This window comes from Pyrus communis, chromosome 4 (genome assembly GCF_041283825.1).
Source record: "Pyrus communis isolate YQ-2024b chromosome 4, ASM4128382v1, whole genome shotgun sequence".
Lineage (NCBI taxonomy): Eukaryota > Viridiplantae > Streptophyta > Magnoliopsida > Rosales > Rosaceae > Pyrus > Pyrus communis.
In genome coordinates, this window is record NC_142568.1 from 18671343 (window position 1) to 18743431 (window position 72089).

General features: G+C 37.4%; 3 protein-coding genes and 2 pseudogenes across 10 annotated transcripts; all 5 read right to left on the reverse strand.

Moving 5' to 3' along the window:
* Positions 1 to 5028: 5028 nt before the first annotated feature.
* Positions 5029 to 10707, reverse strand: LOC137722621 (phosphoinositide phosphatase SAC8). The gene is made up of 20 exons (XM_068461664.2): positions 10391 to 10707; positions 10225 to 10305; positions 9948 to 10075; positions 9768 to 9859; positions 9561 to 9618; positions 9026 to 9082; positions 8826 to 8857; positions 8486 to 8568; positions 8277 to 8383; positions 7702 to 7788; positions 7509 to 7586; positions 7166 to 7230; positions 6899 to 6997; positions 6698 to 6797; positions 6463 to 6571; positions 6293 to 6365; positions 6083 to 6176; positions 5903 to 5977; positions 5422 to 5488; positions 5029 to 5307 (listed from the first exon to the last, which is right to left on the reverse strand). The coding sequence occupies exons 1-20, from the start codon at positions 10545 to 10547 to the stop codon at positions 5180 to 5182; spliced, it is 1770 nt and encodes a 589-aa protein (XP_068317765.1). The 5' UTR covers positions 10548 to 10707; the 3' UTR covers positions 5029 to 5179.
* Positions 10708 to 20369: 9662 nt separating this feature from the next.
* Positions 20370 to 29383, reverse strand: LOC148697581 (uncharacterized; annotated as a pseudogene).
* A 1195-nt stretch (positions 29384 to 30578) lies between these two features.
* Positions 30579 to 34339, reverse strand: LOC137723506 (receptor-like protein 6). The gene is made up of 3 exons (XM_068462703.2): positions 33508 to 34339; positions 31012 to 33410; positions 30579 to 30719 (listed from the first exon to the last, which is right to left on the reverse strand). Exons 1-2 carry the CDS (start codon positions 34235 to 34237, stop codon positions 31057 to 31059), a joined length of 3084 nt encoding a protein of 1027 aa, XP_068318804.1. The 5' UTR covers positions 34238 to 34339; the 3' UTR covers positions 30579 to 30719; positions 31012 to 31056.
* A 957-nt stretch (positions 34340 to 35296) lies between these two features.
* Positions 35297 to 46976, reverse strand: LOC137723504 (uncharacterized). 8 transcript variants are annotated; one of them, XR_015961751.1, is made up of 14 exons: positions 46529 to 46976; positions 46200 to 46342; positions 45184 to 45263; positions 40192 to 40293; positions 39931 to 40104; positions 38980 to 39035; positions 38732 to 38892; positions 37535 to 37610; positions 36985 to 37173; positions 36659 to 36843; positions 36509 to 36580; positions 36349 to 36409; positions 36160 to 36195; positions 35297 to 35729 (listed from the first exon to the last, which is right to left on the reverse strand). XR_015961751.1 is itself a non-coding variant. In XM_088692741.1 (12 exons), exons 9-12 carry the CDS (start codon positions 36612 to 36614, stop codon positions 35540 to 35542), a joined length of 393 nt encoding a protein of 130 aa, XP_088548867.1. In that variant the 5' UTR covers positions 36615 to 36843; positions 36985 to 37173; positions 38732 to 38892; positions 38980 to 39035; positions 39931 to 40104; positions 40192 to 40293; positions 45184 to 45263; positions 46200 to 46342; positions 46529 to 46976; the 3' UTR covers positions 35297 to 35539. The 8 variants fall into 8 exon arrangements, 6 of the variants coding, with proteins under 6 accessions (XP_088548867.1, XP_088548869.1, XP_088548871.1 ...); XR_015961750.1 differs by lacking the exon at positions 37535 to 37610; XM_088692741.1 differs by lacking the exon at positions 37535 to 37610 and having other exon boundaries at positions 36509 to 36843.
* A 307-nt stretch (positions 46977 to 47283) lies between these two features.
* LOC137722088 (bifunctional monothiol glutaredoxin-S16, chloroplastic pseudogene) lies at positions 47284 to 58086 on the reverse strand (annotated as a pseudogene).
* Between the last annotated feature and the right edge of the window lie 14003 nt (positions 58087 to 72089).

Genomic DNA, 72089 nt, shown 5'->3' on the forward strand with positions numbered 1-72089 from the left:
TGGGGAGGGGGTGGCGATATCGTCGGGGTTAGAGGTGGCACATGTGAACAAAAATTGCAAACCACTGAGGAGTTGAGTTTGGGTGGATCAGGGTTTTTTTTTTTTTTTTTTTTTTCGCGCCGGGGGGGGGGGGGGGTGGGGTTTGGGGTAGGGAGAGAGAGTTTTTTATTTTTAAATATTAGAAAGATGTTAAAAACGCATGTAGGTAAAGCATAAATAAAAAACAACAAATTTGGTTTTATGAAATTTTATTACTGCCCATAATTTTTTTGTTATAATGGAAGACTAAATAGTATTTTCTTCCTCTTTTGATTGACAAATAGGGTTTTATTAATATATAGTTTATATGTGTCAAGATTTCAAGCAAGCCAAAGATAAGCACTCATAACATGCCAATTCAAATAATTTTTTTTGTAAGAATGATTTTGAAATGAAGAAATTGAATGGTTTTGATTAAGAAATTTATACGATTAATATATGTTATAAGAAAATTGGGTACATGTGCATTCCCTATCGGAAAGAAATAGAACTCCCATTTTCTCTTTTTACGTTTATTTGTTTATTTTAACATATTGATTGAGTAAATTAAAAGAGAATAAAAGTATAATGACGTCACTTAGTATTATAGTCTAGTAATATTCCTCTTCACTTGTAAGTTAGAAGTTTTATATTTGATTCTCACCAAATGCGAACTAGAATCAAATTATTATGGGTGTCTCATTATAAGGTTTAGCCTATTCCCTCGTTCCTTGGTATAGATAATATCAAATATATTAATAAAATGTATAAAGGCGATGAAAGGAGTACGAAAAAAATGAAACAAGGCATGGGAAAATCACTAACAAAGAAAAACTCTAATGATTTTGATTGTACAGTTTTTACTTTAGGCAACATTCACTAATCGTGTAGTGTTCTATAAGAAAGTAATTCGCATATAATAAGTTCATCACGACCATTGATTTCACTGTCTAATAAATAAAATTTTAGGTGAATATGAACTTATACATCATGTTTGGTATAATCTGAAACGTCACGATGACTTGACTATATTCCATGTAAATCATACTTCTTCTCTACATCCAAACAAGGACAACAAATTGCAAATCGATCACCACCTACTTGATAAACGGACGTGCATTTTGGGATTTGCACCAAGTTCATGCTCATGTTTTCTTCTTGCGAAAATGATCGTACTACTTCATTCAGGAAGGGCTAGTGGAAACTGGAAACCCTTCGCATAAGTTAATAAGTCACATTGTAGAAATTGGAATTGTGAGATTGCTTTTTTGGTTGACTAGATGACTTATTGACTTTGAAGTCTTTCTCTACTTGTCAAGAAACTATCGTGCCCACACTGGAATTTAGAACATCTTCAAAGGAGATATCAAAATCCTAGATGGAATGCCACTGTATATATTTAATATTAAAAGTCTCTTCAATCGAAATGTTATTTGTTGACTGGATTTGAAAGCTTATTAATTTGATGTCAAATTCATCAATGTCAAATTTATTTTTAATTTATTTTAATAGTGGGTTTCTTATCCCACTAACATTTCAACCAATAAAAAGTTTGTTTCAACATTTTTTTAATAATTACAATCATTTAAAGCTCTATTTAAATAATAAAATAATATTTGACATAAGACTTCAGATTACCACATCAGCTTTCAATTGTAATTTGACTCTTATAATTTAACATTTCCTTTGGAAATAGTCTTAGGGATCATATTAATTTAGAGAAATGCTAAAGAAATTTTTTAAAATGTGACTATCTTTATACTCTCAGTCACATCAAATTTTCGCCTTTCAAATGTTGACGCGTGAATTTTATGCACATCAAACTCAATAATTAATCCCCTTAGAAATACAACATTTATCTTACCACATATACCCTTAATTAAAATTTAAAAACTAAAAATTATATGAAAACTAGGATACATGGCCCACCCACTAAATTACTCTCATCTCTTATTTTTTAATTTTTCATGTATCGAGTTCAAATTACCTATATATGTAAAGACCCTCCAAATCTTGACTCTGCCACTGATTGTAATTGAAATTGGTTAAGTTAGGATTGGAAGGGATATGTTGGAATACTTGTCTAATATTTGATGTAAATAACTCAATTGGATACGCTGGGATTAGTAAAGCATTAAATAAATAAATAAATTCCAAAAAATCAAAAATAAAGAATTGTTTCGCTCTACTCACGACGCACAACCATCAAGCATTTAATCCGTGAAGATATCGGCCTTATTTGATTAATCTGAAAATTGGTATTTAATCTCAGCCTTTGCCGCCGACTCCAACTACCATTTATATACGATCCATATTAGATTTGACCAACTACCCACCCTATTTCCTCTACGTTCTTGACAGCGCAACTTTTCTCCGTTCGTGACCACCACGATACTCGCCACTCACAACCTCCATTCATGACACACCAATTTGAATAATTTGTTGTAGGAATGATCTTCAAACGAAGATTAATAAAATGGAACTCTCATTTTCTCTTTTTACATTTATTTATTTATTATACTATATTGATTGAGTAAATTAAAAGAGAATAAATGTATAAAGACGTCATTTAGTACTATAGTCTAGTGATATTCATTTTCACTTGTGTTGGGAGACTTTTAGGTCGAGTTGGATTTGGGCTTTGAGAACATCATCTTGTCTCCCTTGTTGCAGATTCGTACCAAGTCCCGGTATATCTCAAAAGAGATAGTTTGTCTTAGGAAATACCCTGGTAACATCAACGACTCGAAGATAGCATGATTAATCAAGATAATAACTTGCTCAAGTGAAGCGTGGTATGGAAGCTAAAAGATTATTGGCTTACGTGAGAGAGAAGGGATTTACATAGTTGCATGGCATTCTTTGCTGGATAATCTGGACTTTCCTAGGGTGATAATAAGGCTTCTAATGGTTGGGATGCTTGATGGAAAGCTATGGAAATCATTAAGGTTGCTTGGGTGGTGATTCTTAAGGCTTAGAATATGCTTCTGGGCTAACTAGAACTCTTTGGACTTATTTCCTAGGTGGTTTTCTCTTCCTGCGTTTTGCATATCTCCCTCTCTATTAATCTCTAAATCTGTTAATCTCCCTCCTTATGTAAGTGAAAGGTTCCTCTCTAGATTTCAAGAGAATCTCCCTTTGTGGCTTGGTCCTCCCCTCCTTTCTCCCTAGGCCTCCTATCACTCCCCTTTTGGTGTAAGATAACTGTATTGTTGAGACTTGCATATTGCTTCTTCTCGAGACACGCCTTTCCCAGGGCGGCCTTCCTCAGACGCTAATTCTGCTAACGCACTTTATGGTTTTCGAGTGTTGGCTGTCTGTGTGGGCTGGGAAGGGAAAGTTAGCATTAAATGCTTGACTTACTGGGCTTAACATGCAAATAATGCAAGAATCTAGTTTAGTCCTAAGGGGATTGACTTGCTAGGGAAAGGGATAAACTAGGCTATTCTCTCTCAAAGGGTATGGGCTGGGATCTTTGGGCTCCCAAGCAACCCAAAGTCTTCCATGACCTTGATTCCACGTAAGCTCGATAACCTTCCATAACCATCCACATCACAATACATTTGGCAAGCCCCGAATATGTGACTTGGGCTTAGCATGAATAGTGGCTAAGGAAGCATGGCGTGACGAATAGGCATGAGCATGGCGTGAATATCCGGCTTAATCTTCGTGGTATGGCATGCTTGTAAATATATTCCTTGTCGATCCTGTGCCTTGGCATGTGCTTGGGCTTGGGCTTGAATGTAGGCTTTGCATGACAATTGTGCATTGAGACCTGGTTGAATTGGTGTGTGACATTTTTGGCCCCCAACAACTTGTAAGTGATAGGTTTTAGATTCGATTCTCACCAAATGCGAACTTGAACAAAATTACTATGGCTATGCCACTCCTATTGTGAGGTTGAACCCACTCTCTCATCCCTTAATGTAGATAATGTCAAATGTATTAAAAAGGTATAAGGACGAAGAAAGCAGTACGAAAAAAAACCTTGGCATGGGAAAATCACTAACAAAGAAAAACTCTAATGATTTTGATTGTAGAGTTTTTACTTCACGCAATATCTACTAATTATGCATATTCTTTGCAAAGGTAATTCGCATAGGATAAGTTCACTGCTGCAGTGATTTCGCAGTCTAGTAATGAAGTTTCAAGTGAGCATAAACTTACACGTCATATTTTGTTACAGGGATGTGATATCCACACATTCCATTTTACTTCTTACGCACCTTTTTAATTTTCAGCGGTTAGATCGGATGAATTGAACAAGATCAACTGACATAAATTATCAAGGGGTGTGTGAGAAGTAAAATGAGATGTGTGGATAGCACACCCCTTGTTATAATCTGAAGTGTAACTGTGGCTTGAACCTATTCCATGTAAATCATACTCCTCTATATTGAGGCAAGGACAAACAAAATTTGCAAATCGATCACCGCCTACTTGATAAACGGGCGTGCTCTCCGGCATTTGCACTAAATTCATGCTCATGTTTTTCTTCTTGCGGAAATGATCGTACTTCTTCAGGCAGGGCAAGTGGAAAACTTTTCACATTTTAGAAAATTAGAAATTGGAATTGTGAGATAGCTTTTTGAGTTGACTAGTTGACTTACTGATTCTGAAGTCTTGCCCTGCTTATCGGGAAATTGTCGTGTCCACATGGAAATTTGGGGATCAATTTAATTTAAAAAAATGTTCGGGAATTCTCTCAAAGTGATTTTGAGACTGTTTATATATTTTCTTTCACCTCTCAGTTTATCGTAAATTTATGCATCAACATTGTACAATATTATGCTAAAAACATGAAATGACAAAGAATTCATAGAGAGTTCACTTTTGAAAGAAACCTCTTAGCATTTCTCTTTAATATACAGTTTTTCAAGGACATATTGAATAAGAAATGCTAACTACTTTCCCACGCATTTTTTTCCCTACTTATCTTTCGCGTTCAGATGTTGACACGTGAATTTTAAGCACATCAAACACAATAATTGATCCTCTGTAAACACAAAATTTATCGTACCACATATACCATTTTAACCATAAATCGCTTGTAAAAATTATCGTATCTCATAACTTACAAGGCTTGCAACAACAGTAACGTCATGGTAATACATTTTGCAGAGTTTTCGAAAACTACCGTTTGAACGAGTTTAGAACAATGTTATACAAGTCTGCACAAGCGAGGTCTCGAACAGAATTGCCTTCCGTTAGCTTTCACCACTGCCGCTACTCCAGCAGTCACTCCAGCCAAAAGAACAGAAGACATATATTGCTGGGCATTTCGACCAGCTGCAAGTAGGATTTAAAATTTCTCACGTCTTAGTCGATCGAATAGAACTCACAATTGAGAACAAAGTTCCACGGACTACAAGATTTCAGGCAAAACCAAAATAACAGTAGTACCTTGCTGAAGTGTGACGGATGTCAGTGTCAACCCTCCAATTAGCAAAGCTGATGCCACCGGTAGAAACTGCAATGTTTGTTCTCACATTTAAAACTTGACCACAGATTCAGTGAACGTCATTTTAAAAGTGGCACAAGTTACTTTCATTCACGGCCACCTAACAATGATTACGTGCCAAGCTGACCAACCAACCAAACATCAAGTTTGCCAGAATTCGATTTTAGTTTTCCTTTCGTACTACAAATATATCCATTTAATAGCGCTCGTATTCACGGTAGGCATGATTTCTTACTAAATTTGCTTTCAAGAGATGCAATTGGACCATCAGAGTACTCCCCAAACCATCATAAACTAAAATATGAGGTTCCTTGAAGATGGTCCTACCAACTGTAATGGGATCTGAATAACTGATAACAACTGGATAAAAGCGGATATTGAATTCAGGCACTTCAATTTCTCAGAAAGATTCATTATACTTACAGAAAAAGATTCAGCCCGGAATGGTGAAGTATCCCTTCTAACTGTATAGTGGCCACTGATAAGATCCATAGCATCCTGAACAAATTTGAGACTAATTTTAAGCAACTATAAACAAGTAGACGTCACTCGCCTTCATGCAGATGAGTAATACTCAATATTTGAGAAAGAGGGGCAGATCACCTGCCGAATGCCATCCTGAAAGTTATTCAAATAATATCTTGAAAGAGCACTCATCCCATCTTTGATTATTCCTCCAAATGTCTGCTTCCCATATCTGCGGTAATATGGATCCAAAATATGAGTCAAAAAAAGGATGAGTACGTATTGGCCATGATTCAAGTCATACTTTTGTAGACAAAAGAAAAAAGTCATACTTTAGGTTGAACTTACCTAACCAGGTCCCCTTTCAGGGCATAAGTGCCAGCATACTCAAGGCTTATCTCGTCGCCTTGCTCAGCCCACACTGAAGCAACAGAATTCAGAATAAGGACAACATTTCATCAAGGGCATTGTCTGATCATTTATGAAAGATAGGATACAGGACACGAAGAATTCCATACATGCTCTAAATGTTTGATAATCTTCAGCAAACATGGAAATGCTTTCAGAAGAATCCAGCACTCCAGTTCTTTGCAACTGTGCATCTAGAGACTTCTGGGCCAAGTAACTCTACAAATAAAAAAGGAGTAAAACGATTTATGTTAAATCTCAGTTTACTCATGCTATGGCATATGGTATATAATATCATCACAAAATATTATGAGATCCATCGCACAACATAATTCTCTTAGAAACCTGTGTAACATTTGTTCTATCAAGGCAATCAATGCAGTTTGTTCTGACAATTCCTTTCTGCTCCTCCAGTATGTTGCCTTTCGCATCTACGAGGAAGTATCTGCTCAGCTGGAACAGTTTTGATTAAAAACAGTATTATACATAGCCAGCATACCTAGATTTTGGCATACTTAATTCAACCAGATATTACGCCTTCATTACCCTTGCTTCTCAAATTGCTCTGAGATCTGCTCATACAGAAACTTTACGTTTTCAAAGTTTGAGTTACCACATACATGATGAAAGTCAAATGAAACGTATCTGCAACAAAAACACAAAGTACTAACTATTAAGTTGAGAGCAAAATCTCATTTCTGACATTGTTCCCAATGCCAACCAATAGAATTGACTCATTATAAGCAACCTCAAAAACAAAAAAGGAATCTACTTCAAGTGGGAAAATGAGTACATAAGTATGCAAATTGTCACCTCACGTTTGGTAGATTTTTCATTTCAACAGAAAATGCCGTGCTTAGTTGACCTTCATCACCATGCTGCAAATAACAATAAATGAAAAAATTATATTAACTGGAAATACAAGAAACAACATACTTTGCATACAGGTTAAATATAATATTACAAAAAAAAGGAAAACTTGTGTAGCACAACATCATTGCATATTTCGCAAATCCAAGAGCCACAATGGTGAGTGTCGTACAAACACAATTTGAAGGAAAAAAAATTGCATACTTTTTAGCTTAACACAGAAGGTGAATCAGTGTGCAGAGATTATAAAATTCAAAGAAAAATGTAAAAGAGGAGAAACCCTTACTTTATCAGTTAGGTCTACTGCCATTGTCTCTCCATATCTTTGGGAAAGATCAAAAAAATGGCGCTCCACAACATTTGACTGCAAGTTGATAGGAAAATTCAGATCACAACTCTAACAAGGGGGGTGCACCTTGAAGCCAAGAAAAAAGTAAAAAGGGATGGAGCTGCATATCTGGCAAGTGGCAACAAATTACCGTCTGCTCATGATCAATAATTCTAAGTCGTGGTTTATAGCTCAAGTCAACAATTTGCTCCCAAAGAAGCGGAATTGAACCTCGAATCTGAAAAACATATTAAAAATATTATGGAGGATTTTTATTCAGAAAAAAGGAATAGATAAATAAATCTTCTCGTATCAAATTATGACAAACCTTCCGGTCTACTATCAGTCTTAAGGGTTAATCATGAAACAGTGTGTGCATGTTTAGAAAGTATTGTTACAAAAAAGTTCTCTAATTGTATAAAAGTTGGCAAAACCAATCTGTCCTTGTTAAACTGTACAAAATTTTCATTTATGCAAGGGCAAGTCCTAAACCTCAAAAAAGAACGAAAAAGTTCTACCATTATGATATTTCTCACACCAAGGAGCACAGAAGATACTTTTCTCTAAAGTTTAATCCTCAACCAACTTGGTTGATCATGTTACAATGACACCAAGATATAAGCTAATGTCCTATTTAGGCAAACAAACATAATAGTAACTAAAAATATTCTGATACAACAATACTTCAGCACACATTTCTTTTTGGAACCTCCATATGAGAATTACCTGCAATAATGCGGACTGGAAACCTTCAATCTCCACCAATTGCTCAGTTTCAATAAAATTAGCTACATCTCCATCAAGGTTCGCTCCTCTTCTCCACATTCTTGTCCCTAATTGATCACATTACAGTGTTTCATGTTTAGGTCCTTCAAAACATGCCAATACAGACACAAAAGTGATTACAAGAATCAATCATCTCTCTAAGATTGTACCTAGACGTCTGGTACACCTCCTTGAGACTATCGTCAGTGTGGAAGGTGAGCCTTTTAGCTTTAGCTGTGCAGTCTGGAAGCTTAAATGTAGGTTAAGGAACACCATAAAATTCCCCAGTTGAATATATTACTCACATAATTTCAGAATCTCCATCTTCCTTACAAGTGCACATATATGCATGCCCCCATACAGGGAGAGTGTAAGTGCACATATATGCATGCCCCCATACAGGGAGAGAGAGAGAGAGAGAGAGAGAGAGAGAGAGAGAGAGAGAGAGAGAGAGAGAGAGAGAGAAAGAGAGAGTCATAAACATAAGCAATCAGTAAATTCAGGATATTTCCTTGTAGTAGAGGAATAATGAACCCATCAAGCTGCCATGAGAAATTAATGTGCATTAGCAATAAAATACGTGTGCAAAGAACTAACAACTTTTGGAAATGCTTTTCTTCCTTAAAGATATACATTTAAGTGGCTTAGGCAAGCAATAAAATACTCCAAATTGTTTAACTACGTATGCCCTAGAAGATGGAAAGTCTAACCTTATACTCAATCAGTTCGTCCAAAAGATTTCTGTTCCAAACAAATCGAGGGTCAGCCTGAAAACACAAATGAAATTAAAAACTACCAAGCAATTACTAGTTATAAATCGTAATGAGTAAAGCAAACATTTGAAGGGGGCTAAAATGACATTAAAAGAAAAGACTGATGAACATCCATATGATCTGGTGGGTGGGTTAGTTGACTCGATACTCATGCTTTCTAGTGCCGAGAGAAACTCCTTTGGATAAAGGGGAAGGGGGAATCACTTGACAATAAAAAAATTGCACAAAGGATGGCACGTCTTCAAGGATATGAACTGAGAAGGCATCTTTATTGAGCTCAATCTTTATACCTGAGAACAAAAGATAAGTATGATACCCAAAAAAAAAAAGTAGGCAAATCCTTAGGGTGGTGTTCCTTTCTTTTCCCTAATAACCCTCTTACTCGGAAGGAGTTGAGGATAAAATAAACCCCAGGACAATATGGTTATGTGCACCTGACCGATAAACCCAATAATCTAAGTCTCCAACTAACCTGCTTCCATATTGGTTTGGCCATCCATCCTTCAACTAACTTACATCTTCTTTGAAAGCTGGTAGAAATGATAAAATACATATAATTAGAATAAACTAACACAACACTTAACCAAATAGAAACATAAATTGACATGATACAACTCGGAACCTTAACAGATACAAAACTTTTTTCAACTGTGGCTGAGCTCTAGGTATAAGAATTTACTTGAGTGTTATATCAGTCTCATACGAGAAGTACAACCCCGGAGTTGATTGGACTGTTTTCAACAGAGCCATGAAGTAAGCCTCATCTTTTTTCTGTACAAACACATCACAATCTTTAAAAATCCCAACTCACTCCTCACATTCGCTTCGTACACGCATCAAAATGAATCAAAAACCTTACCTCCTGAGCAGTTGAATTCTTCAAACCCTCATTGCAGGACAGAAACCTCATCGAGTTTACTCTGTAAACAGGGAAGCCGAGATAATTCCCGACTTCCGTCCGCGAAGTTATTACAAGTACATAATTTCCTGCACCAAACACATCAATTCAACAAACAAACACCATATCCTGGAAATTTAGCCATTCAAAACACACAAAGATACAATTATAGCAAAAAAAGTTTCACATTTTCGATTCGAAATACTCAAAAGCAAGTAAAAGAAAGAAATTCACTTACCTGCAAGCAATCTGATCGTTCCCGCCACTCCGTATATCGTCGAGGTTTTCGAGGGACTTACAGAAGAAGAAGAAGAATCGCCTAGCAATCAGAAACGAGTATTGATTGAGCTACATAAAATCAGCGAAAAAAATGAAATTCGCCCGAAAAAGCGAAGATTATGTACCGTTGAGCGGCTCAATGATGCCGTCGCGGTGGTCGATGGAGAATCCTCGATCCGGAGCCGCGACGGATTTGATCACGAACTGGTCCTGAAACTCCTGCAATTCCAGCTCCTCGTAGAGCTTGAAATTGCCGCCGGAGCAAGATCCACCGCCGTCCATTTCCGCCGTGTTTGATCGGAGAAGAAAATGATGGTTTATCAATTTGGAAAATATCTTTAAGTTCCCAACGACTCCTCCCTCTGTTTTCAGGCTTTCAGCCGATAACCGGTGTCGAAGACATAAAATGACGTTATCACCCCTAATAATTCGTGATTATTCTAATTATTGCCCGCTGGCGGCGGAGAAAGGGGCAGCTGTGATGATTGCGTACCTGATATTGTACCGTAATAAGCTACAGCCGCATTGTTCGTCGCGTGACGGGAGTGAACACACGTGGCGACGTTTTGGATGGCGTCGGTGGCGACGAGGAGTCTGTGTGCTGAAAACGAAAGATGGACGCTTGGATTTGTGTCAACAGAAAACAGTTGTAGTTGCGTACACGTATTTTGGGTTGAGCTCAGTAACTAACTTCTAGAATTTTCTGTTAGTTGGAACTTGGAAGTAGATATATGGGTTAAATCAATTGGTTGGGGTAGAATTCCCTTCTAACCGAATTCAAATCTCTTTCCTGATAAATTAAAATAGAATTAGAAATTTTTGTTCATTTTTGACAAAGCCTGAGGTATCGCACATCCTAAAAGGTAAGACTGATACCTAGTGGAGCCCAGAAAGGCTAAGGGCATTTCAGCTCACTTCTGATCACAATCAAATAGCACACGTCCTCTCAAAGCTTTCAATCAACCAATCATCTGTATTTTTGTCACTTCGTACTTCAAACTCAAAAGCAGAGAGCATATTTGATTTGAAATTCTACCCATGAATTAAAGGTCACATTGCAAAAAGAAGGAAAAAACCAATGAAGATGACAGACAGCTTATCATTCCCACTCAATCAAATTTCCTTCACCCAACTTTATTTGCTCAAAGTTTGAGAGTTACAAGCCTAAATCTAAGCACGACAGTCTAAAGTTTTGAATCCAGTCCATCACAGCTCACGGTCCACCCGGTGATTCGTTGTGTTTCTACCATTTAAGACCCAAATTCCATTCTTTGTTCACAAATTATCTTTTCTACATAATGATAGGAGCATATTCATGCGACTTAAATAGCTTGTTCTCGTACATTTACGTTATGTTTCTTTAGTTATTTTAGTACTTTAAGCTATTTTCGTGTGTTTGTAGGTCCAAATGGCTAAAGGAGCAAAAAGATGCATTTTGGAGACTTTTGGAGCACTTTTGGGCTAAGGACGGATAGCTTATGCTTGAAGCCAAAGTGTTGGACGAAATTGAAGACCTAATTGGAGCCAAAGTGTTGGAACCTTGTTCTCTTTAGTTTTAGGACATTTAAACCTTTCCTAATCCCAATCATGCCATGCATAACACACATCCATTCTAACACATTGTCATTGCACATGCATTTCCTTCATTAGTTAACCCACATGCACTTATCACTTATCATCACCACATATCATATCACTTAATCACTTATCACTTATCATCACCACTTAACCACTTATCATATCATAACCACATATCATATCACTTATCACTTATCACTTAACATATCATCCACCAACTTCACCTACAACATCCACCTACTTCACCTACAACATCCACCTACTTCACCTACAACATCCACTTCACCTACAACATCCACCTACTTCACCTACAACATCCACCTACTTCACCTACAACATCCACTTCACCTACAACATCCACCTACTTCACCTACAACATCCACCTACTTCACCTACAAATGACATAGCCATATGTTCCCTCCACTACTCCTATAAATACCCTTGCATTCATTCATTCATGGACATCTCATTTCATACACAACACATTACAAACACATTCTCCCTTCCCTAGCCGTGAGCTTCCCATCTCTCCCCTTATAATCCAAAAACCATCTTTCCATTTCCATCACTCCTCACTCCATTCCACACTTCCATTCCCCCAAACCAACTATCCTTAGACCTTATGCTACAATAAAGAGGAAGAGAAGAGGGCCTAAACGTTCATACAATTCAAGTTTGAGTTGTTGGAATGTTTAGGTGTTTCTTTGATTTCAATGTTTAATTTTAATTCTCTTTGTTTTGTATGAGGAACTAAACCCCCCTTAGCTAGGGGGTGATTCGAAATATATGTTTATGCTTGCATTTTGATTTGATTACTTCTAATTGCATTTCATAAGTTGTTGATTCAATTTGTTTAACCGTTTGATTGATAACTTATTTATGTATGTTTATTAAGAATGCGCGCTTAATTTTCGTGCATGAATATGACGCTAGAATATAAGTGATTTTCACCTAATCGTTATGAACTTATATTCACAAGTAGTGGAGGTTGCTTATAAACAATCGCGTTAAATGAATTCTTGGCACGAGTTTCATGCTCATCATAGTAACGAATGCCTCGTCAACACTTATAGTTTTCATAATGCTTAATGATCTTTGATTGTATCTTTATTGTGTTGTTCACGTAAAGGACTTTTGGAGAATGTTGTGAATTGCGTTGCGCTAACCCATCCAATTCATTAACTTAAGGAAAACTTGACGGTTAATTTAAGCGGACCTAATTAACCCGGGGTGATGAGTTTCATAATTTATTGAAATGTAATTGGAAATCTTTTTATTATGCAAGTGTAACATATGTGGAGATGACCCCCTTAGCTAGCATTCATCCATTCTATTTCATCAATTTCATATTTACATTCTGTTTTAATTTGTTCATTTAATTTAATTTCGTATAAACTTAAATCTCCCTTTACTATAATGTCAATTTAGTTAGAAATCATTTTAGTTTGTGTTTTTAAAAGCATTTTGAGTCTTTGGTTTGTCTTAGTGTTTTAAAGTTTAGTTTTACATTCTTTGAGTCTAGTTTAGTGTTTATTATTACGTTTTTACGTTTTTGAGTCAAATCCAAGTGATTAACAATCCCTCCTAATCCCCGGTCCAGAACGATCCCTACTTATACATATACTACAATTTGACGAAAAGAGGGTTTAATTTGTGTGCGTATAAATCCCGCATCAAATTTTGGCGCCGTTGCCGGGGATTAGAAAATTTGCTAATCCCTTGGATTGTTTGTTTCTGTATTGTCTTTTAGATTTAGTTTTTATTTGTGTTTTGTTTGTTAAGAACAACATGGCACTTGATAACGCTTCTCTTTTGTCACAGCTCATGGAAAGGTCCCAAATGCAAAGAGTTGATATATCTAATCTTCAATCAAGGAATAACGTGTTTTCCAATACTTACAATTCGGATTGGAGTGATCATTCAAACTCTATGTGGTGGGAACCTCAAAATGCTCAACAAGGAGGATATTGGCAGCCACCACAACCTCATATTCAATATGCCCAACCAAATTTAAGTTCATCAATAGATTATAATCAAAAGCTTAACGAATTAATTTGTTTGGTGCAGGGCTCACAAAATCAAGACAATGAGGCTCGACAAGAAGACAAAAGGTTGGATCACTTGGAAAAGCAAATTGGGCAGATAGCGGAGTTCGTAGGACAATTTTGCGACCAAGGCAAACTCCCTAGTTCAACCATTGTAAATCCGAAGGGAGGATTTGAAGCACCTTTGCCGGAAGCACTTATTGCTCCTACGCCATCTAATTCAAGTAAGGTTGTTCCAATTAGTTCTAACCCCATTCCACCTAATATCCCTATTCCTTGCAGGTTCATGAATTCCAAGGAAGAAGAAAGTGAAAAAGACATCTTGGAAGACCTTCCAAAGGTGCAAAGTAGGGAATTTCATGAATTCATCAAAGGGGATATACTTGAGACAACAATGCCCAAAGAAGTTGAATTTGATGACATTGGACAAGTCATAACCATCACATGCAATCTGGCCAAGTCCAATATCCCTGAAACTTTCAAAGGAGTGGTGTTTGTCATTGAGTTCTTGTCAGACAAAACAAGTAAGTCATTTTTTTCAAATTCCATTACATTTTATACTAACTTGTTGTTTTTTATGAATCAGGCACCTACATTAGAATTCAAACCAATGCCGGTTCACTTCAAGTATCACCTTCCATTCAAGGACCAATTCCATGCCGTTTGATTTTATTTATGTTAAAAAAAAAAAAAAAAAAAAAAAAAAAAAAAAAAAAAAAGATACTAAACATGGAGAAAGGTGGAGCTTCACAAAGGTTGTTTGCGTGAAGCCCCACTACGAGGCGCAGAAGCGGAAGGCATAGAAGCGGGAGGCATCGGAGCGGAAGCCATCGGAGCGGGAGGCATCGGAGCTAGAGCATTCCAGGCCTCAATACTTGGCCAAGCGCTGGATGACCCAGGAAAAAGGTGCCTCTGGAGATAAGACGCAAGCCTTTGACGGTCACTGTGAATTCGACCCTCAGATTCTTGCAGCTCATCAAGCTTCCTCTTCATCCCCGACGAATAGTTATTTGCAAGCACATGCAAACTTCTATTTTCGTACTTAAGCTGCTGGATCTCTTGCTTAAGCCTTTCCACCTCTGCCATCAACGATTCCACTTGGCGGGACCGAGCAAGCAGGCGTTGGCCCATGTTGGACACAGAACTCGCACACTGAACACTAAGTGCGAGGGACTCTTGAACGGCCAACTCATCGGACCGTCCTGACAGCAGCCTACTATCTTTTGGAGTGAGGAGGTTTTTAGCTACTATTGTAGCTGTTGTGGCGTCCTGCATCACAGAGTCTTCACCTGAAAGAGGACCGTTAGAAGATAAAAAAGAAGGGCGCCATACATTACCTTGACGGGGCGCAACCGGATCGCTGCTGAGACTCAAATCTAAGCTAAGGTTCGATGAGTTTGCCATTTTTTTTTTCAAAAGTGTTCAAAGAGAAGGGGTGGATGGAGTTAAAATTTCACAAAGGGCCGGAGTCGAGTTTCAGGAATGGGAAATCTTCAGAGTGTGTGTGTTGGGGTGATTGATAGCTCTATAAAAAACCAAGACGACGCGTCCACCGATTCAAAGAGCCGGATTTTCCGGCGTAATTTAGGCGACGCTCCCTCGGCTTTTCAGAAAACGCGTTCAACTTTGTCAAAAGATTTCTGACAAAGCTGAAAACACGTGGAGGCCATCATCGCATCTACACATCTTTAGCCGACAAGCGCAAAGTTCGGCGACGCTTTCTCTGCTTTTCAGAAGACGCGTGCATCTTTGTCAAAAGGAGCCGCATCTGCACTACCACGTGTCGTTCAGAAAGCGAAGGGGCGTCGTTCAGAAATCGAAGGGGCGCCTGCTCAGAAATCGAAGAGGCGTATTCAAAGATCGAAGAGGCGCCACTATTTCAAAGAGCCGGATTTGCGGGATCAAAACGTTTGTCGACAAGGGTAAAAAGTACCACCACTTGATATTATCTCTATATATGTCGACCTTCGTCTTTTATGGCAGGGCAAACCTGAAGAAAATGCCCAACTCTCCCTCACCTCTGAGGGCGCACTCCCAGCAAAGCCTTTCAAAATACTCAATTCTTTCTTCTTCCCCAAAGATGATACCAGATGCCTGGAGTACTTATGACCCAGGAGGAAACGGCGGATTGAAGCATGTGCTGATTCATTCACCGCTTCTTCAAAGCAAAGGTATCTCATATCATCAAGGTCAAAAGCAAAAGTATCTCATATCATGCTCTTTCCCTGTCTTTTTCTTTGTCCTTGTTCTTACTTGCATGGCAAAGTAAAAGAAGCAATCAGCCGGCACTTGGAGTCAGTCTTCCGATCTGGAGCCAACTGCCTGGAATCTATTCCTGATTGCTTACCTAGCGTTGCTCTCGAGTAGTCATCTTCAACGGTTGTTACACTTCCAGAGAAGGGACCACTCCTGCAAAGATTGAACAAAGAAACAGATAACAGGAGGAAGCTCAAGCCTTCGGGGGAAACCAAAAGAACCATCCTGCTGCCCAGTTCAAGAAGTAGCACAAAGGAAAATCAACGATGGGCAGAAACCAGTTCAAGAGTAAGCCTGTGGAATCACAAAGATCAAAGCCTCAATGCAATCACCAAGGAGAAGAGGGAATTTACACTCCATAACCAGATTTGTGTCCCTAAACTCTTCTCTTTGTTAATTACATTATGCCATGTTTAATATGTTTAGTTGCTTTTTGTGTGTTTACTTATGTTTTGTGTGAATCTATGCTTAAAACATTGAGGACAATGTTTGATTTAAGTGTGGGGGGGTAACTAAAGTGTTTTGATGCAAATTCGTAGGGTTTTATCCACCATAACTTCTAATGTTGTTCCTTGCTATTTTAAGGTGTTTTTAAGTTGTTTTAGAGTGTTTTAGTGTGTTTTGTTTTATAATTCGAAAATCCCATAAAAATTTGAAAAATTGTTTTGAAAAACCCAAAAAGAGTTGTTTTAAAGTTGTTTTTGTGTGTGTGTTTGTGTCTTAGGGTACCTTCCAACACAATGATAAGGATTTGGTTTATAATTGCATGACGGTTAGAAAGAGTTATAAACATAGAGAAAAGTTTGATTTACTCTTGGTATATGCTTGGTTATGGTTATAATGTATAACTTCACATGCAATCATAAAAGAAAAAAAAAATTCCTTTTTGTAACATGCTTGAAGGAAGGAACTCAAACAAACGCTACAACCCTGAGAGACTTGAGCCTATAACATTCTTTGGAGAGTATAATCTGTGATTTCTTGTTTTCTAAAGTCGTTGCATGATCTCATTATTCTTTGCTTGGTTACTACTTAGAAGGCGTTTTATCATATAGTTCCAAATGCTAGAACTCATGCCCATTTCATTCAAAGCATGTTATTGATTTGCATAACACATATTCAAGAAGAAGTTGTGTAGTGACCACCACCATAGCCAAATAGCCTTACTTCCCATACTTCGTATATGTTGTAAGTTTTAACCCCGTTGAGCCTTGTTTAGCCTTTATTCTTTGTTTACCCACATTTTCCTCACCTAGCCTAGTTTAGGACAATCCCCACCCTTGTTCTTAAAAGATAGTGAGCATGACTTAATTGAATTCCTTTTGAGTTACATTATGAAAGAAAATAAGTGTGGGGGAGAGAATGTTTAAGTGTTGATGTTTTGAGATTCAAAAGAAAAGAAAAAAAAAGAGAAAAGAAAGAAAGAAAGAAAAAAAAAAGAGCTTGAAAAAAAAAAAAAAATGAAAGAATAAGTGATTGAAGAAAGGTTCCAAAACACCAATTCTGGGCGTAAATTGTCTAAATTCTCCCTTTTTGTTCAAAAGTTGAGTTTTCATTCAAAAGTGAATTCTAAGTTGATTCAAATGCTTTGCTCACTATTTCTTTAAAAACCTTTGTTTTCCATATCCCTTCTTTGTTATCCACATACCCCAAGCCCCGTTACAACCCTTGACTTCTATCTTGAGTGTTGTGTATTTCAATTTGTGGAGTTTGAACTTGGTATGAGCATATGGTATCACTGGTTCTCGCGTCTAAGTAGTAGCATTCCATTCATGAGATCATATCTTAACATGCTTATTAACTCCAGAAATTGCTTCCTTTGAAATACATATATGTGAGTGTTCGTTTTTATGATTACATCAATCTTCTCACATATAACTAGTTTAGGGTGTGTAGTCAGAAAATCTGTGTGAAAAACGAGAGCATATCTTGTAAGGATTTGAGCAAATTCTCTAAGGCATGTTACTACATTCAAAACATGGTTTTAAATGCTTAATTGTGAAATAGTATGTGGTGACTATGATTAAGAATGTACTTAAGTGTCAAGATGGCTAAAATCTGTGGGAATAATGATTTTTAACTTGTCTTGTGCATTGGAAATCCGTGAGACGATTGTTGGAAGGTGTAGGTTGTGTTTTGTTCGTTTTGTCTAGTTTCGTGTTCTTTTGTTTTGTTTTGCTCGAGGACTAGCAAAAGATAAGTGTGGGGGTATTTGATAGGAGCATATTCATGCGACTTAAATAGCTTGTTCTCGTACATTTACGTTATGTTTCTTTAGTTATTTTAGTACTTTAAGCTATTTTCGTGTGTTTGTAGGTCCAAATGGCTAAAGGAGCAAAAAGATGCATTTTGGAGACTTTTGGAGCACTTTTGGGCTAAGGACGGATAGCTTATGCTTGAAGCCAAAGTGTTGGACGAAATTGAAGACCTAATTGGAGCCAAAGTGTTGGAACCTTGTTCTCTTTAGTTTTAGGACATTTAAACCTTTCCTAATCCCAATCATGCCATGCATAACACACATCCATTCTAACACATTGTCATTGCACATGCATTTCCTTCATTAGTTAACCCACATGCACTTATCACTTATCATCACCACATATCATATCACTTAATCACTTATCACTTATCATCACCACTTAACCACTTATCATATCATAACCACATATCATATCACTTATCACTTATCACTTAACATATCATCCACCAACTTCACCTACAACATCCACCTACTTCACCTACAACATCCACCTACTTCACCTACAACATCCACTTCACCTACAACATCCACCTACTTCACCTACAACATCCACCTACTTCACCTACAACATCCACTTCACCTACAACATCCACCTACTTCACCTACAACATCCACCTACTTCACCTACAAATGACATAGCCATATGTTCCCTCCACTACTCCTATAAATACCCTTGCATTCATTCATTCATGGACATCTCATTTCATACACAACACATTACAAACACATTCTCCCTTCCCTAGCCGTGAGCTTCCCATCTCTCCCCTTATAATCCAAAAACCATCTTTCCATTTCCATCACTCCTCACTCCATTCCACACTTCCATTCCCCCAAACCAACTATCCTTAGACCTTATGCTACAATAAAGAGGAAGAGAAGAGGGCCTAAACGTTCATACAATTCAAGTTTGAGTTGTTGGAATGTTTAGGTGTTTCTTTGATTTCAATGTTTAATTTTAATTCTCTTTGTTTTGTATGAGGAACTAAACCCCCCTTAGCTAGGGGGTGATTCGAAATATATGTTTATGCTTGCATTTTGATTTGATTACTTCTAATTGCATTTCATAAGTTGTTGATTCAATTTGTTTAACCGTTTGATTGATAACTTATTTATGTATGTTTATTAAGAATGCGCGCTTAATTTTCGTGCATGAATATGACGCTAGAATATAAGTGATTTTCACCTAATCGTTATGAACTTATATTCACAAGTAGTGGAGGTTGCTTATAAACAATCGCGTTAAATAAATTCTTGGCACGAGTTTCATGCTCATCATAGTAACGAATGCCTCGTCAACACTTATAGTTTTCATAATGCTTAATGATCTTTGATTGTATCTTTATTGTGTTGTTCACGTAAAGGACTTTTGGAGAATGTTGTGAATTGCGTTGCGCTAACCCATCCAATTCATTAACTTAAGGAAAACTTGACGGTTAATTTAAGCGGACCTAATTAACCCGGGGTGATGAGTTTCATAATTTATTGAAATGTAATTGGAAATCTTTTTATTATGCAAGTGTAACATATGTGGAGATGACCCCCTTAGCTAGCATTCATCCATTCTATTTCATCAATTTCATATTTACATTCTGTTTTAATTTGTTCATTTAATTTAATTTCGTATAAACTTAAATCCCCCTTTACTATAATGTCAATTTAGTTAGAAATCATTTTAGTTTGTGTTTTTAAAAGCATTTTGAGTCTTTGGTTTGTCTTAGTGTTTTAAAGTTTAGTTTTACATTCTTTGAGTCTAGTTTAGTGTTTATTATTACGTTTTTACGTTTTTGAGTCAAATCTAAGTGATTAACAATCCCTCCTAATCCCCGGTCCAGAACGATCCCTACTTATACATATACTACAATTTGACGAAAAGAGGGTTTAATTTGTGTGCGTATAAATTCCCGCATCACATAACTCGTATAAAACTAATTAATTTCATCAATTTAACATAAAATCAGAGCTACTTTAATAGATAAAAAGAAATACAAAATATGTAACCCAACTTATCTTTTGCTAGTTCTTGAGCAAAACATTAAATTGTGCAACAAGCCTTTAAACCCCTAGGTGTCCCTAATAGGAGGAGTTGCATCTAATGGGGGTTTACCAATTACGCTACCCCCAAACGCTTTATGTGAACATTTCAACTTCATCACCTTTGATTTATGTGAACATACCTTTTGTGAGGACCAATTCTTTCTTCAAGCTGAGGGAATATGTTAACAAGGATTTTATACATAGCTCTATAATACCATTTACTTCATCTCTTGCACAACACAAGTGACCCAAAGGCAACAACAAAGCCGATGCAAATCCGATTTTGACACTGATAAGATCCTAGTCAATCTCATGTCTAGAATTTGGATGGTTTCCATTTGCTTGTGGTGGTGACAATCCTGCCTTCTTATCCATCGTTGACAGAGGCCCCATAATCCTTTGTTACCCAGAAATGATTCTTTTGTAAATGATTCTTTTAGACAAGCTCAACACCCTCAGGTTTGGGAGTGAAGATGATATCGCTTGACACCACTCATTCCCCTCCCCTGATATATTCACACCATCAAGATATAGCTCTGTGAGATCTGTGAGGTTGTGAAAGAGCATGCTTAAATTAGGGCTCTCAAATGGCATGTACCACAAATTGTAAGATTAAGAAATATCAAGGACAGCCAACATTGTCAATTGTGAAATCTCAACTGGAATTTTCCCCTCGCCGTCATAATAGCTATATGATAAATTTAAGTACCTCAAGTTTGTAAGCTTTCCAATTGCAGATGGAATGCGAGAGCCATAGCTAAAGATATTATCTGCTAAATTGAGGCTTTGAAGCTGTTGAAGATCAAAGAGACTGCTCGAATTGTCAATCCCACCAAAAATAGATTGGTTGCTAATGTCAAGACCAACAACATGTCCATTAGTACTGCAAGTAACACCCATCTAAGAACAACAGTCGGTACTTGAATTCCATGATATGAACTTGGACACAGTAGGAGAAGAATCATGAAATGTAAGGGTTTTCTTGAAATTGAGCCACAACAGCTGCTGGTGTTGAACTGCAGGGATGGTATTAGCACAGGTAGTGGTGATAGTGGAGATATTGAACAAGAATAAGAGGAAGAAATATTGGAGCAAAGCTTTCATTTTCCAGACACAATTTGCTAAGCTTAAGTAGCAGAGAAAGTAATCAAGAACAATTGGACAACTGAGAATGGTTTGGGTGGCTTTTATAGGCATGGCCATTGGCCAGAGAATTGGAAAAAAGTAAAAGAATATGGCTGAGGATTGTATTGATCATGATTATACATGTATAAAATAAAATATAATCTGAAAAGATATGATTACGTTCTCTTTGGGGTTGCCATTAAATTCGTCGGGCCATTGTAAATGTAGCGTTAGGTTGCGGAATTGTGATATTGCTGGGTTGATTTGTTGACTTATAGACTTTGAAGTTTTGGTCTTCTTCTCTCTCTCTTTTTTTTTTTCTCTTCTTTTTACATTGATAAGTGAATATGAACCCATATAATTTCTTTCTACTTCATCTTACTATCTACAAATATATTATTTTTAATTAAACTATCAATATCTCTTTAAAACTTTCCATTATTACAATAGCCTATAAGTTATGAGACAGGAAGTGGAAATTTGTCACATAAGAGGATACTAATGATATAATTGGATTTATCCAAGACATTGTGGAATTGTGAGAATGCTTTTTTGGGGTTGAAGTTGATTTTGAAGTCTTGATTGGTCTGTCGAAATTTATGGATTTTGATGGAGTTTAATTTGTAGATATTTTCATGTAAAATTTTGAGTGACCCATTCTTCAAAATCTTAGAGAGGAATGTGAGAATTGTGAATGCTTAAAATGCACTACAAAATCTCTCTAATTCGAGGGACTTGGACAAAATTCTTTAAGCATTCTCAGATCTCGCCTCTCCTCCTAAGATTTTGGGCAAATTCATCTCAAATATCTAGACATGTTACTAAGCCAGTTAGAAAACTAGGTAGGCTACCTTTAAAGACGTTACCAATGGTATTTTTGTAAAAAATGAGATAAAAGTCTCAATGCATTCCGATGATCCCAACGGATTAAGCCAAAAGTGTGGATAGAAAAATTCTATATAATTATAAGAAGGAGAAATTATGTTCTCATTCTTTTTTTTGGCAACTCCATTGATTAAAATCTTGTTCCTTTTCAGTTTTTTATTTCTAAATATATTCATTTAATGTTAAAAATGTTACAATTAATATATTTGTATTTATGATTAAATTTTTTATCATATATTTTTAGTTTTAGTTTGTACCCATTTTTAATTTGTAATTCTTTTTTAATTTGTACCAATTTTCTTTTCAATTTTAATTTGTACCCATATATTAATTTCTTTTTGTACCCATATTTTTTAAAGTTTATTTGTATTTGTACCGATATATATTTTTTTATTTGTACTTTTTATTTTGCTAAATGTACCCATGCTAATTATATGTACTCATTCATGTAAAACTTTTTAATCTTAAAATGTACTCATTCTTAAATATACCAATTTGTTATATGTAAAATGACACACCCCGACCAAGATCAGGGCGTGCTGGCCGCCACGCAAAGGTGCCGTAACCATGTGCACGTGCGGAAGCTAATAAAAGTAATATAAAAGTACGAATAATTTAAAAACTAGCATACAAAGTAGTAAAAACAAGTGCTAGCGTAAGTGAGACGCTAAGTTCAGAGCATTAAGTCTATAGCAGTCCAAAGAAAATGACTCGACAATAGTACACGCGAAGGTGACCCTACGCTGGTGAATGTCTGTCAGAAATGCCGGGAAAGCCCTCTGGGAAACCACCGAACCTACTAGGCAACTAGAACCTGGAGGGGCGCAAAACAAAAGCATGAGTGGGCAAAAACAAAGCTCTTTGAAAACCTTTTAGTAAAATACATTCTAACCCCTCGCCGTAAAACCTGTATACTTCCCAGAAAATAAACATATATACGTATGTATAGGTATGCCAATCATGCTCAAGAATATGCCATGTCGAAACCTCATAATGAAATGCAAGTGCTCAGGTATAAACCATAACAATAACATATAATTTGGCAGCCGGAGTCACCTAACGTGACCTGTACGGCTGCATATAGAGCTCAAGTCTCAAACTCAATAACTGAACCTGCCCACGAGTCGGAACCACCTAAAGTGGTTTGTACGACAGGCCTGGGTGTAACATATATATACGCTCTAGTGCTACGATCACGTGAAGGCTGTGCGAATAATCGCGGGTCACCTACGAGTCGGAACCACCTAAAGTGGTCTGTACGACAGGACTGTGCACCTAACTTGGATCCAAGCTGAGCGTGTGGTGCGGGAGTTGAACATCACGTGAAGGACTGTGCCCTACTTTGGGCGGGAGCACTAACACCGGGGGTGCAGGTTATGAGCTCTCTAAGCATTTCAAACTACTACTAAAAATAAACATGATTAACACTTACCTGGCACTTACCTGTGCGTCCACAGCACCCAATTATGCATATGTATATGTATGCAACTAATAATGCACGTGATGATGCATAAACAATAATAATATGGTGCATGGCATAAAACAATTAACCCTTTCAAATAATTTCTGGGAAAATAAATGTATATAGGTATATACGGAAAACCAAAAGCCCACTCACTGGTATGTGGAAGGGTCGTAGCCCCCCTGCCTCGAGTGACCACGCTCGTCCTCGGGATACGTATCACCTATATGCGAAATAACTATAAAAACGTTAATTTTTAAAGCACATAACCAACTTCTCGTAATAACTTCTCATACATTGCTCAAATTGGACAATTGAATATACCAACGTGCTCTACACAACCTCAGGATCACACCTAAATTTTTAGAAAAATTTTTCCACCGCCGCACGCGCCCCCACGCGCCGGCCAGGCGCAGGCACGTGTCTGGCACGCTGACGGCGTCAACTGACGCCGTAAGGAATATTCCGTTAGTTCTAACGGATTCCGTTAACAGCGTCAGGAATATTCCGTCAGATTTGACGGAATATTCCGTCTCATTCTCCGGCGAACCTCCGGCAACGTCGCCGGCGCCGGAAAATCGTGAAAACTTTAAACTTCGATTTCTCTCTCGTTTTTCATCCATTTTTCGTGATTTTTGTACCAAAATGACGCCTAGAACTAGGAGAACACAACCATACAACTTTTAAGGGCTAAAAATCATGGAATCTCACCTGTCACCAAACTTCAAATCCGGCCAACTTCAAGTACAACGATCCCGACGTCCACTTCCGTCAAACGAGCTACTCCGAGACTCCTTGGGACCCCACTAAGCTACCTACGAGCTTCAAATTTCAAAAAACGTAAGAATTTACGTTCGCATGAATAGTATCTAAAACGGACATCGTCGAATCGACGTGAAAACGGTGGTTTTCTCACCTGAAAATGGCACGACTGTACTCCTCTCAGCCTCACGAGCTCGATTGTGGGTTTAGTTCCCTCGATCTGCAAAGATTTGATGGGTTCTTGGTGTGTCCGTACGTTCGAAGGAAGAGGAAAGGAATGGGAGCACGGGAGAGAGACAGGGAAAGGGACAGAGAGACAGCGAGAGTGTGTGTGTGTGTGTGTGGCCCAACACATGCCAACACCACACAAACAACCAATAAACATAACGAAAACGAACTAGGGGTAAAAGTGTCATTTCACATGTACGTTTTAATAGTTTCGGGACGGGATGTCACATAAAATGTACCCTTTTTTTTTTATATAAAATCTATTCAATTTTTTTCTAATCCATTTTGAAACTTATATAGGTACATTCTTTTTTCTTTGATTTTAAAATGTATCCATGTCAAGTTTAATCGAAGAAATTTACTAATGTTATTAAGCCTAATATCTTCTTCTTTTTTTCTTTTTTTTTTGTTGTGATTTTTGAAGAATGTACCCATGTTTTGATACAATAATTTTTTGGTTAATTTTGATGAATGTACCCATGTTTACACACACACACAATAGTATATTTATATTTTAATATTTTTAATCCCCACAAATTATAGTTTTTTTATTTAAAATCTCATTTATATAAACAACTAAAATTTCTAATTTTTAATTCAAAAATATAGTAACGTACATAGAAATAAATTATCACATTAATTTCAGGGATCTCAATCAAAAATTAAAAACTAAAAAGGTTTCAATCAAAGAATATTCATAACTAAAGACCGTATCCAAAATCTCCCTTATAATAATGATTTTTATATTAAAAAAAACTTGGATTTTCCAAGGCTGGAAGAGGTAATTGTATAGCAAACACGACAGTTTATCGTATGTTTAAAGAAAAAACTACATGCATGCGGCAAGTACATAATCTAAACTACAGAGGCGTCTTAATTCAAACTTAGTCCTAAGACGAAAATAAAATGAGGTTTTTCTAATTTAGTATGTAATTTTTATATTAGACAGTGAAATTTGGAAATTTTTCAATTCAATCTAACACCATCTCCACAACAAAGTGAATTTACGGCACAGTAGATAAGATTTAGGAGAACGTGAGCATGTAGCTCATTGGTTAGTGGGGTTTTGAATTTCCCGTCAAATTTGGGTTTTCTGAATTTGTGTTGAGCCATAGCAGATGCTCTGGGAGGAAAACAGAGGAGAAAGATTGGGAAAGAGGGAGAGGAAGGAAATTGTAATTTAAAATTTATCTGGTGGGTTCCAATTTTCAATATTTTATTGTGTTTTTTATTTTTTTTAAATAATTAGAAGGGTATACAGGGAAAAAAATTGTCATTTATACCATTAACATTTTAGTTTAATCTGTAGAATTGTGTAAGTGTATTCTACATGTTAAAAGATGAAGATGAGTGAGGATTGAGAAGGTTGTTAGCATTTTTTTTTATTTGAAGATATGTAATATCTATTATATTTTAACAGCCTTGTTTTAGTCATGTCCGTGTCTTTAGTTTTTGAGATTTATCGTGTCTCGTGTGACCTTATCCATGTCCATATCTGTGCAATTTATGGTTTGATTTCTTAGTTGGATTCCATGTTTGTGGAGAGATTTTGTTAATTACCTATTTGATTAGAATTAAGATTTACTTCCAATAGGATTAGGATTAGGATTCTAACTTATTGTAACCTAAGTCATATACGCTATAAATAAGACTCTAGGTTTAGTTTATTTTTGTGTGCCAAAATGAGGGAGGACAAACAGAGCCAAAACAAAGGAGAAGAAACAAAGACAATAAGTAAAACTGTTTGATTCAATGTTGATTTCCCATTTGATTTCGTTTCCTTGTTGACTCTGAATCTCGACAGATTACGATGCTGAAAGCAACTCCATAGGACAGAGAAAAGGGCATAAAATTTCGACACTGATAAAATCTACTCCAAAAATGAATGTTGATTGCTGTACCAAAAGAAGTCCAATTTCGACACTGATAAAATCCCAATTAGTCATCATCCAAAGTAGTAGATTTCTCTGTTTAGTGCAAAAGAACAAATAAGTCATCATTCAAAAATAATTAATAACGATAAGAAGTCATTGTCCAAAAATCAAAGCAAAATAGTAGGAATTCCCTTTAAATTTCAGAACTTTATTTGGGAGGACCGGAAGTTTAAAGCAAAACCAGATTTTATCCCACTTATTTTCAGTGAATTACTAACTTGCAGTTTGAACTGATCACAACATGATTGTGTTCTTATCTGGGATCACCAGATTAATCCTAGTTCACATGGGGGATATAATAGGAGATTACTACTAATGATAAAACTATTGAATTTGTGGCTCATTCCGTGTGGATCTTTAGACCTTGTGAAAACGGCTTTAGAGTTAATTGGCAGCAATCACTCGAAAGGCACTCCCATTTGAAAAAGACATTTTGTATAAAGTATATGCCTTTTATTTCAAAGAGGGAAATCAGAAGCCACTAATAATAAATAAATATATTAATCAATACTTAAGCAAGAAAAAGGGAATAAGCCAGCACCCTTTTTACAGAAGAAACAGAGAGTTGCTGCTCTTGCAGTTTGGGCAATCATTCACTCAAAGATATTGGTGCCATATCTTGCAATATGTCGTTTCATCTTTTCCATTTGTTCTTTATTTGAGTGCGAGTTATTGAGTGTACATGGAATTTGGGATTTGAGAGAAACTCTTTTTTTGTAATTTTAGAGTTAAACTATGTTTATAATTCCCATTTTGATTATTAGTGAAAATTCCTCGATGTCTCTAAACTAGACGTAGGCTTACGTCGAATCAGTATAAATCTCTGCGTCATTTTAGATTTTTTGTTTTGTCATATTTTCCGTATTAGTTCATTAGTTTCATATTTGATGCTTCTGCACAACAAAACTTCAACAACACGTGAAGATTTATTGCAAATCAAGCTGAGAAATACAAAATAAAATATTTTAAAACCAACTAGAAGGACATAATTTAATTAAAAACGCTACACTAAAAATCACCGTTGTTATTTCATTGGGATCATTTGTGGGGTCTATCCGCGTTGAATTTCGATGATTTTGAACCGTTATTTTTCCTCAAGTCTTGGTGACGCTTCAAGTTAGGTATTGGCATTAACGCCGAGGTGGCCGGGCGTGAAGAGAAATGTATTGGGTATGGTGGCTTTAAATATTAATGATCTTATGGAATTGGAAAAAAGCTTCCATGCATGGTGGTTGGCTTGACTCATCAAGTCTTTTCTTTTCTTCTCTTCTCCTCTTTGCATTAACCAGAAGAGAAGGGGAAAAAAAAGAAGCATTAGCTTATAAATAATTGGGAAATTCTCTTTATTGCCAATTGGTTTTATAATTAGAATTTCAACTTTCTTCATGAACAGGGTGTCAAAGCAAATTATCTCATGTGTGAAGTCCAATTCCAACGTGCTCTATTGCCATGTTTGAGCCTATAGTCGCACGAAATCTGTTGCTGTTTAGATGAGTTTAGTTGTGATGATTTCGTTTAACTAGTTAGTCTGTTAGAACAAGGCATTAGCTTTTCTATACTAGAAAAAGGAAGCAGTGGAATTATTATCATTACGTTAACGTCTCTCTAACTCCAAACGACTTGGCTTTGTGGACTTTGAAGTCTTTCCACGTCTGTCTAGTGGGAGTAGGGCTATTGACTGACTAATTAAGGTAATCAAAAAAGAGCGAGAAATTTCCCCTCTACAAACACCAGCATAGCCAAGTGGAAGATGAACGTAGATGACGAGTCACATTCACATTACCCCCGTGCTCTTCGGGTTCCCAATAAATAATCTGAAGCTTTCCATATAGTATCGGATCATATTGTTATGAAGCTTCCGTGGAAATTGATGGATATTCATTTTATAGATATTTGAATTGCATCATGCACTTGCTTGATCCCAAAACCAGAATTTTAAAGCAAAACACAACTTTAAGCCAAACTAAGCTAGAATTTAGATTAGTTTTGCACGTAGCTTCAATTCATCACTCATTTCCGGAAATATAAATAATCGCAACTCCTAAGCCAAACGTAATTCCAATTTCAACGCTGATAGGATCCCAACCAATCTCACCATCAGAATTCGAATGGCTTCCATTTGATTGTGGTGGTGGTTACAATCCTGCTTTATTATCGGCAGACCAAGGAGGCCCCATAGTCCTTTGTTCCCTGTAAACAAGGCTTTTGGAAATGTTGAAATCTGAGTACTTGACAAGCTGCTTGTTCGAGAGATTCAAGAATTCTAGGAAAGTAAGTTTTGCCAACTGTGGTGGAATTTGTCTGCTCAGCTTGTTCTGTGAGAGGTCTAACGACTTGAGTTGATGCCTGTTGGCAAATGACGATGGGATTTTGCATATGAAAGAAATACTAAACAAGTTAAGGAAATATAGTGACTTAAACTCTCCCATTTCCTTGGGTATTGGTCCACTTAAATTGTTGCATGAGAAATCAACCTAGGCCAAGGTAGTTAGAATCTTAACCATATCCGTCCTTGAACCTTTTCTAGTAATTGTTATACCATCCTCAAAAGAAAACCAAATGTGTCGTCATCATCTGAAAATTCTATGAGGTTGATTTTAAATGTTGGCTTTGTCAAGTTGTTGTGAGCTAGGTCTATGATGTGAAGCATTGGCCGGGTGCCATTGGTTTTGGGACGTGCAATTCGTCCATAAAATTTGTTGAATCGCAAAACCAGAACATGCAAAATGGATATGTTCTTCGACAAACAAGGAAAGGAATCTTTTGTCTGATTGTTTCCAAGGTTTAAACCGGCTTGAATTTGAAGTGTTATTGCAGGGCCGAGTTGGACAGCATACCCCTCAAATTCTTTAAATTATTAAGTGATAGAAATATTCAATGTAGTTTTGGGGTCAAAAATTTTAAACATGCATTTCTTCAGCTCACTTTGCGAAGATGTTGGGGAAATCATGAACCAAAAGCATTCAAGCTTCAACCTGAAGATACAAGAAAAAAGGAGAAGAATGCTGCCTTATTCTTTTCTAGCATGCGCAATTCTAACCCCTTTGATTCATTGCTCAGACAATGAAGGAACATCATCACTAGTCAAAATTGTAATCGTGAAGCGAAGAATGGCATCATCACGAAAAGAAAAAAAAATCAATGTGTAGATGTAGATTCTAACGCTTTCTTTTATTTATTTATTTTTTTTTTTTCATACCAAGCTTTTAACTTATAAAAAGAGGTTTTTCTTTCATTTTTCGAAAAAGATGGGCTTTGGCCTGTTTTGTTTGTCCAGTATATTACAGACTGTTTAGGATTGAGCATAGACCATTTTATCTCCGAAACTCAACATCCTCTCATACAGTAGCATGTCATTTTTAGACATTTATATATGTACACACGTTCATTTCGATGTTGGCACAGGTGCAATCCGGTTAATTTGTGGCCAGAAACCAGAAACGGTCAACAATTTAGAGGTAGCAAAAGCAAAGTCTAATTAATTCAAGTGTGATGAACAATAACCAAGGTGTACTAATTTAACAGTCATCATTTGGCATAAGTTTATAGTTTTTACAGAAGCTAAAGGACACTGTGGAGGAGCTGTCTTTCCATATCTTTCTCAATCAAAGCAAATTGAGCGATAATATATAAACAGAACTTGACCAGTACACGAAAAACAGAGCAAACATTTAAAATCAAAGATTGTGTACAGAAAAGAGCTAATTTTCTCACAAACCAAAGCCAAAACAAGGGAGAACAAACAAAAGAAGCATAAATAATTAAAATTGTTTGATTCAATACTGATTTCATATGTGTATCCATTTCCTTGTTGCCTCTTGATCTCGACTGATTTCGATATCCAAAGAAAGCAAACTAGACAGGGTAGAAACGAGGGTGCAAAACCTGTACAAAACAAAACTGACAGATATAAGATATAATGCATCACAAATTCAAACAACATGATAACCTCAACAGTACTGAGTGTCCATCCTAGAAAAGTGTTAAAATGGAATTCGAAATGAGCGCATAAGGCATTGGTTAGTAGGCTTGTTCTTTTCGTTTTTCAAGAAACCTCAAAAGTATAAGGAAAATTTATTAACCATAATGCAAAAAGATACAAAATAACTTCCAAACCTAATTACAATACAAGTTATAAATCAAAATGTGAAACCATATTTTATTTGTTGGATCTTACCCTAGGCACAACATAGAGTCCAGCTGCTCGCTCTTGATAAACATTTCAACGTCTCCACCTCTGATTTATGTGAACATGTCTTCGATGAGGACCAATTCTTTCTTCAAGCTGAGGGAATATCCTCACAAGGATTTTATACATAGACCTGTAATACCATTTACTCCATCTCTTGAAGAACACAAGTGACCCAACAGCAACTGCAAAGCCAAATACAAATCCAATTTCGACACTAACAAGATCCCAATCAATCTCATCTGTAGAATTTGGATGGCTTCCATTTAATGTTGGTGGTGGTGACAGTCTTGCTTTATTATCCACCGTCAGCGGAGGCCCCCATAATCCTTTGTTCCCTGTAAATGAGTCTCTTGGAAATGTTGAAATTTGAGTACCAGCTGGGATCTTGCCAACAAGTTGATTATTCGAGAGATTCAGAAATGCAAGGAAATTAAGTTTTGCCAGCTGTTCTGGGATTTGCCCGCTTAGCTTGTTATGTGACAGGTCCAAGGACTCGAGTTGTTGTATGTTACCAAATGACGATGGGATTTCACCTGTGAAAGCGTTACTCGACAAGTTGAGAAAATATAAAGATTTCAAAGCTCCCATTTCCTTGGGAATTGACCCACTGAAATTGTTGCATGAGAAGTCAATCAAGGTCAAGACAGTTAGAATCTTTGCCAGATCCCTCTTTAAACCTTTGCTTGTAACCGTTAAAGCAGGCTCATAAGAAAATGACAACATGATATAAGGGTCATTATCATTGCCTGTCAACGAGAAACTATTATTTGTGTTATCCTTCATTGCTTGCCATGTTGCCAGAGAGAATCCTGGTACTTCACCATTGAAATTGTTGTAAGCTAAGTCTATGATTTGAAGCGCCGGCCAGGTGGCATTGGTCTTCACTACTGGACATCCAATGCCTCCATAGAAATTGTTGGACCTCAAAGCAAGAACGATCAAGGTGGAGATGTTCTTCAACAAACATGGGAAGGTGTCTGTTATCTGATTCTCTTCAAGGTTTAAAAATATTAAACTTCTGCAGCTGGCTAGAGACTTTGGAAATTGACCTTCAATCCGATTTTGGCTGAGATCTAGAGCTTCTAATGAATCACAACATTCAGGAAATTCCAGATTAGAAATCATTCCAGTAATGTTGTTTTTCCTGACATTAAGTATCCTGAGTGTGCTCATTGCAGCCAAGCACTTGGGAATCTCACCACTCAAAGAATTACTGGACAAATCAAGAGCGAGAAGACCACTTGCATTGCATATTGATACTGGAATACTAGAACTGAAATGATTGTTTGAGTAATCCAGATATATGGCATGTGGTGGGACAATTGAAATTAGCCCCTTAAGCTGGTTTGAATGGAGGTCAAGCCTAGACACAGGAGATGTGGAGTTGATGAAAGGACCTTCGAGACTTTCCAAGAAATTACAAGAAACATTTAGGTAATCAAGAAAATCGAGCTTCCATATCCAATTGGGTAGGCCTTGAATTTGGTTTTCCGAAAGGTCCAAGTTTCTTAAATAGGTTTGATTTCTCAAGAAAACTGGGAATGTTCTCAACTTGTTAGAAACTAAACTGAAATCACTAATTTGAGGAAATGAAGAGTACGAGGAATTGTTGCCATTGTATAAAACCAGCAAGCTATTGTACGAAAGATCAATCTCCGTCAGATTTGGCAGCTGATGAGGACCATTAAAAGGAAAGGCACTGAAATTGTTTGAAGAAAGAGTGAGGGTTTCAAGTCCTCGAAGATTAAAGATAGACACGGGAACTGGTCCTTCTAAATTATTGAAACTCAAATCAATGGAAGTAACTAAACTAGAAGAGACGTTAAAAATTTCAGGGACTTGCCCAGTGAAATTATTATGGGAAAGACGTAAGGCCGATAACAAGGGAAGAGAAAACAGAAACGACGAAATGCTCCCCACCAATTGATTATGGTACAAACGGAGATATACCAGATTAATAAGGTTTTCCCAGTGAATAGAACTAATTTGACCATTAAACATGTTTAATGACAGGTGCAAATCAACCAATTTCGTTAGGTTTCCGATTGACTTTGGGATTGATCCAGTGAAATTGCATTCAGAAAGGTCTAGTGTGGACAACATGTTGAGGTTGCCAATAGAGTCATGCAATAACCCTGAAAAGCTTGTCTGGCTTAAAATCAAGGATCGAAGAGATCCATTCTTGGGAAATTCTGGCAAGGAACCATGAAGTTCTGTATTAGAGGAAAGGTCAATAGTTTGTAGAGTAGGTACCTGAAAGATCTGCTTCGGAAATGTTCCACGTAACCCACAACCACGCAAACTCAAGGTAGTTAACTTTGAAAAATTGGCAAAGAATCCTGGAACCGGAGCAGAGATATTGTTTCCATCCAAGTTCAACACATCTTTGACCACTAACATCCTCCCGCTGACGCGGGAAAAGACTTCGATTATCTCATCCGTTCGGGACGGGAATTGGACCGAAGATGTTGTTGCGAACACCCAATTGAATCACGGATAGAGACTGAAGCTTAGCGAGGGATTGATCAAAAGGACCCAAAAGATTAGATTGAGACAAGCTCAACACCCTTAGGTTTGGCAATGAAGATGATATCGCTTGGCACCAGTGAGTCCCCTCTGCTGATACGTCTACACCGTCAAGATAAAGTTCTGTAAGTTCTGTGAGGTTCTGAAAGAGTATGCTGAACTCCGGGCTTTCAAGGTGTTCGCTGCCCCAGTTATTGTTAACTTGAGAAATATCAAGGACCTCCAACCTTGTCAAGTGTGAAATCTCAACGGGAATTTTCCCGACATATTCATTATTTGATAAATTTAGATACCTCAAGTTTGTCAGCTTTCCAATTGCAGATGGAATGCCAGGGTCTCCGACAAAAGAGTTATCGGCCAAGTTGAGGCTTTGAAGATGCTGAAGATCGAAGAGACTGCTGGAGTTGTCAATGCCACCCAAGATGCGTTGGCTGCTAATGTCAAGACCAACAACATGCCCGTTGCTACTGCAAGTAAGACCGACCCAAGAACAACAGTCTGTACTTGAATCCCACGATACAAACTTGGAAGAAACCGGAGAAACATCACCATAAAACGTGAGGTTTTTCTTCAAATGGAGCAATGACAGTTGCTGGTCTTTGAGACACTGGCTGTAGACTCCATTTGTGACATTATGACAGATAGTGAAGAAGAATAGTAGGACAAAAGATTGTAAAGTTTTCATTTTTGCTAGCTGAGTAAGGAAAGTGTTTGATGAGCAACTGAGGGATTGGTGTGGTGGCCTTAAATTATTTTTCGTCGCTGCAGATTTGGCTTGAAGTCTTGGTCTATTTCTTCTTTTTACTTTAATCCCACTTTTTATCCCGTTGAAGTCTTGGTCTTGGTCTATTTCTTCTTTATACTGTGATTAGTGAATGAGACTGAACATAACTTTTTATCCCTTTTGAAGTCTTGGTCTTGGTCTATTCCTTATTTTTGTCCCTTTGGAGCCTTTTGACTTGCAGACTTTGCAGTATTGGTCTTTTTCTTTTTACTGTAACCAGTAATATTAAAACGTTGCAGAAATGAATTAGACAATGATGTGCCTTTACTATCGTGGATAAATCTTCCACGGGCGAATTTTTGTTGGCTTGACTGGCTTCCTTTGAAGTCTTTCCCCCATCTTTCTGACGGAGTAGGTGTGAACTGAGATAGGTGTAGGGCCGGGGAATACCGTGTTAGGTAGGTAAGTTGTTTCTATGGTTTAGCAGGACTACAGTAGGAGATGGATTCTATCTTACAAACAGTTTACATGGCGAGAGAGATACAGAGAAGCGATTATATCAATTGTAGGAACGAGGGATTCCCATATGATACCTACTACAATCATTTCAATCATTGATAATATTGGGTCACCCAAAGTTTCTGAACGTTGAAATAGGGTTGCCACAATGACGCATTTGTCGACAGCAGGTGTAACGAATTCAATGTAGTTTTGGATTAGGTCATACTAGAAAATGTATCCACGTTTCACTGCAGGGATTGAATATATTAGTCGGAATAGGAATGAATAGTTTCTACATAGAGTAACTAAAATGACGGTACAGTACCCAAGAACCAATAAAAGCAACATTCATTTGCAGGTCGTATTGCGCCATCAATATCATACTCATAGTTTCAAGCAATCAACCCATTCCATGTGGGAAAAACACAGATAAAGGAAAACACAAAAGTAGAAGACTCAATATTTTAGCATTCGGCAGGAATAGCAAGCTTGCGAAAAAAATTGTTAAACCATCTCACAAATTCAATCGCCAAACGTTATACTATAACCCAAGACAAAAGGAAAGCATATAGTTTGTTTACAAATCAAAACGAAGCACTGCTATAGTGTGCAACTGAAAAAATGCTTCTTAATGCGGTTTTGCAAGAAATGAATGCAGTAAGAAAACAACCCAGAAAACACCCTATTAATCTTTACCACCTCAATCTCACTAAATAGAAGCATAAATGGACATGATTCCTCCCTAATTCTGTAATAGAAATTCTAACAAAGAATATGAGGCTCCAAAGGTGTTGACTTATCTTTGGCATAAATATGTACCCGCGTAAAGTAAGAGGTATCAACACTAATCAGAGAATCTGCTACTGTACCATCACAGTCGCTAATCCTGAAGAATAATGCATGTGTCGCTAATCCTTCGCCATCATACACTTGCAGCATGTAATTGATGCATCTGTTGTTGAATGAAATCAGTTGTTTGGCTAAAAAAATTAAAATTCAATGATATCCAATTTATGAGAAATCATGCAGAAGCAAATGTAAATGATAACGGAACCATAAATGCGAATGAGAAACACAAACTTGCCAAAAGAAAACCTAAAATAGCGTGCAAAGATACCCACAGCGTATTTTTTTTATTGCATCATCCATTTCGTAACACATTAAAAAAAAATTGTTTCTAAAAGCTTTGCTATGCTTATTAGGTCCTATGAAAAAGATTACGAAAAAAAATTATGAAACAATTACTGAAAAGACAGAATAATGGCCTAGTAATTGCAAAATACACTCCTCAACAATGTACATGAACATGCGAGTCAAAATTTTGAAACATTTGACAACAAAAAGAAAGAAGCAAAATCAGTAGAAAAGAAAGAGATGCTCACTCAAAAAGAAAGAAGAAACAATACCAGCCTTCTTCTCTGCGGCATCCAGAATTCCATTGTTGAATTAAATCACAGAATGGAAAAAACCCAGAAGAAATCATCACATAGAATTAAATCACCCAAGTAAAATTAGATCATGGACACAAAAAGAAATGAAGGCAGTTGTATTTGACTTAATCAGTGACTTACTGAATAACCTTTGAATCTGTGTCACGCATGCGTTCAACTTCAACTCCCATCCTCGTTGCCCCTATGATAAGCAAACACAAAGAAAAAGAAATTGACTTTAAGTTATAAGTTTAAACGCATTACCATTAAGGATATGCCCCTGTGATAGATGACCTATTACCTGTAAGATTTAACCTGGAACTTGCCTTCACAGGCGATTGCACTTGGCAGACAAATTCAGCTCTTGCTTCCGCTTCGGTATTGTAACAGAATAGAAGTGATCGCATTGCTTTTGAACCTGTTAAAAGACAGGAAATAAATGATAACTTACCTTTTTCATTATAGAATATAGACTGCTCCAATGGAAGTGGATGGGCAGTGACCACGCCATTTAGTGCCTCCTCCAAGACAGTAGCTGATACAGTGGTCTTTATTGGCACTCCGACTTTAGTGATGTGTAAAACATTGTTACATCATCAGGAATTCTTTCATAAGTTCGGAGAAGAGAAGAAAATTCTGATGAACAAAAAAGCAGAATAAACAAACAAAACATGGTACCAGTGTCTACACTTGGCCGTATTGGTTGCAGATTCCATTTTCCATCATAAATATTGAAGATGCTGCCTATCAGCTGTCCCTATGAAATTAGACGCTTACCTGAATATTCGTCAACAGCAACAGGGCAATATACAGCTTGAGAGTCCAAAGGTAGCCAATTAAGGGTACTTTTGATTCTGGAATTAAAACTCACAGCACCCAAACTTGAAAGATCTAGCTCCAAGCCCTAAACAGATTAGAGCACATTGTTGCTCTTTGCAACAATACAATCCTTTCTTTACAGGAAAACTAAAAGTAAAAAAAAAAAAACAAAATTATGTCAAACGACTAAGAAACCACAATTTTCTTAGACCATACACACAAACAAAAACCAAAAAGTTCAGAAAAGGAAAAAAAAATATCATCAGAGAAAATAACAACATGGAATTGAAAACCTATTAGTTACCAATTTTTGGTGTAGATTGCCAAGTCTCAATTTTTAATTTATCAAATTGATTAAAATTCCTCAATCTGTTGAATCTGACAGCCCCACCCCAGAACAGTAAACAAAAATTTTCTCAATCTCTTATATCTCACAAAGAGAAGCACAGGCATGTCAATTTCAGCTCTTACAACCGAAAGAAAAGATTAGGGGTTCTTAGTTTCTTACCAAAATCCATAAATTTGAATCAAATCTCTGCACCCCAGCTTGAGATCCCTTAGATATGACCTCCATGAACATAAATCTTATACATGCAGAACATTTTAGATGCAGTTGTGAGAAGGAGTGATCAACAGCGAGAGAAGAGGCGAGAGGCAAGACAGAGGTGTAATAAACTCAGTTAACATTTTGCAAGGCGAACCTATAGACTATTGATATTTATTCAGTTCCTAAACAACACACACTGTATGCAATTGTAGCTCAAACTAACTTTCAACATTACACTTTCCTCCCTCATAAGTGAAATTAAGCAAAAATTAGTAACAAAAAGCATTGTTCTAAAAATCCCCGCCTAGGCGCTAGGCGGTTGGCCATTATCCTAATTAATGCCTAGGCGTTTGAAAATTAAGAAAGGGCGCCTAGACCACCTAGGCACCCGCCCAAACCTGCCTAGGATCCAACTAGGTTGCGACTCACTTAGACAGAAAATAGATAGCTTTCATTTTGTTTTTTATTTTTTTTTAATAAATTGTAAAGGCTTATTGAATACTTAAATGAACACATATTATATGTTTGTTCTCCATGTTTTCATTATGTCCAATACTTCATAATATAAATGTCATTCTATTTTATAGTTTATGATGAAATTATATATATTTTAAGTATAAATAGACACTTATTTACACCAAATATAATAAATTTATTTAAATTTGCCTAGTCCGCTTAGGCGCCCGTCTAGCCGTCTAGAACATGTCAGTTTTCTCCAAAAGATATAGAGAGGGAGAATGTCCCAAATACTGAATTTGGGAAAAAGGAGACACTGCAAATAAGGAAGGACACCCCAGATGCTGATTCTGGGAACACGGAGAGGGTTTTCTGGGAAATAGCCCGATAAAGCATGACATTATTTTTCGAAAATTGATATTAGTAGGGAAAGCATAAAACTTGATGAATTAAATGAAAATTTTACTTCAACCCAATAAATATTTTTTCTTCAATAATTCATAGAACCCACTGTATTGTCACATACTACAGCTATGCTTCGGTCCAACACTAATTTTTTTTTATACGGCCTAAAACAAAAAAACCCAAAACTTCAAATTAAAAAATTAGACAAATAAATTTAAAATGGGTGAAGATTTTAGAGAGACAAAGTGAGAGAGAGAGAGAGAGAGAGAGAGAGAGAGAGAGAGAGAGAGAGAGAACCTTGAGCGAGGAGGCAATTGACGGTTTTGTTGGAGAACATCATTGCAGTTACAATTTTGTCAAGCTCGACACCAACAATTAAAAACAGATAGAACCATCAAAACGATCAAATAACACCTTATCCCTTATCAGTCATCTCAGGCATTGATTCTAGGAAGATTCTACACCACGAAGCACAACAAAATGTAATTTGACAAAACAAAAAAATGTATCCAAAATCTACACGAAAATATATTCACCATTATTACCTGAAGCTTGGCTGCTTTCTCTAAACCTTTCTGCTTTTCAATTCCACTTCTCTTGCCTGCCCAAATATCAAAAAATCGAAATTACTTTCTTTCAAAAACTCAGTAATTCACATAATTATGTCTACATTATACCCATTTCTGTAAGAATTTGAAATTAATTACATTTAAATATTACAAAGTATTGTATAAACATTGGGACAAAAACTTGGCAGCAACGAATGCAAAATCATTCACAACACAAAACAGAAAACATTAACTCACACAACATGATACAAACACACTAATTCATACAACATTGTAATCCACCATCCCATTTGTCAACATAACATACACAAAAAAAAAAACCCATCTTCCGCTTTTGAAAGCTATAATTATATAATTGAAAACAATATATAATAAAAATAGAAAACAGTGAACTCAAGATTAAAGGCAAACCAAAATTCAAGTGTTCATAGACGGATCAGCAATGAAAAATAACAAAGTTTTTTTAATTTCCTCTTGTAGCAATAGACGATCACCAAGCATTACACTCTAAATTTCAGTCAAGCTTAAACTGATATCCCATCTTTCCTTGTAACTCATCTTTCTTTTCATGGATATTAGTTTTTGTTTCTACATTTAAACAAAATGGTGGCATGAAAAACTCATTTTGCCAAATTAACAACCATTAACAAATAGCTTCTAGAAAAGTTCAAAGTGAATAAGATCATTTCAACCTTTAGCTCTAGAACAATTCATAAAAATCTACCCAAATATCAAAATTCCTGCACCATTCTTTGTGATATTGGAACACAAAATTAAGTTGTTTGATTTCAGGCAACCCTACTTCACCTCTATACATGGAAATGGTCCTATTTATGCTGCATCACACGTTAGCAAAACCATATATTAATTGAAAAGATAATCATCAAACTTAGCTAGCTAGTTGAATTATTTGTTAATTAAACGCACTCGTGGCTTGCAGATTGGTAGGCCATGCCAGAGGGAGAGAAGATGATCATGAGGGCAACTTCAGCATCGTAGAGGATAAAGAGGTCAACAACCTTCTTCAAAAGTCCATTTATGCGTTTGCAGAAGGTAACCTCTTAAGTCTCACAAAAAAAATAAAACCATCCTATTTTTTCACTACATAAACAACAAATCACAAAATTAACACTTGCAATGGTATACGAAACCAACCGTAAACGAAAAAGATAATGTTGAGAAAATAACCCAGATGAAGGCAGCTTTGGAGAGTTTAGAATCCAAGTATGGTATCAACAGCCAAGATATGTTCCTGTAATATCCTTTTATAGATCCAAAAGCAAATACAATCTGCACAATCAAGTTTCTTGTTATAGCCAAAAGAGAATAATAGTCTGCAAGGTAGTGCATCTCAAACATTAAATGAATAATTCAGGTAAAATGAAACCACAAAAGAACCCAGAATTTAAAGGAAAAATCTTTATAACTTAGCATCCTGACCGCTTTGGATCCAAAAACTTATAGCACAGAGAGTGCACTGCAATTTATCTCAGGTCAAACCCTAAACCTATCAAGGCAGCGTTTGTGATTTTTCTGTACTGAGTTATGATAAATAATAAAATCTAGCTATTAAGTTTCACATGCATGTGTCTCTGTGTTACATTCTTCTTCTCGCTACTTCTTTTTATTGGAATTATGTGTTGGTTGTTGCCTGAATAGAAATTTCAATTGGTTAAGCTTTGAGGGCTGGAAATAATATTTTCCGAGCAAGAAAACAGAGGTAAATAAATAAAACTGCCAATCGAGTGCAAGTTGTCCCCTGAGCAATTCTTAAGCCAATGTAATTGACTTCAAAATTCTTGGTTCTCTTCCGGCGCTTAAAGCCCGATATCATTATCTTACAAGAAACAAAGAAAGCATCAATTGATAGGAGGCTTGTGGCTAGTGTTTAGGGAAACAGGTTTAAAGAGTGGATTTATGCCCCTTCTCAAGGAAGATCTGGGGGTATAGCTGTGATTTGGAACACCAAACACATCTCAGTTATTGAATCTTTGGTTGGAGCTTTCTCTGTTTCCATAAAAATTAAGGCCCTCAATGGGTTGGAATGGTGGTTATCAGGTGTTTATGGTCCCTACAAAAATAGAGAGCGAAGGGAGTTCTGAGAAGAAATGGTTGGCCTTTACGGCCTTTGCGGACCAAGATGGTGTGTAGGAGGAGATTTTAACGTGGTGAGATTTGCAAATGAGAAATCAAATGGGGGAAGGATGACTACAAGCATGAGGAATTTTAACGATTTCAACCAAGATGCAAAACTTAAGGATCTGGAGTTGCTCAATGCTCAATTTACTTGGTCAAACTTCAGAGAAGAACCTGTGTGTCGGAGGTTAGACAGATTTTTGTTCTCAGTAGGTTGTGAAGAGATTTTTCCAGAGGTACGACAAATGGCTTTGGTAAGGGTCATTTCTGATCATTGTCCAATCCAGCTAGATACCAACAAGGTGAAATGGGGGCCAAGTTCTTTCATATTCGAAAACATGTGGCTACAACACCCAGATTTCAGGAACAATTTCAAACAATGGTGGCAGTCTAAGCAGGTGGACGGTTGGGAGGGTTATAAATTGTTGAGCAAGTTAAAAGCTATCAAAAGAAAGTTGCAAAGATGGAGTAAGGAGATTTTTGGTGATGTTGAGAAAGACATTAAGGAAGCTGAGGCTAGCATAAAGGATTTAGATAGGAGAGAAGGGTTGGAAGGGCTAGATGTTGCTACTAAAAGAAAGAGGGAAGAGTTACTTTTCCTTGTGGAAGATCTGGCTTATAAGGAAGAAGTGAAGTGGAGGCAGAGAGGTAAAGTGGAATGGGCTAAAGAAGGGGACGGTAATACTAAATTTTTCCATAGAATAGAAAGTGGGAGAAGGAAGAGAAACTATATAGAAAGGTTGGAAGCGGATGACGGGGGAATGGTAGAGGATGCAGAAGAGATAGAAAAACATATCATTAACTTCTTCAAGTACCTGTTTATTAGCAACGAAGAGGCATCTTAGGCCTCAATAAGTGAATCTGAGGTAGCTTGGCTTGAGAGGCCTTTTGAGGAATCGGAAGTTCAAAGAGCATTTTTTGATTATGGAAGGGATAAATCACCAGGACCAGATCGTTATTCCTTGCAAATGTTTCAACATTGTTGGGAAATCTTGAAAGTGGATATTTTGAAGGTCATGGAGGAGTTCTTTGAGACAGGGATAATAAATGCAGTGACAAATGAAACATTTATTTGTCTAATTCCGAAAAAGTCAGATTCTTTGAAGGTGACGGACTACAGGCCTATAAGCCTAGTTACTGGTTTATACAAAATTGTGGCGAAAACCCTAGCTTCAAGATTAAGGTTATGGGCAGCACAATCTCTCCACATCAAGGAGCTTTTGTTAAAGGTTGACAAATTTTGGATGTTGTCCTTATTGTAAATAGGGTGGTAGAAGAGGCAAGGCAGAAGAAAGAGGAGGGATTGGTGTTCAAAATCGATTTTGAAAAGGGTTATGATCATGTCGAGTGGAGATTTTTGGACGAAGTCTTACAAATAAACAATGTTTTAAAAGGCTCGCCTCAAGGCACGCCTAGGCGCCCTGTGAGGCTGGGCTTGAGGGTTGCCGTCTCTGTTTTGAGGGACTGGCGGAAGGCGCCGGAAGGCGTCGCCGGAGCCGCCTAGGCGCGCCTTAGGGGATTTTTTTTTTTTTTTTTTTTTTTAATACTCCCAAAATTTTGGGTGGGGTTTTAACTACCTCATACCTCTTCCTTGCACTATCATCTCTCTGCCTTGTTTTCTGATTTTTATTTTTTATATAAAGGATGTGTGTGCCGTGTGCGTGCATTGTTATATTGTGCTCATTGTGCTTTTCATCCTCTATTTTACATATATAATATAATATATGTATATATATGTGTGTATATGTATTTATAATATATGTGTGTGCTCAGGATGATTATTGATTAATAATCTTTTTTTTTAATATAATATATGTGTACGCTCAGTGTATATATTAAAAAATTTAGGTCCTATGAGGCTTCGCCTCACGCCTAGGCTGGGCTATCCCTCGGACGCCTCGCCCACGCCTCACACTTTTCATACATTGCAAATAAAAGGCTTTGGCAACAGATGGAGGAAATGGGTGCAAGGATGTCTAAGTTCTGCAAATTTCTCCATTTTGATCAATGGGAGGCGTAGGGGAAAATTTCAAGCTTCAAGAGGTTTGAGACAAGGCGACCCACTGTCACCTTTTCTTTTTACCTTATTAGTCGATGTCTTGAGTAGATTAATGGAGAAGGCTCAAGAAAATCATCTGATCAAAGGTTTATGCATTGGGCAAGAAAGGGTGGAGATTTCTCACCTTCAATTTGCTGATGACACCATTTTCTTCTTGGCGGAAGATGAGGAAGTTTGGAACAATTTATTAGAGGTGTTCAATTTATTTTGTACTGTTTCAGGGTTGAAAATCAACAAAGCAAAGTGTTCTTTGGCTGGAATAAACTCAGATTGTGAGAAATTAAAAAGGATGGCAGATTCTTGGGGTTGTGAGGTGGGTAGTTGGCCAATAAAGTACTTGGATCTCCCTCTTGGGGTTAGGCCAAGAGCACTTATGTTTAGGGATCCAGTGGTAGAAAAAATGGAAAAAAGACTTCAAAGTTGGAAGAATGCCTTCTTATCCAGAGGAGGCAGATTAACTTTGATTCAATCTGTTTTGGGAAGCTTGCCAATCTACTACATGTCCTTGTTCAAAATTCCTTGCGAGTTGATTGGACGCCTAGAAAAACTAATGGAAGGGTTTCCTTGGGAAGGGGTGGAGGAAGGAAAGAAAAACCACTTGGTGAAATGGGAGATAGTTATTAAAAGTAAGGAGGAAGGGGGTTTAGGTGTGGGGAATTTTAGGAAACAGAATGAAGTGTTACCGGCTAAGTAGTTGTGGAGATTCCCAAAGGAACCAAATTCTCTATGGCACAAGGTGATAAGAAGCAAGTATGGGCTGCAGGATAATGGGTGGAATGCAAATCCTCCGCTGCGGGGTTCAAGTCGCAGCCCCTGGAAAGATATTTCGTGTGGTCTCCAATTGTTTCTACAATGCTGCAAGTTTGAGGTGGGCAACGGGGAGAGGGTGAGGTTTTGGGAGGATGGTTGGTTGGAAGGGGGACCATTGAAAGAGCAATATCCTAGATTATTCTTGCTATCAAGAATGCACAACGAGAACATCTCAAGTTTTGTGGATCTTTCTATCAATTCTTTGAGCTGGAATTTTGATTTCAGGAGAAATTTGAATGAGGTGGAGATAGAAGAGGCGGCTAAATTATTACAAAAAGTGGAACATGTTCGCTTGTCTCAATCAAGAGCGGATAACAGAAGGTGGAAACTGGACTTATCAGGATTGTTCACTTGCAAATCCTATAGCTCTTTCTTGAGCAACAATGGGATTTTGCAACATTTTCCACCCTCCTCTCAAATTTGGAAATCAAAAGTTCCTCCGAAAGTCAAAGTTCTTGTGTGGCTAGTGGCTAATGGGAAGCTCAACACTTGTGATCAAATTCAAAGAAGAAGCCCTTTTATTTGTTTCTCTCCCCATTGGTGCAGTTTGTGTAAAGCTAAGGAGGAGAGTGTTAACCACATTTTTCTCCATTGTTCTTACACAATTCAACTGTGGTGGAAATTGTTTCAGGAGGTTAGAGTTAGTTGGGTCATTCCAAAGGGTTGTTTCGAGCTTCTAAGCACCAATTTTGAGGCTCTAGGAATTGGGAGGAAAGCTAAAGCTTTGTGGGGTTGTCTGGTGTCGGCAATTTTTTGGAACATTTGGTTGGAGCGTAACAAAAGAATTTTTGAGGATTATACTGGTGTAGGGGTAGCAAATCTATGGGGAAAAGTAAGATGTTGGGCAGCCTTCTAGGCTTCAGTTTCAAATGATTTTAAAGAATTACTCTCTTTCTCACATACTGTGGGATATGTTAGCAGCCGTAAAGTGATTTTGGTTGAGGTTTTGCTACTTATAATCAGATCCTTTAGAGAGATTTTCTTGTTTTGTTCTTGGTGGATTTCTTATCCACTTATGTGTAATTCCATTTTTTTAATAAAATGTTATAGTTTCTTCTCAAAAAAAAATAAAAAATAAAAAATAAAAAATCTTGGTTCTCTTCGGATAAATTTTTGGTTATTGTTTCTCTCTTTCATGCAAGCTTACATCAGTAAAGGAAGCCAGGAATTTTTACCTTTTACCTTTTACCTTGGGTCTGAGATACTCAAGTCGTGCGCTCTCCAAACGGTTCCAGAAAACAAAAAGCACCTTTTCCTGCAAAAGCACCAATATTCAGACATTTGCACAACTAATGGTGCACTTATTGAGTTCCCAACCTATAAGGATGCTAACTTCATCATATAGCACTACAGTTAAACACATTTCTTTCCGAAATTAAATTAAGAAAAAATCGACATTCACATGCCACAACAATTACACTGTTCCATGAAGTAAACTTACTATCGCAGCCAAATTGATACAAAACATGTAACTGTCCTTTCGAAAACAAAATTCCCCCCATTAATCATATACTCATTTAACACTCTATATACAGATTACAGAGTTTCAATAATTTTCCAGAGCCAAATACACAAAAGTAGGAAAATGAAGATGCAAAAAATGCAGAAAACCACCAAATACACATGGAATTTGGTTTGTCCAGAACCAAGAATAAGGCACACTTTTCCACAATTGTACAAATTTGGATTAAATCAAAGGCCACCAGAGTGGTAGTAGACATTCCGCATAACAGAGTTCCCGGTTAGGCCAAAGATGTAAACAGATACAAATCAATTCTAGGAGTTCAAAATTATCACATACTGGTGGTACATTGGGATAGCCACTGGGGAAGCAAACATCAAAGAAGAAGACACCATCATGGTAAGGAGTACCCTCCGCCCCAACACTTACAGCTCTCACACAATCCATTATTGCCTCATAAGCTCTAACAACTATTGTATCCGTGGATGTCAATGAAAAGGGGGTAAGCACATCTAAGTTTCTATAGTACAAACACCAATCCAACAACTATAGTCCATATATTCTCAACTCCAAACAAAACCAAATTAATTACAGCAGTCAGCATCATGAAATAGTCAGTGCAAAACATTTGATAAAAATGAATAGGCTAAGTATGGGAAAACTTCACTACCATTAATTCAAAACAGTTATTTAAAAGGATATTCAAAATAAAAAAACGGAAGAACTTGCCTGGCAAATCCTTCTCCAGGATCTTACACTCTTCCTGAATTCTCTTTGCCACAGACAGAATCGTCGGAGCTTGGGAACCGAATCCGCCATTGGGAACTGTTGCAGAAGTGATCGACGATCAGGACCACGTCATCTTCAAGCGGCTGCGGGCGAAGCAAGGTTGAGATAAACAACAAAGAACCACAAAGATTTGATCTTTATTAATTTAGTGAAAACCGCAATTCATATAAAACAACAGTTTCCACCAGAATATTCATTTCAGCAGCAAGCACAGAAATTACATATAAAAGAAAATTAAAATATTGAAGAAACAGAGGTAAGAACAATACCAAATCCGGGCCCACCGGGTCCTCCGCTGCTACTGCAGTGTAATCTGCTTCTCTGAGACCCATTTGTTCCGTTAAATCCGACGCTTTTGAGCTTCAAATCTGTGCGAACAATTCCAGAGCTTGAAGGGGTGCAGAGAAAAAGCTGCTGCTTCTGGGTTTAGAAAGCAGGGAAGAAAGTGCCAGAAGCTAAAACCCCACTAATCATTTTTTACTTCAGATTCTCAGATCCGCACTTTCTCGTTGTTTCTCCCCTTTTCTTGTTAGCTCAACAAAACAAATATCTTCTGAGTTCTCTTTCTCTCTCCGCAATTCCCACGCCCAGCTCCCTCGCCTGTGTCTGTCCTCAACCCAGTCTGATTGAGACCGACGGAACACCCCATCTGCGATGGTCGACACGTGACAGGGAGAAGCGGTTGCAACTTCGTAAATAAATCGAAATTTCCAATCTGAAGTGAAGAGGCGGTGACAGTTTTGTAAATAACTCAAAATTCACCCCAATTCAGTGTTTATTTGTACTTTTGGAGAAAATTTTCTTTTGAGGAAACATGAATGATCCATCACATGTTTTTATAAAAGAAGTGAAAAATTTAATTTTTTAAATTATTAACCACATGATGTACCATCTCGTATATCAATTATCTTGAAAATTTTCTTGTAGTTTTGATACAAGCGATACTAAGCGAGAGGAGATAGATACTAAGAAAGAGGAGATCGAAGATATGCATACGACTGCCCAAACGATAATTTATATGAATACGAACTCGATTGCCTGGTGCAATTTCAATATCACATATCCCTGCTCAACTCTGCCAATCTACATAGACGGACCAAAATTTGAACAATCACTTTTTAAACAAGCTGGAAAACTCACCCTTCTCCTGCATGGAACTAAGAATATCACAGCCCCCAAGCAGTTCTCCATTCACAAATATCTGCAGGAAAGTCGGCTGGTTACTATACTTCTTCAGAGTCTCCCTCAATCCACTACTATACTCATCGTCAAGCACATCAACGCTCTCATAATCCTCTGCGAAAATCCGCACAATGGGGCACTTCTCGAGCCGTTAATAAAGGCCACGACTTTGTTCTCTTTCACCAACCGGTCAATGAGTTCCTCCAATGGCGCTGTCAGCCGCACATTAGGACCGGGTGTTAGGCCGGAGATCGGGCTTCTTTTTCCTTAGTGGTGGCTTTCAGACCCATGTGGCGTTGCCTGATTCATTTCCCGGAGGAACCTTCCTGGTTGTTTTTATGTGTTATTCCATCCATGATTTTGAAGCTTCGTTAGAACCGCCCTATCTGGTTCATCTACTACCCCAACCTACAGTACAATATCATCACTGTTAGTAGAGCAATATCACATAGTTCCTTATACATTTATACTAGTTTTGCAGTAAAATCAACACCGATTAAACATTTCGATTCGATCCAATAAACTTCTATCCTGTAGGGGAAAAAAACACTTCTTTCACCAGAGTATGCATTTCCCACACAAATCAATAACAATGTGGATTAGGAGTATGCATTTCCAAAGCTCGAGCCTTGGTTGCGGTGTAGGGTTTGAGAGAAATGGAGGGAAAGGTGAGGGCTTTGGCGGGCAAATTGAATGAGGGTTAGCGTTATTTTGGGAAGAGTGAGAAGAGAAAAAGCGGATAGAGGGAGACGACTGGACCGGTTAGACACCAACAGATACTGTTGAGGTAAGGGATTCGAGTTTTGACCCGACCCAGCTGTTTGCGAGTAGCTAGTGGAGTTGGGCCTAGGAGTCCAGGACCTAAAGAAATAGATAACATTGAGCCCGTGTCAGTCAAGAATCAATCATTATTACGTGCAAAAGTTAAAATGTGTATTATTGAAAATGTTGATGGGTAGTGAATGCCCACAGTGTTTTGGTGGAGTTTTTCAATGCCCTCATAGATAGGCTTTTAACATTTGCATTGTTTATGACTAAACATTTACATTGTCAATTCCCATGACAGTTTGAAAACTGACTTTGAGAATTCAGGATGTCATTTGTCAAAAAGTATGTTGTAAATTTCAAATGTAGTAATACGAGTTGCTCTATAAATAGAGCACTCGACTGCAATCAAAACATATACAAGAAAATATAAGAAGAAGAGAAAGAGAGAAAAATATCAGTAACATCATCTATTCCTCTGCCTTTTATTTGTTATCCTCTTGTGCTATATTTTTAGTGTGACATTTAACATCTACCTTGCACCTACCATTAAAAAGGTTATCTTTCTAACTTTGACCTATTTATAACACGTTATCAGCACGAGTCTCTAAATATAATTATTCTCTCATCTCTCTTCGCCGAACAAAAGAAAGAAAGAAAAAATGTTTCCCCTAAGGTTTTTACTGCTCATCTTCTTCCTCTGCCTCAACTGCGCGGTATACCCTCACGATGAACTATTTGCTCTATGCCTGCTCTTAGTTCTCAATCTAACGGTTACATACATCTTTGATTACTTGTTTGGTGTAGAGATTGATTACTAACCCAGTATTTATTTATGTTAATTTTACTGCAACCCAAGATGGTGCGGTACAATCGCCCATTTTGAACTGCAAATTTATTCTTACTGCGATCCAAGACGGGGCGGTATCATCGCCTATCTTGGACTGCATATTTAATTTTACTGCAAATTTTAGGTGGAGTGGTATAATCACCCACCCTACCCTGCATATTTAAATTTACTTGCTGTTTAATTTCATTGCAATTTTAGGTGGTGCGGTATAATCGCTCACACTACTCTGCATATTTAATTTTCCTGCGACTTGAGTGGGGCGGAATACTCGCACATTCTATATTACATTATTTCAATGAGAATGGTGGGGTATAATCGCCCTCCTCATTCACCCTAAAAATCTCAAGCCAGAAGTTTCGAGTGCTTATCATTTTGGCCTGAATATCAAAATGAAAATTTTGTAAGAACCAGAAGTTCTAACATCATATTCCTCCAGGAATACATATTATTGCAAGTTCTTACACATCTCATTTTCTTTCAGAAAAGAAAATGGCGAACTTGGCGAATCTTGAATTTGCTGCCCTAGATATTACCGGAAGAATTACCTGACCTGGGTACTAGATACCAAGATCCATCTGGAAGCAGAGAATCTTGGAGATACCATCAGGGAAGAGAGCAACTCATCCTCTCAAGATCGGGTAAAGACCATGATTTTCATTTGCCGCCATCTTGATGAGGCGCTAAAGAGCGAGTACTTAACGGTTGAAGATCCGTTAGCTCTTTGGAATGCCTTGAGAAACAGATACAATCACCAGATAACGGTGATTCATCCAAGGGCCCGCTATGAGTGGACTCATCTGAGGATCCAAGACTTCAAGTCAGTGGCAGAGTACAATTCTACATTGTTCAGAATTACCTCTCAGATGAAGCTCTGTGGGGATATTATTACTGAGGAACATATGCTGGAAAAGACTCTCAGCACATTTCATGCCTCCAACGTGCTCCTGCAGCAGCAGTATAGAGCAAGAGGCTACACTGAGTACAACCAGCTGATATCTGTGCTCTTAGTAGCTGAACAGAACAATGAGCTCCTGATGAAAAACCATCATTCCCGACCTACTGGATCTGCACCATTCCCAGAAGTGAATGTTGATTCCCTCGAAGTGAACGCCACATCCTCTGGTGGTGATAATCATAAACGAGGACGTGGCCACAAGCGAGGTCGATGGAATAGGAAGGGCAAGAACCATGGAGTACAGTTTCACAACCAGGTTCCGAGGCATAATTCAGGCACGAGCTTCAAAAATGTGAATCGCCACAAAGACAAAGCTCATATGAACAATACTCCCAGGAACTCTGAAGGAGCCTACCATAGGTGTGGTGGCAATGGGCATTGGACGCGTACTGGTCGTACCCCAAAACATCTAGTGGATCTGTATCAAGCCTCCCTCAAGGAGAAGGGTGTCGAGACCAATTTTCTAGACCAGGCTAGACCTATGGATATACCTGATCCAGTGTTTGACTTATTAAGGCAGTTGAACACAACTCATCTAGATGTTCCAGACTTTATTGTGGAAAGGGGAAATGAAGTATACCGGTCTGATTGAATCATTGATGTACTTTTATTATGCTGAACTTGTAGTATTTCATATTAAATAAAAGTGGCATGTAAATTTCTTGTTATAACTTGCTTTTAATTCTGATTCTCTTACTCAGAGAACATGGATCAAAACTGTGGTTATTCTCAGAACATGAGAAATGGCGGAGATATTTGTCTTGTAGACAGTGCAACCACACATACAATACTTCGTGATCGAAAGTATTTCTCAAGCTTAATACTTACAAGAGTAGGGGTAACAACAATATCAGGACCTTCAGATGTAATTGAAGGTTCAGGGAAAGCCCAGATTATGTTACCAAATGGAACAATATTGTTCATACAGAATGCATTGTGTGCTACTCGATCTACTCGAAATTTGTTGAGTTTCAAAGACATACGTTTAAATGAATACCACATTGAAACAAAAAGTGTATAAAATGTGGAGTATCTATGCATTACCTCCAATGATACCTAGAAGCGTATATTGGAAAAGTTGTGTGGTATGTCGAGTGGATTGTATTATACATACATAAGGACAATTGAATCACATACTATCATGAACCAGAAGTTCATTAATTCAAAAGTTTACATGATGTGGCATGACCGTCTGGGCCATCCAGGATCTACCATGATGCGTAGGATCATTACCAACTCTAATGGACATCCATTAATGAGCAAACACATTGTTGTCTCAAATGATAACCCTTGCAAAGCTTGTTCTCAAGGGAAGTTGGTAATTAGACTATCTCAACTAAATGTTGATGCTGAATCCCCACTATTTCTGCAAAGAATTCAAGGGGATATTTGTGGGTCTATTCAACCATCATGTGGACCATTTCGATATTTTATGGTTTTGGTTGATGCATCTACCCGATGGTCACATGTTTGTCTCTTGTCTACTCGGAATGTAGCCTTTGCGAGACTTCTTGCTCAGATAATTAAGTTACGAGCACAGTTCCCAGATTATCCCATTGAGTCAATCCGACTTGATAATGCTGGTGAATTTACGTCTCAAACCTTTCATGATTATTGCATGACATTGGGCATTGATGTTGAACACCCTGTTCCTCATGTCCATACTCAAAATGGTTTAGCAGAAGCATTGATCAATCGACTTCAGTTAATAGCTCGCACTCTGCTTATGAAAACCAACTTGCCAATCTCTGCATGGGGACATGTCATCTTACATGCTGCATCATTGGTTCGATTGAGACCTATAGCCAGCCATCAATACTCTTCAGTACAACTCGTGTTTGGACATCAGCCAAACATTTCCCATTTACGAGTTTTTGGTTGTGTTGTTTATGTGCCTATTGCACCGCTGCAACGCACTAAAATGGGACCTCAGCGTAGACTGGGAATTTATGTGGGTTTTGATTCACCATCTATCATTAGATATTTGGAACCCTTGACAGGTGATATGTTTACAGCTCGTTTTGCTGATTTTCACTTTGATGAGACAATTTTCCCGTCGTTAGGGGGATAAAAGACCGTTCCAGAAGAATGGAAAGAGCTGACATGGGTTGTTCCTACCTTGTCTCATTTTGATCCTCGCAGCATTCAATGTGAAAATGAAGTGAGAAGGATCGTTCATTTTCAAAGCATTGCCAATCAAATGCCATATGCATTTAATGATGCTATGAAAGTGACAAAATCACATATACCAGCTGCAAATGCACCTGCAAGAATTGATGTCCCTGTTCGACAAAATAAAGTGGTAGTGAATGATTCATCTGGTGCACGCCTGAAACGTGTTAGACCCCAAGGTTCAAAAGATTTAGCCCCTCGAAAGAGAAAGTCGAGGGCACAACTGAATCCAAATGAAATCATTTAGGAAGAGAAAATGAATGATACATCCACAATTCATGATTCTGGACTTCCAGAAAAAGAAAATGTCCTTAATGAGACATATGTCCATGAAGAGACAGAAGTACATGAAAGCGAAGAAATCTCCATAAATTATGCATGTACAAATGAATTGTGGAATCGGAATGAAATAATCATGATATGTTTGCATTCGTAGTAACCACTGAAATCATCTTAAGTAATGATATTGAGCCCCGCTCTGTTGATGAATGCAAACAGAGACAGGATTGGCCTAAGTGGAAACATGCAATCTAGGCAGAATTAAATTCCTTGGAAAGGCGGAATGTTTTTGGACCAGTAGTCCAAACCCCGCCTAGTGTAAACCCCGTGGGTTACAAATGGGTATTCACAAGGAAACGCAATGAGAAAAACGAGATTGCAAGATACAAAGCACGACTCGTTGCACAAGATTTTTCTCAAAAACCTGGAATTGATTATGAGTAGACATACTCTCCTGTAATGGACGCAATTACGTTCTGTTACTTAATAAGTTTAGTGGTTTCAGAAAGACTTGACATGCGACTTATGGATGTCATCACTGTGTATCTATATGGAGAATTAGATACTGACATCTATATGAAAGTTCTAGAAGGATTTAAGTTGCTTGAAACAAGTAACAAACCACGAGGTATGCTCTCGATCAAATTAAGGCGATCATTGTATGGTCTGAAACAATCTGGATGAATGTGGTATAATCGTCTCAGTGAGTATTTGATCAAAGAAAGGTATATCAACAATGTCATTTGCCCTTGTGTGTTCATTAAGAAATCCAATTCTGGATTCGTTATAGTAGCAGTATATGTTGATGATATGAATCTAGTTGGAACTCCTGAAGAGCTCAATAAAACTGCTGAATATTTGAAAAGCGAATTTGAAATGAAAGACATTGGAAAAATAAAATATTGTCTCGGCATGCAGATCGAGCATTATGCTAGTGGAATTTTGGTCCACCAATCAGCTTACATTGAAAAAATTCTGAAGCGATTTGGTATGGACAAGACTTATTCACTCAGCACGTCAATGGTCGTTCGTTCTTTGGACATTAAGAAAGATCCATTCCGTCCAAAAGAAAATGATGAACTGGTCTTTGGTCCAGAAGTACCATATCTGAGTGCAGTAGGTGCTTTGTTGTATTTAGCACAATGTACTAGACTAGATATAGCTTTTTCAGTTAACTTGTTAGCAAGGTATAGCTTTGCTCCAACAATTCGCCATTGGAAAGATATCAAAGATGTATTGCGATACCTTCGTGGGACAATAGACATGGGTTTCTTCTACTCAAAGAACTCCACAAATGATCAGGTCCTTGTTGGATATGCAGATGCTGGTTTCCTTTCTGATCTGCATAAAGCCCTCTCACAAACTGGATATGTGTTTAAGAATGGAGATACAACAATCTCATGGCGCTCAACCAAGTAAACATTAGTTGCTACATCGTCAAATCATTCAAAAATACTTGCTTTATATGAAGCAAGTCGTGAATGTTCTTGGTTAAGATCAATGATCCATTATATTCAGAATTCATGTGGTCTAGCTTCGAAGACAGATAACCCAACTGTTATCCATGAAGATAATGCAGCCTATGTTGCCCAAATGAAGGAAGGATTCATCAAGGGCGATAAGACTAAACACATATCTCCAAAGTTTTTCAGTGCATATGAGCTTCAGAAGGCTAAAGTTATTGAAGTCAGACAAATCCGTTCAAATGAAAATCTGGCAGACTTGTTCATCAAATCTCTACTAAAGTGCACGTTTCAGAAGTTAGTGCAAAGCATCGGATTATGTCGACTTACCAAACAGCTAAATTTAGAGAATACGGAATCAGGAGGAGATACATATCAGGGGGAGCATCCATGATACATGCTTGTTGTACTCTTTTTCCTTCGATTAGGATTTTTCCCACTGGGTTTTTCCTATCAAGGTTTTAACGAGGCAACATAAGCATACTTGACACTATATCAACGATCCAGGAAAAGTTGTATTCTTTTTCCTTCGCTATGGTTTTTTTCCCACTGGGTTTTTCTAAGCAAGGTTTTAACGAGGCAATGATGTTGATATGTGGGCATCCAAGAGTGAGTGTTGAAAATGCTGATGGGTAGTGAATGCCCACAGTGTTTTGGTGGAGTTTTTCAATGCACTCACAGATAGGCTTTTAACATTTGCATTGTTTATGACTAAACATTTAAATTGTCAATTCCCATGACAGTTTGAAAACTGACTTTGGGAATTCAGGATGTCATTTGTCAAAAAGTATGTTGTAAATTTCAAATGTAGTAATACGAGTTGCTCTATAAATAGAGTACTCGACCGCAATCAAAATATATACAAGAAAATATAAGAAGAAGAGAAAGAGAGAAAAATATCAGTAACATCATCTATTCCTCTGCCTTTTATTTGTTATCCTCTTATGCTATATTTTTAGTGTGACATTTAACATCTACTTTGCACCTACCATTAAAAATGTTATCTCTCTAACTTTGACCTATTTATAACATGTATTAATATGTGATTGATTTATAGGGTTATATTATGTATGGAGTTTGATGGAATCTGTTTTGGAACTCTCTGTTGTGGAGCCTAAAATACTCTCAAATATTCTAAAAGTGACACATTGACTTTTATTCAAGAAGGACAAGATTGCCCTCAATAAATGGGGAGACTTCTCAGATGCTCCCACGCGCAGCTCACACCCTTGAAAGTCTCAGCAACTGAATACGACTGCCCATAACTCACCTGCCCTTGACAAGTAATTAAAGATAAGGATTAATTACCTCCTATCTTTAATCTCTACTAATTAATAAAACATTCATTGTCAACCAAAACCTTATGAAGTTATCAGTTTAACCCTCTAATTAAAACAGAACATGAATAAGAAATATGAGACAAAAATGTAATTTCACACAACTAAATTTTACTTTTTTTTTTTTCAAAGTCTCACCTACATATAATCCTAACATATCTCTAATTAAAAAATAATAATAATAAAAAATAATAAAATTCCTACTCTTACTTTCTCTATCACTCTCTTCCTCTCTCCTTCTATTTCAAAAACAAAAATAAAAAAAAATTCTCACACACTTTGTGTGTGCCCATATGCTAGTACATTACTAATTGAAGATTGCCTCCAATCAAGTAAGTAATTCTAATTTAAATCAATTAAGGATAATTACACCATTATCTCAATATATTATTTCCTATTTAATATCTTGAGAATATTTAAAGAATATATCTCCATGAAACACTATATGCCCGCCCTAACCCTATAAATACCCCATATTCTACTAAATTTTAGAGAGCTTTTGCAACCCTAAAAAAGCCCTAAACACTTTACTCTCTCAGAGAAACTAATTCAGGCATCGGGGATCCGTTGACTTAACCCCCCCACCTCGTGGGCGCGTGAGGCATAGGTCTTTAATCAATGGTGTTGATTGTTTTGCAAGTGCATTTTCGTCAAGACTGAAGATGGTGGAAATTTGCATCAACATCTGTTATCTCGCAATTTAACGTCAATTCCTATGCCAACCTTGTAAAACACAGTGATAAAAATATGAGGTGGCAGAGAATCTCACTTTGAGAGAATTCTGTTGCATTTCTCTAAAAACTTTTTATAATTTCTAAAAAGTCTATAAAAATCTCGTGGTATTCAAATATGACTTGGTATATTCAAAATTTCATTGATTTTAAAGGATTTTTAAAAGAAAATTATTAGTAGCACTCCAAAAATCTCATTTAGCACTCCAAACATTCTATAACTAGAAAGAAAGAAAAAATACACTTATGAGGAGTGCAAAATGAAATTTTTGGAGTACTAATAACAATTCCCTTTTTAAAAAGTCATAGACTTTCATATACCTTTCTATGGTATGTTTTTGTTAATGCAATTTCAACCTCTCCCCTTAACAGTTTGATGGACTTTCATAGACTTAATTTGTTACTCCACCACTCACCATGATGCAATAAGGATCACTATTTTCACTTCAACACACTATTTTGTCACAACCACCCAGGGCCAACCAAGCCAGTGTGGACTGACGGATCATCTGGGATCCAAAAAAAATGGGGGACCAAAATTATTAGAGTGGTACATTCATATATATTTTCATAAGAGTATAAACTTATAAAAGTTGGTTAATTGACCATTGAGTTTAACCATAAATAGTGGTTTGTTTTGTTTGAAGTTAACAAGGAGGTCTTAGGTTTGAAACTCATTTATTTACTTTCAAATTTTTACAAATTTCTTTTCATAAGAGTATAAATTTATAAAATTTGGTGAAATGATCAAGAGATTTAACTAAAAGTGGTGGTTTATGTTGTTTAAAATTAACGAGAAGGTCTTTGGTATGAAACGATATATGTGCTGACACATCCCGACCCAAAAAGTCCACTAGGATTCCGAGTCGAGTTGTGCTGGCCGACACTTGGAAGGTGACAAAGCCATAGAAGGTGATAAGGTGTAAAAAAAAAAAGTGAATAAATTTAAGATTAAAGGTGCCTATATACACAAATATGCGGCGAGTGGGTATGAACCCATTTCACGCGTGATACAGAGCATAAATAAGCACAGTAAGGTAAGATAATGATTATACTGTCATAAGGAGCCACCTGAATCGGGAGTGCCACAAGTCCTCGTCGATACGGAACTTGTTATTAGAACCTAGAGAGGTGCAACAATAGAAAACGTGAGTGGTCGGAACAAAGATTTTCAAAATCATTTCTATTATCAAAGATAGTAACCCCACGTCGTAAAACATGTATAGTTTCCAACAAATCATACTACGTAAAAGTATGAAATCAAAAGTATACTAAAAGTAAATCCAGAAGTATACCACTATCCAGCATCTCATTAGCAATATAAATAATCACGTGCTTAATAAACGATACCAGCATGCAAGTCATAATCACCTATGGTGACCTGTACAACTGTACACATATATCACATCACTCAATGCTAGCATATATATAAGTCGGAGTTACCTAGAGTGATCTGTACGACTTACCAATATCTCATCAATCATGGCTAGCATATAGGTTGGAGTCACCTATAGTGACCTGTACGACTTATCCATATCTCAACAATCATGGCTAGCATATAAGTCGGAGTCACCTATAGTGACCTGTACGACTTATCCATATTTTAACAATCATGGCTAACATATAAGTCGGAGTCACCTATAATGACATGTACGACTTATCCATATCTCATCACATATCTCATCAATCATGCTAGCCAATAACTCAATAACACGCTAGCCAATAGCTCAATAAGTATACCTGCACAAGAGTCGGAACCACCTAAAGTGGTCTGTATGACAGGACTGGGTGTAAATAAGTACGCTCAAGTGCTACGATCACGTGAAGACTGGGGGAATAATAGCGGGTCACCTACGAGTCGGAACCACCTAAAGTGGTTTGTACGACAAGACTGTGCACCTACCTTGGATCCAAGGTGAGTGTAAGGTGTGGGAGGTGAACATCACGTGAAGGACTGTGCCCTGGCCATGGGCGGGAGCACTAACACCGGGGTGCAGGTTTATGAGCTATAATATATCTCAACACAATCATACTCACTACCACCACTATCATCAACATGTACTCACCTGAAGCTTACATGGCGTCTGCGACATCATTTAGCACTTCAAAGCATTCACAATGGTTAGGTTCAGGTAATATACACATGAATATGCCATGATGTAAATCTGAAATTCAACTATATCATACTTCCAGATATATAAACATATATACAAATGGCATGAAATGCATAAACTGTAGCATCTCACTCCCGAACTATTTGCTTTCAAGAGTAATCAATGATGATAAGTCCAATTAGACGCTAGTTAGATTAACTATCATTACTTACCTTTCCTTACTTCAATTTATTGATTCTTTACATCTTAATTTATGACCAACACTTAACTACCAAAACCTAAGGTTATATCTTGCATTTTCTACCAAACTCCTTCACACTATTCAATTCCTTAAACAAGGCTATTGTCTCAATTCTTTAGTCTCGTTTATTGTATGGCTGCATCTAACGTCTTGTTAGACTGCCTACTTACCCTAAACAGGGATCAAGCCATTCGTAGTTCACATCCATTAATTGTAGGTGACATGCATAAATCAATTTTAAAACGTTTGTGGAACTATTAAGTATATGCCTATGATAAAAGGAAAAGACCCACTCACCTGGAGTCCACGCTATGATTCTCTAGCACGCGTATCGAGGTGTCCCGAATGATTGGCGCCTAGAACAATTATTGAATCATATCTTAGAACTCTTATTAATAGAATACGTAATTCACATAAAACACATACTCAAATACATTCTAAAATGTTTGAGACCTATTGACCAAAAGTTAATCGTCGATCCGGCAAATTCGCATATCAGATTTTCAATCCACAACTTCCAAAGATTCACATTATACTTCTAGAATAACATACTAAAATTTCATTACGATCCAACTGTCGGATCTTTGCCAATTGTCCAAAATCAAGTGGCGATTAACATTTACTTTATAAACTTACAAATCCAATTTGGAAAGATCCGCATATCAGATTTCCAATCTGTAAGTTTCCATGATGCTCAAATTTTACGTACTATAACATTTTAAAGTTTGGTGACAATCCAACGGTCGGATCATCGATTAATATAAATACCTATTAACGTATCGTACCGAATTTAGGTTCCAATGATCAATCTACATCATTCAAATATCAAAACTGAATTCAAGACATTTAATATAGCCTAAAAATAGCATTGGCAGCCCACTGACCATGCGCCGCTGCCGGTGGCGGTTGGCCGCCCCGACTCGCCGGAAAATTTCACTATTTCCAAAAATTACCAAAATTTACAGAATTGTAGGTCTCAATGATTAGAGTAAACTTTATACCTGTGGCCAAGTCTAATTTTGCCGAGAAACACCTCAATTTTACATAATTCCGCAGGAAACCCTAAAGAGGGTGTGCTTCGATTCGACCTCCATGCTCACTCCGACGCCTCCACAAGTGTTTGGGATTTGTTCCTGAGGTTGAGGGGAGTCTATTTGTGGTGTCAATTGGAAGAAATTGTTTCAGAAATGGGAGAATCGACACAAGACCCGCCGCACCCACTGGTGCGATGTTTCCTGAATTTCCATGCTAAAATCCATGATTTCTGGGGTATAATTGGAAGAGGGAAGGTTATAGAGGGGTTTCCAAGTGGTTGTTTGGTGTAATTCACCGGAAAACGGGATGAAAACCCGTCGGAAATGTGTGTGTGGCGCCGATTGGGTCGGGTCACCAAGAATCAGGTCCCGATCCCCCACTTCTCCCTTCCTCTCCTCTTCCCTCCATTCTTCCTTTTCTGATTGGTCCTCTTCCCATCTTCCTCCTTTCCCTCTTGCAACTCCCACTTTCTCCTCTCTTTTGCTGTCATTAGGCAGTCTGTCCCCCTTTTTTCCTTCCTTTTTGCTCTCTTCCCTGTTTTCCTCACACACACACGCACACACTCACTTATGCGCCCACTATCCTATTTTTCTTGTTCTTTTTTGCATATATTAAAATAATATAAATAGAATAATTATTTCTTCAGAATACTTTCGGTTCTTAATTCCAAATTCACTTCTGCTTGCGCTTACTCGTTCATATCGTCGAGTACTTCAGGAATATACTAAAAGAATATTTAGTACGTCTCACAACTCGTTGGTCTATGAAAGTCAAAACCTTCGCCTCTCGTTGGTCTATGAAAGTCAAAACCTTCGCCTCTAGGGCATTTTTGTAAATTCACATTATAAAATTTATAAAATAATAAAATTTGGGAGGGATTGTCACATGTGCTTTTTTACTTTCTGTTTTTACAAATTTCTTTTCCTAAGAGTATAACTTTATAAAATTTGGTTAAATGATTAAGAAGTTTAATGAGAAGCAATGATTTCTGTTGTTTAAAATTAATGAAAGGTCTTGAGTTTTGGGTTCAAAATGCTATGTGCTTTTTTATTCTTTCCAATTTTTACAAATTTCTGTTTGGTTTTTTTTTTGTTTTTTTAAATTATTATTAACTAGTAGCTATGTGGGTAGCAGTTTTTAAACATTCATTCCAGTTCAAGTCTAACCTTTAACAAAGACTAATGTGTAAACCAAATTTACAAATTATATGATGTGTCACCAATAAAAAATAAACACGTTCATCGAAGAAGTTATACGTGTGAAAGCAAATAATTATCTTTATATGAAGTTAAGGCATATTATTTTGGGTCTCCCGGGCCTCAAAATATCAAAACCTGCCCTTTCCACCAGAGTATATTTTCTAGATGCAGATGGACTTTACAAGTTGATCATGTTTGGAAGGACTATTGTCGTACTTGAACATGATTTGGAGTAAAATTGCAGCTAACTTCAAACCCTAAATTAGTGCTACGCAATCATAGACATGGAAGGACTATTGTCGTACTTGAACATGATGTCAATGTGAGGTTGGATTAATTTTCCACGCCAACAGCATCATACCATTTACAAGTTGCTACCATCCCAAATTTCATGTACTTGTTTGTTCATGCCAGATTTGCTAATTCAGACTTTTCCGTATTTTAGAATTTACAGTTTGTTTTTTTCTGGGTTCAGTCAGGATCTTTAGGTTGGCCTATCAGTTCTCCAGAATCATACAGTTCTATTTTTGTTCATTTGGTTCAGGACTGTATCATGTGGAGGTTACCACGTCTATATCAATTGCATAAAGCGTCTCCTCCCGATGTCTATGACAGTATTACAAACACAACTATGCGAGAACGTTAAATCGCACTTACATTATGTAATATGTGATTCACTTAAAATGCTATTATTGAGACATCTTAAATATAAGTGAACTTCTTGAGTCTTGTCATAATGGTAGTATTATACGAATCAATTACACCACTATTGGGGAACTTAAAACGTTTTGACAGAGGACGGAGTTGGTATTATTTTAGATGGGGGAGAGTTAAAAAGAGAAAGCTTCATTTAATTAAGAAAAAAAAGTGATTGGAGAGTTGGTAATTCAGAGGTTAAAAGGTTATTCATTACTACCATATCCCGAAGGTGAATGTTTTGGAATTTTCAGGCTGTTCGCATGAACCTACTTTCATTTGGCGACACGGTCGTAGAAGAGGAGTTCCTTTCTCCCACTATAGCTTGAAATGTCCAAAACATTCACTTTGGGGATATGGCAGTGGCGAAGAATCTTTTAACTCATGCATTACCATTTCTCCAATCATTTTTCTTAAGTAAATGGCCTTTCCTTCTCTTAACTCTCCCGCATCTAAAATAACAACAACTCTGTCCTCGACATACACTCACAATACATAACTGACTTAAAATATTGATGAAGTAACATTCTAAATATAGGTAAAGTTCTTCAAGATGACGATTATGACGATGTGCACCAAGCATATATGTGGTTACTTATATACTGCTGCTACATATCTAAAATTCAGTACAAAACTATACCCAAGGTTCTAAAAGACACTAGACGCTAGTCGGGCGGAAGGCTGGAGTCTAGCGCCTAGGTGGCTAGGTGGAGCGTAGGTGGATTAGGCAAATTTAAGTAAATCTATTGTATTTCGTGTAAATAAGTGTCTGTTTATACTTAAAATATATATAACTTCATCATAAACTAGAAAAAAAGAATGATATATATATATATATGTATATATATTATGAAGTATTGAAACATAATAAAAACATGAGAAGCAAACGTATAATATGTGTTTATTTAAGTGTTCAATAAGGCTCTTACAATTTATTGGAAACAATAAAATGCAAAAGGAAATATATCTAAGTGAGGAGAGATTTTTCAGTGTGACCGTCACCTAAGGTGGTACATCACGTGTCCCTATATAAATGGTGGGATATGTGTGTTAAAAAGTTAATAACTTAAAAATTAAAATTTTCCACGACTTACATAAAACCACGTGGTGTACCATCCGTGTTCCCGTCACAATTAAAAATTTCTCCTAAGTGAGTTACAACCTAGGCGGATGTCTAGGCCGGTCTAGGCAGGCTAGGCTGGTGCCTAGGCGGTCTAGGCGTCCTTTCTTAATTTTCAAACGTCTAGGCATTAATCGGAGTGGTGGCCAGCCATCTAACACCTAGGCTAGGCCTAAGTGGCGCTAGACGAGGATTTTTAGAACAGTGATTGTACCTCAACATTCTCTCTCATCATTCAATCAATAAACCTTTTAACAACCTTAAAATGAAATATTTCTAAAAGTAAGCCAAAAGAAAGGCATTTGTTGATTTGGCTGCTGATTACTACAACCAACCGAGAGACATGCACTTCATACAATTCAAGCTACGTAGTTAGTCTAATAGCAAGACTTCAATAGCTGATATTGAGATTCTAACATGCAACCGAGTGTAGATCATTATATTTGTATATTTTCATTATGTTTCATGTGACGAATACTAGTAAGATGATATACACTCGGTCGAACTAGTGGCGACGCTATATGTGGACTAGATGTTGTCATGGCTGCCTCAATTTTCAGGTGGCTTCACGTAATTATAATAGAAAATGGTCAACAAATGTGTTTTTGGCCCTCCCAGATTCTTACCTGCAAGCAATTTGATCGTTCCTCTTAACATTCTTGTATGAGTTGAAGAATCTGTGAGAAAAATAAACCCTAGTAATCTTGTAGAGGAAGAAAGAAAGCTGAATTGTATTTCTCTGATATTATATTCTTACACATAGCACCGACTCTACCGAAAATGAAAGAATATAAAGCCTATTTATACCACATATTAAAAGTAGATTATCTCTAAAGCTAGTGCTAACGTGGCAATTGCCTTATGTGGCACATGTATATCCAATACCCCCCCTCAATCTTAACCGGGATATCCCAGATTAAGATTGTTACAATGTCGAAGAAAATCGAGACCATGTAAAGCCTTGGTAAGTATATCTACGATTTGGTCTTGAGTAGGCACATACTGCACATCCATATCTCCTTTTTGAACACGCTCTCGGACAAAGTGAAAATCTGTTTCTAAATGCTTGATCCTTGAGTGATGAATAGGATTCAAGCTCAATGCAAGGGCAGATTGATTATTACACAGTAAAAGAGGTGGACTGGAAACAGTAGCACACAAATCACACAATATCAACCGAATCCAGGCAATATCAGCAGCAGCATGTGCAAGAGCTTTATATTCTGCTTCGGTGGAACTACGAGAAACAGAACTTTGTTTCTTGGATTGCCAAGAGATGGGATTGGCACCAAGATAGACAACATAACCTGTGATAGACCGTCTGGTATTAACATCAGCAGCCCGATCAGAGTCACTATAACCTCTGATATCAATCCCACTACCAGAAGTAAAAGTCAATCCACATTTCATTGTGCCTTGTAAAAACCGAATAATTCGCTTTACCAAACCAAGATGAACATCAGTAGGAGCATGCATAAATTGGCACATAGTATTAACCGCAAAAGCAATATCTGGCCTTGTAAAGGTTAGATATTGCAATGATCCAACAAGGCTTCTGTACAAAGTAGGGTCTGTCAACAATTCCCCTTCAGCAACCAAAACAGAACTATGAGGCTTGCAAGGAGTAGCACATGATTTACAATTATCCATGCTTGCTTTATGAATCAAGTCCTTAATATACTTCTCCTGATGAACAAACATATCACCATTGGACTTGTATTGGATTTGCAAACCCAGAAAATATGTTAATTGACCCATGTCCGTGAGAGAAAAAACACCAGCAAGATCATCAATGACAGATTGAATTAAAGTAGTATTGGAGCCTGTAAGGATGATATCATCGACATAGAGAAGTAGTATAACCACATCAGTACCCACTCGTTTAACAAAAAGACTAGAATCTGAGGAAGAAGTAAGAAAACCCACGGTTGCCAAATAACCTGTAAATTTAGCATTCCATGCTCGGGGAGCTTGCTTAAGCCCATACAAGGACTTAACCAACTTACACACATGTGTGGGACATTGAGGATTGAGAAACCCTGGAGGTTGCTTCATGTACACCTCCTCATTTAACTCTCCATGTAAAAAGGCGTTTTTCACATCAAGTTGTCGGAGAGACCATTTATAAGTTGTAGCCAATGCAAGAATCATCCGTACAGTTGTGTGTCGAACCACAGGACTAAAGGTCTCTGTATAATCCAAGCCTTTTTCTTGACTAAAACCTTGAACAACAAGTCGAGCTTTATACCGAGAAATAGTCCCATCAGGATTCCTCTTGATTTTATACACCCACTTACATCCAATGATGTTTTTATCAGAAGGAGAAGGAACTAGAAGCCATGTACCTTGGGTTTGAAAAGCATCATATTCATCTTGCATCGCAGATTGCCATTGAGGCAATTGAGAAGCAAGTTTAAATGTTGCAGGTTCAGCAGAATCTGTAATATCGGCAATGAAGGTGAATCCGCCAGAAAAATGAGTGTCTTCATGTAAAGTGAGTGAGTGAACTGCAGGGAATGTTGCTGAAAGGGCAGAATAATCCCTCCTTGTTATAGCACCAGTTTTGAGTCTCGTTTGAATTCCCTGAGAAATAGAAGAACTAGCCTGAGACAAATCAGCCCCCAGTGGAAGGGAAGCAGGCACAGGTAACAGAGAACAAGACTGAGAAGCAACTGAACTTGAGCTGATATGATGGTCTGGAGCACCAGCAACAATATGAGGAGAAGAGGTTGACTCCAAGCCATGTGGACTTAATGAAGAGGACACAGATGCATTATATGGTTGAACATAAGAATCAATACCAGATTGAGACAGATTTAAGGCATCCAAATGAACTACAATAGGGCGTGGAAAATTAGAAGTGGAAGACACACCAGTATCAGAACACCTTGTATTAGAAAGAGTGGTGGCAAAAGGAAAACAATTCTCATCATGTAGAACATGTCGAGAAAGAAAAAACTTGTGTGTCAACCTGTTAAAACAAATAGCTCCTTTATAACCAGAAAGGTAACCTAGAAAAACACATTGAGTGGATCTTGGCTGAAGCTTGTGATCATTGTATGGCCTGAGATAAGGATAAATGGCTGAACCAAAGACTTTTAAAGATGAAATCTCTGGTAAAGTATTAAACAACTTCTGAAAAGGTGAAACCATACCAATAGTCTTGCTAGGCATTCGATTTATTAAAAACACCGCATGTGCCACAGCATGATACCAAAACTTATGGGGAAGACTGGCAGCAGTCAACAAAGTAATAGCAGTTTCTATGATGTGTCTATGCTTTCTTTCCACTAAACCATTCTGCTGTGGTGTATAAGGACAAGAAATAAAATGAACAACACCATGATTAGCAAGATAATCCTTAAATGCAGTGCTCAGAAATTCTCCTCCTCCATTATATTATAAAACCTTAATCTTTGTGTTAAATTGATTCTCAACATAGGCAAAGAACTTGACAAATGTACCAAAAACCTCTGATTTATTCATTAATGGAAAGAACTATACAAACTGAGTTGCTTCATCTACAAATGACACATAATATCTGAAGCCTTCTATAGATGCTATTGGTGAAGGACCCCAAACGTCACTGTGAATCTTATGAAAAGGAATCTCAACTCTATCTAGTCGTTCAACAAATGGTAATCTACTCATTTTACCACTAAAACAATGAGAACAAGGTTGATCCGGTACATCATGACTAAAAGAAATATTTGAACTCCGAAGCATTGCTGTCAAGACATCATTAGAAGGATGTCCAAGTCTGTGATGCCACAAAGATGACTTAACTGCTTTGCCAACAAATGCAGAACAGGAAGAAGTATCTTGAGTCAACACCTTGGGAAATATATGGACAGGAATGCGAAAAAGCTCATGATTGTTACTCTTTCCTTGGTAAAGAATCAGCCCCATTGCTTTGTCCTGCACATAGAACTGAGTATCATCACAAATAAACCAACTGTGATTGTCTTTACACAACTGCTGAACAGACAACAAATTGACCGTTAACATCGGCACATGCAAGACATTTCGAAGACATAAAGTATGTGAAGATGTAGGTAAGAGGGCAGTGCCAATGTGGTTGACAGTTAAACCCTCACCATTGCCAACAATAATGCGTTTATCTCCAATATAAGGAATAGTTGTATTTAACAGATTGACATTGGGACTCATGTGATGTGAGGCACCAGTGTCAAGAATCCAAGAACCATCACCAGAAGAAGTTTGTGCATTCAAAGCAGTTATATCAGATGAAACATCATGATCTTGAGAACTAGATAAAATAAGAGAAGATTGGCCTTGATTTACAGAAGCTTGAAAATCTGGAGGAACTTGTGGAGTAGTGAAAGAAACCCCTTGATACCCAGAAAGGTCAGGAAACTGAACTGGAGATGGAACAACAGGATACTGGAACTGAGAAGGATAATCTTGAAAAGCATAGTTGGCACTGAGGGAAGGAGGAGGAGGAGCCCCTTGGTAAGCATAGTTACCCCTGTGTCTACAATCAATGGCAATATGGCCCCTCTTACCACAAATCTGACATTCTTGCATAACCGGAGGAGTTTCATTTCTGTACAGACAAGTCACTGCCGTATGTCCTTTCCTTGAACAAATCTGACATTTAGGAACTACATTCTGTCTAGTTGTAGTGTTACCAGACCAGTAATTACCAGAGCGATTACCATTGAACTTAGGTCGATAGCCACCGTTCCCTTTGCCTTTGTAACCATTACCGCCAAATGAATTGCCATAGTTAGGACCAGAAGAATTAGAACCACTATGACCAGACTGAGTACTATAGGTATTGCCAAAAGAAGTATGGCCAGTATTATGACCAAAAGGCCTAGGTCCCTGATTACCAAAATTATTTCTAGGCCCATTAAAAACATTGGCACTAGGAGGAGGAAACGGCTGACAAGTCTGAGAAGTTGAGCCACCTGAATTAGAGTAATCAGGAGCAACAAGACCAAAGCCAACATTGGATGAAAGTGGCACCGTAGAATCAGAACCAGTAGAAGGACTGGATGCATGTAAAATTGATTGATATGCAGAATTACCACCAGAGGAAAATGGAACAGAACCATTACCATACATAGCTGCCATGCTGTGAACAAGAAACTGCATCCTAGCTTCTATAATCTTTTCAGCCCCTAAGAGTTGAGCCCTGAATTCTTTCAACGAGATAGGTGTATCTCTGGCCAATACCACAGTTCTGATCGTATCAAAATCAGCAGGTAAACCAGTCAATGCAGCAATAACCAAATCATTGTCTGTAATCTTTTCACCAGCTGCAATAAGTTTGTCTTTAATTGTCTTCAACCTCAACAAAAACTTATCAACATTATCACTTCCTTTCTGAATAGTGTGTAACTCAGCTTTCAAATGATTCACAGTAGCACTCGAGACAAACATATATCTATCTTGTAAGGCAGTCCAAGCTTCATGAGTAGTTTTACAACCAACAACATATTCCATGGCATCATCACTCAAAGTGGCAATAAGAAGACTCAAAAGAGCCATATCAGTTTTAACCCAAGCTTTATAGACAGTACTAATTTCATTGGTAACCCCCAATTCAGGAGTAATAAGAAATTTGGGAAGACAAACTGATTCACCAGTAAAATGATCAAACAAATCATACCCACGAAGAACAGAATTAGTACTAAAAAACAATCAAATCTTCAACTAAAAAACACAATATGTGATGATTCATCGAGGCATCGGCCTTTAACACAAATGAATCCAAGAAATCCGAAAAAAAAACCCCAAATTTTCTTCACAACAGAAATCCTAAATCGAGAGAAAGAATCAAAAAAATCTCACTGAGCAGCGGAAAGAACACAACCAGAATCAATCGCGCAAGCATATCTGGCTCTGATACCATCTTAACATTCTTGTATGAGCTGAAGAATCTGTGAGAAAAATAAACCCTAGTAATCTTGTAGAGGAAGAAAGAAAGCTGAATTGTATTTCTCTGATATTCTATTCTTACACATAGCACCAACTCTACCGAAAATGAAAGAATATAAAGCCTATTTATACCACATATTAAAAGTAGCTTATCTCTAAAGCTAGTGCTAACGTGGCAATTGCCTTATGTGGCACATGTATATCCAATAGTTCCCACCACTACGTATGTCGTCGAGGTTTTCGAAGGACTTGCAGAAGAAGAAGAAGAATCGCCTAGCAATCAGAAACGAGTATTGATTGAGCTACATAAAATCAGCGAAAAAATGAAATTCGACTGAAAAAGCGGAAGATTTTGTACCGTTGAGTGGTTCAATGATGCCATCGCGGCGGTCGATGGAGAATCCTCAATCCGGAGCCACGACGGATTTGATCACGAACTTGTCCTGAAACTCCTGCAATTCCAGCTCCTTGTAGAGCTTGAAATTGCCGCCGGAGCAAGATCCACCGCCGTCCATTTCCTCCGTGTTTGATAGGAGAAGAAAATGGTGGTTTATCAATTTGGAAAATATCTTTAAGTTCCCAACGACTCCTCCCTCTGTTTTCAGGCTTTCAGCTGATTGGTTTTGGGACATGCAATGCATCCATAAAATGTGTTGGACCGCAAAAGAAGAACACGCAAAGTGGATATGTTCAATACAAACAAGGAAAGGCATCTTTCATTTGATTGTTTCCAAGGTTAAAAACTGTAAAGATCTGCAGTTGGCTAGAGATTTTGGAAACTGACCTTTATTCCGATTTTCCCCAAGGTCTAAAGTGTGCAATCCACATGACTCTGAAAACTCAAAATTTGAAATAGTTCCGGTGAGGTTGTGTCTCCTTAAATTAAGTACTCCCAGACCCTTTTTCTTATTTTTTATTTTATTTTTTATTTTTTTATAAACAAACATCGAGGAACCATGCCACTCAAGGAATTATTTGAAAGATCAATAAGCTCATGACCTCCATTGCATATTGATGCTGGAATGATGCCACGCAAGTTATTGTTTGAAAGAGATAAGAACGAAGTGTCCAGATTAAAGAAATCGCTTATGTCAGCTGGAATACTACAACAGAAATGATTGTTGGAGTAATCTAGATAAATGGCATTTGGTGAGGTATAAAGGATTTCTCCATGGAATTGGTTTGAATGAAGGTCAAGGATAATGACATTAGAAGTACTGAAATGAGCTTCTAGAGTTACCAAGGAGTTACAAGAAAGATTTAGGGAAAGACCTCTGAAACTCCAAATCCAATTAGGTATCTCACCTTGAATATGATTTTCCGAAAGGTCCAACTCAGATAACTCAGATTGGTTTCTTAGGAAACCTAGTATTTCCCTCAACTTGTTAGAAGCCAAATGCGGTGTCATAATTTGAGGAAATGAGAAGTACGAGGAATTGGTACCATTATACAAAATTAGTAAGCCATTGTACTAAAGATCAATGAAGGTCAGATTTTTCAGATGCCGAGGACCGTTGAAAGGAAAGGCACTGAAATTGTTTGAAGAAAGAGAGAGTTCTCCAAGCCCTCGAAAATTAAAGATAGACGCAAAAATTGGACCTTCCAAATTATTTAAACTCAAATCAAGGTTAACTAAGTTGGAAGAGGCGTTAGAAAACTCACTGAGATGACTAGAGATTCGACCATGGGAAAGTACTAGCTCCACCAACAAGGGAAGAGAAAAGAGAGATGATGGCATTGGACCATTGAAACTACAATTTACAAGATCAATTGTTTCCAAAAGCTTGAGGTTGCCTATACACTCCAGCAATAACCCTGAAAATTTTGTGAAACGTAGAACCAAGGATCGAAGAGATCAATTGTTTGGAAATTCTGGCAAGGAACCATGAAGTTCTTCATTAAATGAAAGGTCAATAATTTTCAGAGTAGGTACTTGAAAGATCTCTTTTGGAAACGTTCCTTGTAACGAACAACTACTGAGATGTAAGGAAGCCAGCTTTGAAAAATTGGCAAACAACCCTAGAACTGGAGCGCAGAGATATTGTTACCACCCCAGCTGAACACCCTCATGTTTGAAAAGTTAGCAAAGAATCTTGGAATTGGACCTGAGATATCATTACGATCCAATTGAATCACAGATAGAGACTGTAGCTTGGCAAGGGACTTATTAACTGGACCTGAAAGAAGAGTGTTAGACAACCTCAACACCCTTAGGTTTGGGAGTGAAGATGATATCGCTTGACACCACTCATTCCCCTGTGCTGATATATTCACACCATCAAGATATAGCTCTGTGAGATCTGTGAGGTTGTGAAAGAGCATGCTTACATTAGGGGTCTCAAATGGCCTGTACCACAGATTGTAAGATTGAGAAATATCAAGGACAGCCAACCTTGTAAATTGTGAAATCTCAACTGGAATTTTCCCTTCGCCATCATAATAGCTATATGATAAATTTAAGCACCTCAAGTTTGTAAGCTTTCCAAATGCAGATGGAATGCGAGAGCCATAGCTAAAGATATTATTTGCTAAATTGAGGCTTTGAAGTTGTTGAAGATTAAAGAGACTGCTCGAATTGTCAATCCCACCGGAGATAGGTTGGTTACTAATGTCAAGACCAACAACATGTCCATTAGTACTGCAAGTAACACCCATCCAAGATCAACAGTCGGTACAATTCCATGATATGAACTTGGACGGAGTAGGAGAAGAATCATGAAATGTAAAGGTTTTCTTGAAATTGAGCAACAACAGTTGCTGGTGTTGAACTGCAGGGATGGTATTAGCACAGGTAGTAGTGATAGTGGAGATATTGAACAATGTCAATGCACAAAATTGACAAGGACTTTGGTACTACAGAAAGTGTGAAGTTTGTGACCTTCGCTAGGTTGTTCTGATCATTAGTATGGATAAGTATGTAAATGAATAGAGACAGGGAAGCAAATAACACAAGATGTACGTGGTTCACCCAGATTGGCTACGTCCACGGAGTAGAGGAGTTCTCATTAGTTGTGAAGGGTTTACACAAATACATAGGTTCAAGCTCTCTTTAAGTGAGTTCTAGTGAATAGTTTAGTACAAATGACATTAGAGATTATTGTGGGAGAATGATCCCCTTTTATAGAAAAGAGTTTCTAGTTTTATTCTGACATTGACACGTGTCCTATTGTGATTGGCCTCTGATATCGACACGTGTTGCGCTGTGATTGGCCTCTGATACCGACATGTGTCGTGTTGTGATTGGCCTCCTGGTTGGAGGAAAGGTCTTGTGGGTCCTTGACGGTATGCTGTTGATTGGTGCTTAGTAGTTTCGGGATTGGTCAAGTATGGTACAAACAAACAAGAATAAGAGGAAGAAATATTGGAGCAAAGCTTTCATTTTCCAGACACAATTTGCTAAGCTTAAGTAGCAGAGAAAGTAATAAAAAACAATTGGACAACTGAGAATAGTTTGGGTGGCTTTTATAGGCATGGCCATTGGCCAGCGAATTGGGAAAAAGTAAAAGGATATGGCTGAGGATTGTATTGATCATGATTATACATGTATACAAGAAAATATAATCTGAAAAGATAAGATTACGTTCTCTTTGGGGTTGCCATTAAATTCTTTGGACCATTGTAAATATAACGTTAGGCTGTGGAATTGTGATATCGTTGGATTAACTTGTTGACTTATAGACTTTGAAGTCTTGGTCTTCTTCTCTTTTTTTTTTCTTTTCTTTTTACATTGATAAGTGATAAGTGAATATGAACTCATATAATTTCTTTCTACTTCATCTTACTG

Coding starts and splice junctions, on each gene's coding strand:
- LOC137723504 (XM_088692742.1), bottom strand. CDS start 36,614: ATGCGATCACTTCTATTCTGTTACAATACCGAAGCGGAAGCAAGAGCT. Junction 36,410..36,508: donor TTCCAGGTTAAATCTTACAG/GTAATAGGTCAT, acceptor TGCTTATCATAG/GGGCAACGAGGATGGGAGTT. Junction 35,730..36,159: donor TGTTTCTTCTTTCTTTTTGA/GTGAGCATCTCT, acceptor ATTCAACAACAG/ATGCATCAATTACATGCTGC.
- LOC137722621 (XM_068461664.2), bottom strand. CDS start 10,547: ATGGACGGCGGTGGATCTTGCTCCGGCGGCAATTTCAAGCTCTACGAG. Junction 9,619..9,767: donor GAGACTGATATAACACTCAA/GTAAATTCTTAT, acceptor CATTTCTACCAG/CTTTCAAAGAAGATGTAAGT. Junction 9,083..9,560: donor CCAAACCAATATGGAAGCAG/GTTAGTTGGAGA, acceptor TTGTGTTTTCAG/GCTGACCCTCGATTTGTTTG.
- LOC137723506 (XM_068462703.2), bottom strand. CDS start 34,237: ATGAAAACTTTACAATCTTTTGTCCTACTATTCTTCTTCACTATCTGT. Junction 33,411..33,507: donor TCTATCCGTGATTCAATTGG/GTGTTCGCAACA, acceptor TAGTGGTCAAAG/ATGTGTTGAACTTGGATGGA.